At 37.0% G+C, this 72,089-nt stretch overlaps 2 protein-coding genes, 1 long non-coding RNA gene and 1 pseudogene across 3 annotated transcripts; 3 read left to right on the forward strand and 1 right to left on the reverse strand.

The window, feature by feature from the left end:
* The first annotated feature begins 28,810 nt into the window (after positions 1-28,810).
* On the forward strand, positions 28,811-33,462 carry LOC147518579 (uncharacterized). Its single transcript, XR_015214081.1, has 4 exons — positions 28,811-28,908; positions 29,408-29,466; positions 32,379-32,578; positions 33,209-33,462. It is a non-coding gene; the product is annotated as an uncharacterized LOC147518579 (long non-coding RNA).
* Positions 33,463-35,177: 1,715 nt separating this feature from the next.
* LOC147518580 (transcription factor bHLH92-like) lies at positions 35,178-36,414 on the forward strand. The gene is made up of 3 exons (XM_086590393.1): positions 35,178-35,595; positions 35,723-36,013; positions 36,169-36,414. Exons 1-3 carry the CDS (start codon positions 35,284-35,286, stop codon positions 36,259-36,261), a joined length of 696 nt encoding a protein of 231 aa, XP_086446519.1. The 5' UTR covers positions 35,178-35,283; the 3' UTR covers positions 36,262-36,414.
* Positions 36,415-39,098: 2,684 nt separating this feature from the next.
* LOC147518581 (uncharacterized) lies at positions 39,099-41,565 on the forward strand (annotated as a pseudogene).
* A 22,498-nt stretch (positions 41,566-64,063) lies between these two features.
* On the reverse strand, positions 64,064-65,462 carry LOC147518582 (uncharacterized). The gene is made up of 2 exons (XM_086594792.1): positions 64,964-65,462; positions 64,064-64,891 (listed from the first exon to the last, which is right to left on the reverse strand). Exons 1-2 carry the CDS (start codon positions 65,387-65,389, stop codon positions 64,328-64,330), a joined length of 990 nt encoding a protein of 329 aa, XP_086450918.1. The 5' UTR covers positions 65,390-65,462; the 3' UTR covers positions 64,064-64,327.
* Between the last annotated feature and the right edge of the window lie 6,627 nt (positions 65,463-72,089).

The following is a 72,089-nucleotide window of genomic DNA, read 5'->3' on the forward strand; positions in this document are numbered from 1 at the left end:
CTACTTAAGGTTGTTCCTATGTTTATGCTATTAATATCTTCTTTCCTTTTATGTAAGCTCGGGCAGCCATTCAATGTATTACCAAGAGCAACATCAAGGAGTACTTCCTAATAGTATGCCATTCAATGAATCACCACTTAAGGCAAACACAAAGAATACTTCCCCAAGCAGACCACTCCCCTGGGCTACCCTTCTAAGGCAACACAAAGAATACTTCCCTAACTAAAAAACTATACTACTAGAAGAAAAGTAAAGAACACTAGCATGATATTAATATTGCAAAACATAAACCCTATTCTATACTTCCATCCCCTGGTGTGGGCAATGGAACTAATAACTACAAACATAAAGAACTAACCTGATTGAAGAACACCATGAATCGGAAGAATCATTAAACCTTAAGCATCGGCTTCATCATCTTCTCCCTTGAAGGAGAAGATTAGCCTTCCATAAAGAAGGAAGAACACTTAAGAAGAGAGAAGAAGAAGAGTCGAAGAACATAAGACTAGAAAGACTAATTTATTAAGACTTAGCTAGTTAAAACCGGTCTTTTATTATTAATCTCTCTCTGCCTCAAGTTCTGGAGACAAGAATATAAGTGAATTGGCCCATTACATGAGGCACTTAGGTCCTCTATTTATAGGGGTTACAATGAGCTCTAGAAGCATTCCAACCCGTCATTTGTTTCCTAATACAAATAGACTTCTTCCAGAGTCCGACTTCGTCTTCAAAACTGAGAAGGAATTGGCTACAGTGTCGATTCATGCGTCTGGACACATTATTCATGCGTCCCAGACTTAATCAATGCATCTGGACGCTCAATCTATGCGTCCCAGATGCAATCAATGCGTCTGGAAGCTCGATACATGCGTCCCAGACGCATAAGCCGATTTTCTCTCTTCTGCTCTATCCTTCTATTCTCTTTTGCGGGCTTTGGTCCAAGCAACGAATCCTTTGGCCTTGGGCTTCCAAATAGACTTTAAAATAGGTCCAAGTCGCATCTTTAACAGCTCCAATTCCTTGGCCTTCTCCATGATTGTCCACGGGCCTCCCATGTGATCTTTAATGCTCCGAATTGCTTCGTTTTACCCCATTTCCTCTAATATTTTACAAAACTCTCTTTTTCACCTGTAGAATCTTAAAACACAACTTATAAACACTATTAGTCCACTAAGATGGCTAAACAAGAGGCATAATTGAGGGTTAAATAACATTTTTTGAGCACTTATCAATGCCGAATATCAAGAATTAGTTCAAGAAACAAATTTTTAGGTCTTTTTATGTCAGATCCCCAAGACGTAATGTGAGTCTTTTAAAGTCAGATTCTCAAGACTTTTGAGTCCTTTATAGTCAAATCTTCAACACTAGTATTCCTACCCACTAGGTTCCACTTTGTAGGAATTTTTCTGATCTCTCTCAGCATGTGATTGACAAAAGTATACCTTGTACCAACAATTTTCTCTTAATGGTTGTAACCCAGGACAAGTTTCAGAATGGCAATTCTTACAGCAACCTAGCTTACTTCCTGTAGACATTTTCGCTTGATCTACTAGAATTCCTTCCTTTGAAACTTGGTAACCCAACACTATCCCTTCCTTTACCATGAAGTGGCACTTTTCCCAGTTTAGAACTAAGTTGGTATCACAACAGTGTTTAAGGACTAAGGAGAGATGGTGCAGACAATCCTCAAAAGGACATGTGAATGTGGTCTTCTCTTGGTCCTCAGGGTGAATATGGATCTGAAAATATCCTGAGTAACCATCAAGAAAGCAGTTGTAAGCTTGTCCAGCTAATCTTTCTAACATCTGATCGATGAAAGGCAATGGAAAATGATCTTTCCTCGATGCGCTATTTAACTTCCTATAATTGATGCAAACTTTCCATCCAGTCTGAATCCTGGTTGGAATCAACTCATTGTTCTCGTTCTCGATTACTGTGGTTCTGGACTTCTTCGGCCCAATTTGAACTGGACTAACCCATTGACTATCAGAAATAGGGTAGATAATGTTGGCATCAAGGAGTTTGATGTCCTCCTCTTGAACTACTTCCTTCATCTTCGGATTAAGCTTCCTCTGTGGTTGCTTAGAAGTCTTGGAATCCTCTTCCAAATGAATCCTATGTTGAACTATCATAGGGCTGATCCTTTTGATATCATCAATTGTCCAACCTATAGCTTACTTGTGTTCCTTTAAAAGTGCTACTAACCTGGATTCCTGCTCCTCAGTCAAATCTGATGCAGTGACTACTGGGTAGGTTCCTAAATCTCCCAAGAAAACATACTTGAGTGCAGACGACAAAGGTTTCAATTTTAGCTTAGGCGGCTCCTTCTTAAGCTCTTTAGATGGTCCATCAAGCATAGGCGATTCAAACGTTTCTCTGAACTTACTGTCATCCATGACAGGTGATGAATCCAAAATTGCATTGATTATCTCGACACTAAGTTACTCATAGTCTGAGTCTGTCTGAGCTTTCAACAACTCATCAGCAGGATATGAATGAGTCAGATAATCATGTGCTAACGCTTCAATCATGCATACCTCATTCACATCACACACCTCCTGTGGTTGCTGTAACATGTAGAAAACATTGGTCTCGACTCTCATATTACCAAAGGATAACGTCATATTAGCATTTTGACAGTTGATGAGTGCATTTGCAGTGGCCAAGAATGGTCTACCTAGAATGATTGGTATCTGCCTACCAGATGTAGGTTCTGTGTCGAGTACTATGAAATCAACCGGATAATAGAAATCTTCGATCTTGACTATGACGTCTTCAATGATTCCTCTAGGTATCTTCACTGATCTATCTGCGAACTGTAAAGTAACATCAGTCGGTTTTAGATCCTTCAAGCCCAACTTCTCGTAGACGAAATATGGTAGAATATTCACACTGGCACCCAAATCTAATAAAGCTTGCTCCTCCAAAGAATCTCCAATTCTACATGTAACAGTTGGACTTCCAAGATCTTTTAGTTTCACAACCGCTAGATTCTGTAGGTATGATGAACATCTTTTAGCGATAAACGCTTCTTTCGAAATGTTGGTCTTCTTCTTCACTAGATCTTTCACAAATTTGGCATACGAGGGAACTTGCTTGATGGCGGTCAGAAATGGGATATTAATATGCAAATTCTGAAATACATCGCAAATCTCCTTGTACTAGTCATCCTTTCTGGTATTTACTAGTTTCAAAGGAAACGGTGCTGGCAGATTCTTCAATATCGATTCTCTTCTTTCGGCTTCGGTTGGCTTGGTAACAAATAGTGGAGTGAGAGGTGGAGTCACTCGTGATGGCTTCTTCTTACTTACTTCCATAGTAGTTCCTTCAACTTCTTTTGTAACAGTTTCTTTAGCAAGTGGCACAACACTAGATATATCTGGAATGTTAGAACTGGGTGGGATGGTGGGGACATAAGTTACCTTAGGCTCTGCAGAATCTTTTCCTGGTTCATAGACAATCTTGTTATCAACTTTCTTGCCTGATCTCAGAGTGGTGACAGAATTAACTTGGGCATTCGACTGAGTAATCTCCAGGTTATCTACCTGCAAGACACCTCTTCCTTTCAGATTTGGCTCCAGCTGGCTTGGTAATGCTCCTTTTGATCTCTCTGTCAAGGCGGCAGCGATTTGCCCTATATGGCCTTGAATGACACTAAAGTTACTCTCCAACTTCTGGGTTCTTTGATTTGTCTGTTTCAGCTCATTGACAATGGTGGTGATAGCTTCTTCCAGATGTGGGATAACTGCTTTGCTCGACTGAGGCGTAGGGGCAATATATCCACTCATAAGATCCGTACTAACTCTGCGTTTGTGTTGGCTTGGTATTCTTTGGTTACGGTATATTTGTTGATTTTTGTATGGTTGTTGGCAGTCTTGGAACTGATACTGGTTATTCTGGAACTGATTTGACTGATTTTGGAATCCTGGAGGAAAATTCCTCTGATTAGTATTTTGTGGCTTCCAATAATTTACCCCTTTTTTTCTAATATTCCACAAAACTCTCTCTTTCACCTATAGAATCATAAAACATAACTTACAAATATTATTAGTCCACTAAGATGACTAAACAATAGGCATAATCGAGGGTTAAATTGCACTTTTTGAGCACTTATCACCATGCCCTTAAACGCTTGTACGTATACTATTACATATTTGACCTGACCTACCATATCAACCCCTTCTATGTGAATATGTACAAAATCACGTGACAAAGATTTAGATGCCATGTTTGAAGGCAGTACATGTCAAACTAAGAGTATGCAATGTAAGGAAACCATGTTGTTATTGTCATTCCAATTTCATTCATCCATTAATTATATATATATATATATATATATATATATATATATATATATATATATATATATATATATATATATATATAAGAACACAACTAATCCTCTTACAATTATAAGAACAAAGAAAAGTCTTCTTTAAAACAGACAACTCGAGAACTAACCTTGTTTCAGAATGAGTTAGATCAAAGAACTTATGAATTTAAGGAAGCTCAAAATCTCCTCCAGGTTAAAGAGTCGAAACTAGTAGAGGCAAGGCTTCAAATCCAGCATTTGCATTCTGAGCTTGCATCCATTAAGCTTCTATTGGAAGAAAATGATTCCGATCTCTTTGATGCACAGAAAAAATTATCAAACTTAAGTGGCGAAACTGCGCAATTGGAGGAACAGTTAAGCAACAGAGAAGAGCAGCTTACTAAATCCTCTAAACTGCTACAGGAGAAAGACGAACATGTTCATAGGATACAACACGAGCTGGATGATACAAAGCAGAAGTTCTCTCGGAAGTGCTGAACGGTAGTGGAAAGGCTCACAAAGCTCACCGACCAGCTGGTTAATTCTCTGAAGGATGAAGAGGACAATGCCTTGAGTTTTTTGCGAGAAGAAATCCAATTGCCCAAGATAGAGCATGAGCTACTGCATCAAGAACACAAGAAGCCAACAGCTACGTTTGAGTTGTAGAAAAAACAGTTGGGAACAGAGCTACAGACAGCTTAAGACTAAAAGAGATGGAAGTTCTGGCAGCGCAGAGGGCCCTTACGGTAAGAGATGAGGAAATGAAAGTAGTTGTTAGTAAACTGGATGAAAAGGAGATGCAACTCGTGAAGATGAAGCAAGAGACACTAGACGACCCTAATGGTCTCAACAAAATATATGCACTTGCTCAGGAAAAGGTCAGAAGTAAGAGTGTAGGAGATTTAGCACTTGAGTCTGTGCAACTGGAAGCTGAAACTGCAACTAGTGCACTCCGTAGCATTGGCAACATGGTTGGGGAACTTTGGAAACAAGCCGGTTTAGGCACTGATTCCAAAGCTAAAAATATCATTTTCCAAAGCTGGTTTAGGGGAGATGAGTCTTTTGTGGAAGCTCAAAGAAAGTCGCCCAGCTCTCAGCTCTAACTGAGCAACCTTCGAAACCTGTCAATATGATCCCAGATTGACTAGAATAGTGTAAGTAGCTAATTCACAAACCCATTTTGAATGACATAGTGAGCAACAAACTAAATGTACTATGAATTCATACTACAATCAAGGACTACATACCCTGAAACTTCGACAAGAGTAAGTTTAATGCACGTTGGTGCTCATTGATTCTTGTTTGTTGGGCATTTCATCCTCTACCCTCATCAACATACAATCTGAAAACAAACCAAACAACACCATAGGGAGTTGTGATACACACCACGTAATAAAGGCATGCAATTAAGTAGAAAACCAAACTAAAAAATTCACACAAGATTTTGACTAATTAGAGAGAAATCTTCTACCTCAACTTACAAATTGAATGAAAAAATCAACTATGTCCCAATACTCCAAAGCCTAGCACGGAATTTATATTTCCAGAATCCAAGTTGTTCCAAACATCATGCACAAGGAAAAATTAAAAGGCGGAGTAGTAGGTAATTCACAAGCAAACAAACATATTGCCAAGTAGTATCTATATGTACTAGGACACCATTACTATGCTATTAAATTGCTAAGAATAAAACCACTGAATTCCTTTTAAAAAGCAATTATAACCCACACAAAATTAAGGCCTTTCTTCTACTTCAATCGCAACCCAGATTCAAATCATATCATACAATTATATTTTTGCCGCTGGGCAGTGAAGGAACTGGAATTGAACAAAAAAAATCACAACTTTCCAATCTGAACTATCTACAAACAAGTTTAATGATTGAGCTTACCAAGCTTTGGTTGAACGAATCACGAAGGGAGAACAAATCGAAAAAACCTCTTCTGCTCTCATTTTGTTCCAATCCTATTTAGAGGCGAGTGGATCTCTTGCAATTTGACAAAAAAAATTGAAGCAAACTACAAGGATAAATTAAACAGAATTGAAAAGGTTACCTTTGAGGTGGGAGAGAGGGGGTAAGAGATGGAGGGATATTCAAAGACTTTGAGGCAGACCACGTAGGGCTTCTTTTCTTTCTTTTTTTCTAATTTTTTATATTGTTTGAATTTTTATTTTTATTTTACGGAGTGTTGTTTTGAATATTTTACTTAAAAGTTAAAACAATAAGCAGGGAATACCGAAACCATTGGTGTTGGAAAATTGGGAATAATATTTTCGACGAAACAAGTGTCACTAAAGATACCCAATTAGCTACAATCCCTATGATCGTCGAAAATGCTATGACAAATACCGACGATTTTATCAACACTGAAGCTTACAAAGTATTTAACTACACTCTTATTGTCGTTGAAAAGTTAGCTGCAATTTTCATATGTCTCATGGTACTATTTACGACGATAAAATTGTGGCCAAAGTCATTAGTTCACCTTAAGACAGAAAATTATTACCGACGATAAAAAGTGTCGCTAATAGTAATTATTGCCTACGCTTTTCTATCGTCGCTAAAAGTTTCGTTGCTAAAAGTGTCATTTATTGTAGTGAATGTTTTCTCTCAGCAGATCGCTTCAATGTACAACACAATCTACTGAGAGTGGGCTGTGTAAGGGAGTAATATTCTCATTGAGGAATATTAAGCACGCATTGAGCATAAGCAGAGATCGTAACGAACTCATATCATTGACCTCCAAGATTGATTTGTAAGCAGCTCACTTCATGTAGGTGGTACACTTCAGCTCGCTCCGGAATACCTCCGGTCGAATAGACGACCTCAAGCAGAACGCTTCGAGTGATGACACCATCCCTTATCCAGATGTAATTATCACCAGGGCCATACCTGTACTACCAATCACCGTGATATATGAACTACTGCACCCACTCCCAATCATCACACAATTCCTACTAAAACCAACCTAACACTCATTCTCATTCTCCACCCTACATATGTACATGTCATTGCACGTGTCTCATGGATATACATCTCCCAATGTCTATAAATACCACCTACATGAACTACGTGAGATCTGATTCTTCTCTGCCCCCAGAATCAAGAGAAGATACGTAGGCAGTTCGCTCAACAATGAACTCGATCTCTCCCAAATCCGATCCCATTCTCCTTCTTCCCTTATATATAAAGGAAAACTAAAACACACATGTACATCAACAAAACAAACATCTATTAAAATGCTGCTAGGTCTATAGTGAAAAAATAAAAAATAAAATGTTGCTAGGAGCTCTATAGAGTTTTAGGATCAAAGCATCAAGCTCCCATATATGTTCTTACCAAGCCAAGTACCTTAAAGGCTTAAAGTCTAGTACTTAGAAAGAGGTGGTCATCACAATTTTAAGATCGAGACCGGCCTCCTGAGAGTTTGATGTTAATTATATCTTGTTCCTTTATTGTTTTTGTAGATAAATCAATGACGCACATAAAGTGATAAGGCCATAAGGGTCAAGTTGATTAATATCATCCTTACAAAAAAATGAGAAAAAATTCATTTCTAGGCGCTTAAGAGCAAAAAATCTCCTAAGCATACATTTACTACTTTTTATCTCACTACACCATTTTTGTCTATCAGGAACAGTGGCAAAACTGATCTAGAAACTAACTGTCATGTTCTTCTTTTTGGAATGACTACGAGGTGTTCCAGACTTACAAATTGTTCCAACTTCTCCCCACATAAGGGGTATTTGTGTCATTCAACCCAACTATATAAAATAGATCTAGAAAGAAGAGAGGAAGCCCCCATTTCTCATTTTAACTCAGTTTGTCATCTTCATCTCCACCATCTTCTCCGCCATTGAAGCTCAATGGCGATTCGTACAGATTGTTTTGGTATAAGAAACCTCTCTCCCTCTTTTTCTGCAATTTCTCACTCTTTTCTTCTTCTTTTTCTAACTCACTCTATTCTTATGCGTTTGCAGATAAGATAATTGTCATAACTCCAAAATCATCTTATTTTTATTCTTTTTCATGTAGTTAAAATTGTGAATTTGCATTGTTTTCTAGTGAAATTCCACATCTTTTTTGTTTAATTTTTGTTGTTAGTTGATTTAATGTTTTATAGATTTCAATTTTGTTAGCTTCATTTATTATTTGAAGTGTTTCGATGATCTTTGTATCATGAATCTGAACTATGGAATACGAAGTGGGTTTCAAAATTGATCCATAATGATGAGAATGGCGATTATCCGTATTTGCATTTGCTTTTTGCATATTTACCTATCTAAGTTTGTTATCTGTGAGTATTGTAGTTTTGTTATATGTTCTAACACTGTTTGGATCTTTTAGCGTTGTTTGAAATTCTTTTAGGGTTCTTTGAAATACAACGATGTTCACATTCATTTTGTTCCCATGTTCTAATTGAATTCAGCTTGTAAAAAGTGAATTCTTCAAACTTGGATTGTTTAGTCTCACCTCTCAATGGATTAAAATGGCTATTTGTCTTTCTCAAATGCAATGATCGGTGCATGCATTGCATTCTCGCGTCCTACTTCAGAGCTCCTAGAGTCCAAATGGTTGCTATTGGCAATCAACTTGGTAACTTGGTATGTCTAGATAGTAATGTTTCCATTTTTTGGGTGGATTTGATGCTCTGAGATTCATGTTAGTTAACTACATTATAACTGCTTGTGATTGTGTGTCTAGATATGGCTTTAGTCGTTAAGGTTGGAAGGTTTAGGATTGTTTAACATATAATTAGAATTATATTAGAATACTTCTAAGAATGATAAAATGACGTTCTCTGGGTACGTCTAAGAATGCATAAATGATCTTTCTATAGGGAACTAAAATGTCACTTATGATATTGGTTTTTCCCGTTAAGTTAAATATTCTTGTGATGCATCATAGGCAATAGATTAAGATTCATGATCGACTTTAACCTTTCACCAAAGTATACGGTTTGCTCACATGCAGAGTATACGGTTGAGCTATGATGCTTTTGCATTATCATTTTTTCTATATATGTTTTAGCTTGTATATTGAATATTCGAATTGTTTCTACAATATTTTTAAGTTTGTAACGAGTGTGTCATATATTCATGTGTTGAGTGTTAGGGTATTGGTGGATATATTGGGAGCTTAGATTTTCAATTGTCATAGAAGATGGAGTGATCTGGATCAAATGGAACTTGGAAGGCTGAAAAGTGGATCGCTCCCAATAGTGAACCATTTTGACTTTTGTATCATAACTTGTGTTATAAAAATAAGTCAGTGTGGTTGGGCTTTATGTGTTGATGTTTGGGTCTTGTAACTTTTTGTCCATTGTGGTCTCTGTCTTATTTGCTAATGGTACTTACAGATTTTGAAACATAGGTTTTCAAGCTTTAGGTGCAATTTGGTTCCTGTAATTGATTCCTGTAACACAAATTTTTTTTGGTTCCTGTAATTGATTTGGAACGGATATGGAGTGTTCCAAAATTTTCATTTGGAACGGATCTAAGGTGTTCCCTGGTTTTCATTTGGAAATGTTGGAAAGTGTCCCAGAACAACTTTGTAACGGAGTGCATCCGTTCCAAATTATAAAACAGGAACGCACCAAAAATGTTCCCTCAATTTTGGAACGCAGGTAACAAGAACCCTTATTGTCCATTCCAAATATCTTCAGGAATGGTTTTTGTCCGTTCCAAAACATAAAAAATGGTGTAGTGACTATTGATTAATTCTAGTTAATTAAAATCTAATTAAATATTTATTTATTCTCTCTCCAAATCATTCTATTTTTTATATAATAAATAATAATAATAATAATAAATCATATATAATAAATTGAAAGCTATACTAACATTTATGAAAAAAAAAAAAAAAAACTCTTAAATAAATTTTATCATAATTTTTAAAGAAACGTAAATGCAATTACATATTGCTACATTATTACAACCCAAAATTAAATATTGACAATAATTGCTAATACAAAATAAAATTAAGAAATTCGCAATGTAATTGAATGAAAAAGAACCCCTTGAAAAATCATCAACACAAAATTAAAATTTTATTTGCAATTTTTTTCATTTTAATTTTAGTTAATAATTTTCTCTGTATTTTATGGAAACACAAAAAAAATGAAAGATTTGTGGAAAAAATATATAGAATGATTTGGAAATAGAATCAAATGAATATTTGTTTAGATTTTAATCAAGTGAGCGATAGCGAACGTTTTTGAGTGAAAGGTAGGCAAAATGTTGTCCCCCCTCCAACCCAAAATTAAATATTGACAATAATAGGTAATACAAAATAAAATTAAGAAATTCGCAATGTAATTGAATGAAAAAGAACCCCTTGAAAAATCATCAACACAAAATTAAAATTTTATTTGCAAATTTTTTCATTTTAATTTTAGTTAATAATTTTCTCTGTATTTTATGGAAACACAAAAAAAAAATGAAAGATTTGTGGAAAAAATATATAGAATGATTTGGAAATAGAATCAAATGAATATTTGTTTAGATTTTAATCAAGTAAGCGGTAGCGAACGTTTTTGAGTGAAAGGTAGGCAAAATGTTGTGCCCCCCTTTCTTCTTCACAACTTCACTTTCTCTCTCCCCCAGCTCTCCTACACCCATAACCCTCCTCGACCAACCCAACTCTCTCTTTCTCTTTCTTCTCCACCCTCCGCTCCACAACTTTGCATTGCAGTTATTCTAGTTAAATACAGTTAATTATTAGTTAAAATAGTTAAAAGAAATGATGGATATGTGTCGTAGATGAGTACTTAGAAGACTTTTCGCTCGTCAGCGCCTAGAAGCGAATTTTTTCTACCAAAAAAACAATGTAGCTATTCTTTTCCTGATGATTACTAATTTTTTGATGTTGGTCAAACATCAAAAAAATTAACTTGCCTTTTGGAAGCTACCTTGTTGGCAAACTAATTAGTAATCATATGCATTCTTATGGAGGTAAAAAAATCAGATTTTAGGTTTAATCTCCCTGGTTCATACACATCCTGCATAAAAACCCCCTCACTAAGTACTAACCCATAAAAACCCCCTCTTTTTCTAAAACACCCGGACTGACTAAAATACCCCCACACATAAAAACCTAGATCTCAAATTTCTCTTCTCTCTTTCTTCTCGCTGCATCCTCTCTTCTTGCAAACCTGAAACTCAAATCTGAAACTCAAAATTAACAATCATTCCAACCATTCCAACCCAGGTTTTCAGATCTAAAACTCGAAATTAACAAAACCCCAAAAAAATGAAGAAAAAATCTAAAACTATTCTTCAAGCTTCGCTTGACAACGTTGATGAAATGGTTAAAGGAGAGAAACAAGCTAAAAGGAAGCAATGTTCGAATTCTAAGAAAGAAAGAAAGAAGAAGGTTGGTAGTGAGGCATCAGGAGTAAAGTCACTAGAAGTCACATATCTAGTAATAATTGTTATCCGCATATGTAAATTGGTGTTAACATAGCCTAGCAGATGTAACAAGTTAGAACAAGAATTCTATCAAACTTCATATTTGCATATGTATGCATTCATCAGTACTGTTTTGGTTTATATTTTCATATGTAAAAGTTTACTTGCATAGCTTTATTTGTTGTGTAAATTTGTATTTTCATATGTGAAAATAAATTTTGAAATGTTAGTTTAACAGATCGAGTTATTTATTACATTATTGCAACAGGAGGTAAAACCTACTAGCTCTACCAAGGTGTTTCGTTCTTCTGCTTTGCCTATGCTAGCACTTTTCCAAGAGTTCAAAGGAAGAATTAGAGATGTTCATATTGCCAAGATGAAAGAAACTCCTTTTGGCAACCTTTTTTTTATGGTTTTTGTTGAAGGAAAGGTGGATAAAAAAAAAGTTGGAAAATTGTTAGGTAGTTGGTGCAAGGAGAAGCATAAGTTCAAGATTGGAAATAAGTTGGTGCCCTTATCTCCATCTGACATAGCTGTAACATACCAAAGAAAGAAGATCATGAAATGATGTGTTGTGTTTTATTGATGGATCACTTTGGAATACTAATTTTGTTTGAATTATGGACGTAAATCTTTGATTTTTCATGTAATGTCAATTTGTCTTTGAATTCCGAATGAAACTTTTGGATACTATCTTTGAATTCTGGATGTAATGCAAGAAATGAGCCCGATTAGTTTGTCAGTTTGTCAAATTTTCATAGCTATGCCAGAAAACAGTTTATTAGAATTCATATTTGCATATGTAAATTTACATTTCATAGCCTGTGTCACTGACACTTTCTCCTTTTTGTGTGTGAGATGTGGTATATGGATGATGTAGATAGATGATGGTCGTTGAACAAAAAGAAGCGTATCAAAACCTAATTATCCCTCAATAAGTAAAGGATGAGTAGGGTATCGTTCCACTTTTAAGTGTATATTTATATGAAGGACAGGACTAGAAAGGGGGTTTGAGGGATTAAAAACTATAATTGTAGAGATTTTAGATTCTAATGCTAAACTAAACTAAACTAACTAAACTTATACTAAAGCTAAGGATTTGGAAATAGGGAGAGAATATGAGAGAGATAGATTCAAGAGATTCAAATCCACCAATGCTTTTGATTCAATGACTTTTTGCTTCATGTTGTTCTCCAAGTAGACTACAATCAATCGAAATGAAAGTGTCGATGCCTTTTTGGGTGAAACATCATTAAACAATTAACTCTACTTAAGGTTGTTCCTATGTTTATGTTACTAGTATCTTCTTTCCTTTTATGTGAGTTTTGGCAGCTATTCATTGAATCACCATCTAAGGCAAACACAAGGAATACTTCTCTTACTCTAAAACACTACACAATTAGAAGAAAAGTAGAGAATAATAGTATAATATTCAATTACAATAAATAAAACTCTATTCTAGCATTATATTCAGTTGCAATAAATAAAAGCATGTTACTAGTAAATATTCAATTGCAATAAATAAAACCCTAAACTAACATGATATTCAATTGTAATAAATAAAAACCTTAATCTATACTTCCATCCCCTGGTATGGGCAATGGAACTAATAACTAAAAACATAAAGAACTAACCTGATTGAAGAACATCATGAACCAGAAGAATCATTAAACCTTAAGCACTGGCTTCATCTCCTCCCTTGAAGGAGAATATTAGTCTTCCATATAGAAGGAAGAACACGAAGAACGAGAAGAAGAGAAGTCGAAGAACATAAGACTAGAAAGACTAATTTATTAAGACTCAGCTAGTTAAAACCGATCTTTTATTATTAATCTCTCTCTGCCTCAAGTTCTGGAGACAAGAATATAAGTGAATTGACAATTTACATGAGGCACTTAGGTCCTCTATTTATAGGGGTTACAATGAGCTCTAGAAGCATTCCAAACTGTCATTTGTTTCCTAATACAAATAGACTTCTTTTTCAGAGTCCAACCGTCTTCAAAACGAGAAGGAATTGGCTACGAGTGTCGATTCATGCATCCGGGCCTTTACTATTATGCGGCGTCCCGGACTTAATCAATGCGTCGGGCCTTTCGATCCATCGTCCCCAGACGCAGCGTAAGCCTATTTTGTCTCTTCTGCTCTATCCTTTTATCCTCTTTTGCGAGCTTTGGTCCAAGCAACGAATCCTTTGGCCTTGGGCTTCCAAATAGACTTTAAAATAGGTCCAAGTCGCATCTTTAATAGCTTCAATTCCTTGGCCTTCTCCATGATTGTCCACGGGCTTCCCATGTGATCCTTAATGCTCCGAATTGCTCCATTTTACCCCTTTTTCACCTGTAGATCTTAAAACATAACTTACAAACATTATTAGTCCACTAAGATGGCTAAACAAGAGGCATAATCAAGGGTTAAATTGCACTTTTTGAGCACTTATCACAACTCCCAACTAGCCTTTTGCTAGTCTCTTAGCAAATAAGATAAAAATAGATAAGTGATCAAAATCACATCCTAATAACAAAAATAAAATTCTAACTCACTTTTCAAGAGGGCATCGCGATTGCATTTTACATATATGCAACAAGGCTTTAAACCTTTAAGTTCCTAAAAAAGGACGAGTTATAGTCTCGTGAAGGTTTTCAGGTGATATACCCACAAAATCAATCAATAGCATGTTCAAGAATGATAGTATTTTTCAGAGAGAGAAATTCCTTACCCACTTAGTGCTTACTCCAACAGACGGTATCCATTGCGAACTACATTGCTGCAAAGACTCATAGATTATGATGGGAGATAGTAAAAATTGACAAAATTCTCAATCAAGGCTTATGTGTGTACTTAGTCAATCTCCTATACTCTCCTATCCAAGAAACGGATTCCCTAGATTACCATAGGTAGATAATCTCGACTTTCAATCCTCACCGGTCATACTCTCAGAAAAGAATCTCTCAGAAGATGGTCTACTATTTTACCTCATGTATGTGGGGAAAAGAATAATGCATACGAACATCCCACATACTACCTTGAAAAATAGACTTCTGAATAAAAGTAGTCTCATGGAAAGAATGTCAATCACATATGAAGTGTCGGGTCCTTCACTTTTGCATCCTCTCACCTATTCTAGATTTAGGCAATTACCATCTTGTAGTAATAAGTCATGGGTTGTAACTTGGCTTGGGTATTGGTTTTATGAAGGAAAGGTAAAAAGGATTCTAAGGTTGTTTCTGAAAAACACTAAGGGTTTTGCTTCTTTTCTTTGGAAGATTTCTTCAAATTCGTATTATTGAGAGAAAATTCTTCCTTTGTCTTAGCTTTTCCATCCATTACATTTTTTTTTTTTTTTAGTTAAAGCTCAGTGGTATATCCTTGATTAATACTGGATATACTTATTTTCCACTAGCTTCTTTCACTTAGAACAGAATGATGGTCTTTATTGTATCTCTCTGGTATTTCCTTGTAATCTTCCTTTTGTGCTCTTTCTTCTTCTTTGTGTCCCTCGTATTCTCAGAAACATATGGGTATGGATGATAAAGGTTTTTGGCTATACTCCTTGTCTGGAGTTGGGTAAAGGGTAAAGGATTTTATGAAAGAAAATGGCTTATTGTAAGGCTCAAAAGGGTTTAACATGATGGTCCTACTAGGTGGGATAAAGGCTGAATGGGTTCACTACTTGACTTATCAGTATGATACTCTGTTTCGAATAGAGTACAAGACCTAATGGCTATCTCCCCAGTTGATGTCACTTCGTGATTAACTAAATCAACAAATAATGAGACTATATTACAAGGACATAAAGAACTGGAAGATGTTGAGTCACTAAGACTCGGATTTTTCGTAAGAACTCTCTAAAGAATGGTTATAAAGCTCAAGTCTCACCGACTAAGTCTAAAAATTCTACTTCCAGTTTACTAGGGGTTTAAATCTCTCTTCTAACAAAAGTACACAAAACTGACCAAGTATTATGGTGGTGGTGCCTTGATAAAGAATTTTATCAACAAGAACTATGTCCGAGCATAATAAATAGTCTAAGTGGTAATGAAATCAATAATATCAACTATCTATCAAACTCAACACTAAGCAGTATAGAATCTATATCCCAGACTCATCATTAAAATTTATTTTTCTCATGCTACTGATATAGAAACAAAAATATTTTTGTTTTTGAAAACTAATTTTCGAAATTCATTTCTCAAGTACTTCTCAAGTACACCCTCCCCCAACTTAACATATGCATTGTCCTCAATGTATAGAAATTAAGTAAATGAAATGAATGAGAAAAAGGGAAGATGTTACCATTGATGCCGAATATCAAAATTAATCTAAAAAATAAGAACATTTCCTTTTACCAATTTTTGTATTTATTTATTATTATTATTATTTTTTAGTTAGGTCTTTTTAAGTCAGATCCCTAAGACTATATATCATGCATTATCAATTTGGAGTGAGGAGATCAGATTTTCTTACCCAAATCGAATTTAATGTTTGGAGGGACGAGGAGGTCTCACCTTGTGGGTTGTCAAAAATACTCCTTGATATGCCTGAAAAGATTGATTCTTTGGTGAAGTTGCTTCTCTACCTTGAACTATTTCAGGTCTGATGATTGTGTGATAGGCCTTGTGGTTCCTCTGTGTAGAAGATTGACGAAAATCTTTCTTTCTAACAGGACAATAATATCTGATGTGCCCTTTACCACCACAATAATGATAATGGATGTCTTGGCGACCGGCCAAGGTGGATGTAGACCGGTTCACATACTTCTCTCTTTCAGACAATGATGGTGTAGAAGAGACTTCAATAGTGCAATGCTTCTTATCAATATGGTCCACTTTCTGCTTCAGAAGACTCATTTCAGTTTCTAGATTCTATTGTTTTTCCAAAACTTCTTTAAGCTGATTCTCTAGTAATTGATTTTTCTGGGCAAAAGTCTGTTGTTCATTCTGAAATGTAGAGTTCATTTTCTCAAGGTATGATACTCTCTCTGCCAATTTTCCATTCTGCTCACTTAAATCCTGAATTTTCTGTAGAGATTCCAAGAACATGGCTAGCAACGCCTCTGTGGTGGGGTTCTCAGGTTCATCACAGTTTTCTATAGATTGAGCACTCTCAATTGTATCTTCGAATGGGAAGGATTCTTGTATCATGCTATCAAGGAAGTACACCTCTCCACCTTCGGTGTCATCACAATCCTTATGCGATAGGTGAAAGATATTTATGTCCATGGACATCTTAAAGTTGATCTTCATTTCACCGTTGTGACAATTTATCAAAGCTTTTGCGGTAGCGAGGAAAGGTCGGCCTAGAATACATAGAATTTTATCAAAGGCCTCCTGGGTGTCTATCACAATGAAATCCACTGGATAGTAGAAATCGGCTACTTGAACAAGAACATCCTCAACTATGCCTCTGGGAATCTTGGTAGAACGGTCAGCTAACTTCAATTTGACTTTTGTAGGCTTTAGGTTCTCCAGGCCCAACGCTTGGTACATATGATATGACAAGAGATTAACACTAGCACCAAGGTCTAAGAGAGCATTACCCGTGAATTTTTCTCCTATCTTGCATGATATTGTAGGACTTCCTGGATCTTTGAGCTTGACTAGAGCTTGCTAGTGGATAATAGATGTTGTTTGTCCAGCTAGAAACGCTCGCTTTGGAACATGAGTACTTCTCTTTATGTTGCATGCATCCTTCAAGAATTTGGCATATGATGGCAACTGCTTGATCGCTTTGAGAAAGGGGATATTGATGTTATCTTTCTCAAATGCCTTCTTCATCTCTAAAAATTGCTTGTCCTTTTTGCTTTAAGCAAAAAACATAGGAAAATGTGTCTTTGGTACAAACGCATCAGCATGTGTCTGCTCTTCTTTCTCTTCGGCATTCTTGCATATCTTGTCTTGTTCATCTTGACAATTAGGAGTGGAAAGGATTTCCCCCACTTCCTTTCGAACTTTATTTGAAATCTTGGTGATTGCTCAGTAGCAATGTCATCATGAGAAGGTAAGTCAACCTTGTTGTCTATCTTCAATCGATCCGAGAGTAGTAATGGCGAGTTGACATGATCATGGAGTTGATCAATTACTAGAAGTTGTCCTAATGTGGCATACATCTTCACTCTTCAATATTGGTTCCAATAAGCTAGGTTGAGTGGCTTGTGTCTTTACAGACAAAGCAGTTGTGAGTTGGTCGACCTTAGCCTCTAGAGACTCCATTCTAGAACATTGACTTGCTTGAGATTGCTGGAGATTGAGCTGAGACTGTGCAAGAAGCTCTAGAACACTTTCAAACTTCTGATTTTTCTGTGATAGCAAAGTAATTGCATTCTCCAGGTTGGCAGGTACGGCATAATTTCTCCTAGGATCAAGCACTAACTCTCCACTTGTATTGGAATTTTGTTGAGAGTATAACTGTTGTTGAGGGACCAACTGTGAAACTTGACTTGTCTATGGAATATAACTTTGATCTTGAGAACAGGGGGGTCCAAAGATTCGTCTCCAATAATTACCTTGAAAGTTATTACCACCTTGGTTGGGCCTCTGAAATGAGTTTATATTGTACTCTCCAACTGATGCATGTTGATAGTAACCAGGACATTCTAGAGTTGCATGAGAAGTGTCCGAACAGACTTCGCAGTATTGGCTAGCTTGCATGACTGTGAGAGATTTAGCTTGAGACTTGTTGAACTTGGAGGGATTCATAGAGAACTGATTAAATTTCTTACTCAGAGTTTCAATGTTGGTTGCCAGGTTGGCCAATGTAGACTTCAGTTCTTGATCTGATTGTTCATGTGCTTGGTAACCAAATTGATTTGGCTCCCCCTCCATGCTAGCGACATCCTCGTTGCTAGTAGTCCATTGTTGTGTTTCTTCAGCTAAATTCTCGAGAAAGTTGTAAGCTTCCTCTCCATCCATTGATGTAAATTTGCCTTTGTGCATTGACTGTATCATCTGCTTGTTCATCATCGAGAGTCCTCGATAGAAAAAATGAGCCAGTGTGCTCTTGTCATATCCATGATGTGGACATGAGTCTAGCAGATTATTGAATTTCTCCCAGCTTTGATGATATTCTTCAGTCACTTTTCCTTTGAAATTGCTAATGGCTTGCTACATGGCATCTGTCTTCTGGGGTGGGTAGAACTTGTTCATAAACTTTGTTCTCAACTCTCCCAATTATCTATTGAATTGATCGGCTGTGCAGTTAACCATTCAGAGGCTTTACCTTCGAGTAAGAGCGGAAAAAGAATCAACTTGATACTCTCATCTTTGATATTCTGGTTCTTGAAAGTTCTGAGGACTGATAGAAATTTGTTCATGTGAACATATGGCTGAACATTGTCTGAACCATTAAACTTTGGAAGCATAGAGATTACTGATGCTTTAAGTTCAAACTGGTTAGATTCTGTCTCTTGAAAAACAATACTGCTTGGTGGGTCTCCAATGATTGGTAAATAGAAATCACGAGCCTTCTTCCCTTCATTGCTTGCATGGGTGGGATAGCTTCAAGATTATTGGTGTCCACAACACCTCCATCATTGCGTGCGGCCATTGTATCAACCCTGTCTAGTATTCTTGCTATGCGAAGATGATGAAAACTATCATACTATGCTTGAATGCAATTAAACTAATATGCAACTATTCTAAATTATACTAATATGCAAAACTACTTTCCTTCAACTAGGTTGGCCTTTGCAGCTAGTATCTCGCCCGTTGTCTAAAGTTGTCTCTTCTAGGGTTATGGTGAATCACTTGGATTGCTTAAGTACCACGTCCCACAGACGATAGTCCGTTTGTCAAGATTCAAACAAGAAACACTAGAGTTTGATATTTTGCTGTGTTGGCTTACAACTTCAATTGTTGAAAAGATCCTAAACGCAATTATACTAAAAAGCAATAAAACTAAACTAAGAATGAAATAAAAAGAATGAAGATTCGACTAACCTGGATGATAGATCTTGTATTCGAGATGTCCTTCAAGCTTCTCTCTTTCTCAAAAGGATGGATGATGCGGCTAAAATTACCTTAAGATCCAAACTTCTAATCTTGAAAGAAAATGTTAAACATAAACAACTTAAAACGGTAGCGGCACCATTTGACACTCGCTCCTAGGGCTACAATTAATTATATCCCCGGCAGCAGCGCCATTTGACACTCTCTCCTTTTTGTGTGTGAGATGTGGTATATGGATGATGTAGATAGATGATGGTCGTTGAACAAAAAGAAGCGTATCAAAACCTAATTATCCCTCAATAAGTAAAGGATGAGTAGGGTATCGTTCCACTTTTAAGTGTATATTTATATGAAGGATTAAAAACTATAATTGTAGAGATTTTAGATTCTAATGCTAAACTAAACTAAACTAAACTAACTAAACTTATACTAAAGCTAAGAATTGGAAATAGGGAGAGAATATGAGAGAGATAGATTCAAGATATTCAAATCCACCAATGCTTTTGATTCAATGACTTTTTGCTTCATGTTGTTCTCCAAGTAGACTACAATCGGGCAATCGAGTGAGTGTCGATGCCTTTTTGGGTGAAACATCGTTAAACAATTAACTCTACTTAAGATTGTTCCTATGTTCATGTTACTAGTATCTTCTTTCCTTTTATGTGAGCTTGGGCAGCTATTCATTGAATCACCATCTAAGGCAAACACAAGGAATGCTTCCCTTACTCTAAAACACTACACAATTAGAAGAAAAGTAGAGAATAATAGTATAATATTCAATTACAATAAATAAAACTCTATTCTAGCATTATATTCAATTGCAATAAATAAAAGCATGTTACTAGTAAATATTCAATTGCAATAAATAAAACCCTAAACTAGCATGATATTCAATTGTAATAAATAAAAACCTTAATTTATACTTCCATCCTGATAACCGTAAAAACAGTAAAATCCTAAATATTAATGCTACAAGAACACTAATACGTAATCCTACCGTTCTTACGTTTAAATCAATTCTTCTTACTCTCAAAACAAAATAATGCAATACAACGAGTAAGGATTCGTTCCACTCTTAAACCTCAAGACTTAAACAATTTCAACTAATCAAACCCAAAAGGGACAATGGTGAGAGTAATGATTTGATGTGAGATTTCTATTCTACCATTCCCAACAATTGAATTTAAACAAGACATAATATAAAGATTTGAACTTTATTTGTTTAAACTCAATTTGAAACTACTCATGCAATAATTGAATTAAACTAATAATGACAAATAAGTAAATCTAAGAATTTAAGCTAATAAATAAATGAAAATGAAACTAGATTATGGAGAACTAATTAACTTTATTTATCTAATAGGACAATAAGAACAAGATATGATTGAATGAATAACAACTATTTTATTTTTCTAATGAATGATATTCAATGATTTAAATAACTAATCTAAAACAAAGAATGAAACTAATTAATGGAATGAAAACTTCAAGAATTAACTAATCTAGATCTAACTTTTTCTAACCCTAAACTCCATTAACATTAGCTTCCTAACCTAACTGCCATTAACAAAGAGTCAAGCTTTTGTTTTATACTTCCAGATCCAAAAATCGTGCATGGGCTTGGAGCCATGTTTTGGGCGGAAAATCGGCCCAAAACCCAATTTCTTTAGTCCAAAATGGGCTCTTCACTGCAGTTGGCTTCGACAGATGTTTCGTCCACTTCTGCTCCTTTGATTGGGCCAAGGCTTGGACCATTGGAAAGCTCTTTTGAGCCGGTCGTTTTGACATAAGCTACTCCCAATTCGAGATCCGAGTCCAAAGATACGGCCCGGAAGTTCTGGCGACTTGTAATTATTTTTTACGCCGTGTTGACTTTTCAGCTTTTGACCGGCTTTACAAAGGCTTTGTCTCCTTGAATCTTGGCCTTTATTCACAGAACTCCTTAGCAACCGACCTTTGCTCCTTTATCTCGCTAAAGTGGCACATTTCTACACATAATAGACTTTGAAGCCCGAAATGCATAAAACACGAATCGAGATTAACTCTTAATTATTACTCACATAATTGGTCTAAAAGTATGATTGTTAAGGGGTTAAAACTACAGTTTTGGGCTCTTATCACATCCCCTGGTGTGGGCAATGGAACTAATAACTAAAAACATAAAGAACTAACCTGATTGAAGAACATCATGAACCAGAAGAATCATTAAACCTTAAGCACTGGCTTCATCTCCTCCCTTGAAGGAGAAGATTAGCCTTCCATATAGAAGGAAGAAGACGAAGAACAAGAAGAAGAAGAGTCGAAGAACATAAGACTAGAAAGACTAATTTATTAAGACTCAGCTAGTTAAAACCGATCTTTTATTATTAATCTCTCTCTGCCTCAAGTTCTGGAAACAAGAATATAAGTGAATTGGGAATTTACATAAGGCACTTAGGTCCTCTATTTATAGGGGTTACAATGAGCTTTAGAAGCATTCCAAACCGTCATTTGTTTCCTAATACAAATAGACTTCTTTCAGAGTCCAACTTCCTCTTCAAAACTGAGAAGGAATTGGCTACAGTGTTGATTCATGCGTCTGGATGCACTATTTATGCGTCCCAGACTTAATCAATGTGTCTGGACACTCGATCCATGCGTCCCAGATGCGTAAGCCTATTTGTCTCTTCTGCTCTATCCTTTTATCCTCTTTTGTGGGCTTTGGTCCAAGCAACGAATCATTTGGCCTTGGGCTTCCAAATAGACTTTAAAATAGGTCCAAGTCGTATCTTTAATAGCTTCAATTCCTGGGCCTTCTCCATGATTGTCCACGGGCTTCCCATGTGATCCTTAATGCTCCAAATTGCTCCATTTTACCCCTTTTTCTCTAATATTCTACAAAACTCTCTTTTTCACCTGTATATCTTAAAACATAACTTACAAACATTATTAGTCCACTAAGATGGCTAAACAAGTGGCATAATCGAGGGTTAAATTGCACTTTTTGAGCACTTATCAGTCACCAGTCAGATGACAGGAAAAAAACGTATGTGAAAATCAATGTGTACATGTAAATTCATATTTACATATGAAAATGAATGTTTACATATAAAAATTCATATTTACATAACCTGTGTCACCTGTCAGATGTCAGAAAAAACGTCTATGAAATTTCATATTTGCATATGTAAATTTGTATTCACATATGTAACTTCATATTTGCATATGCCAATTCATATTTTCATATGTAAATTCCTATTTCCATAACCCGCGTCACCTGGTTAGAACTCAAATGTCAAAAAAACGTCTATAAAAATTCAGTGACTGTAAATATAGTTTTACAAAATGTGTCTATATAACATCAAAATGTAAAATCCAAACAAGAAAAAAAATGAAAGTTCATCGACATCCAACATAAGAAGAAAAAAGAAAAAAGAAAAATATTCAATAACTTGAATCGTTGAATCAATAAATCAGTGCAGAGCATGTCGTAGGAATGGAGCCAACTCTTGGATTGTGGTGGTCATAGCAAAGACGCTTGTTCTTCTTCCTACCTCTTGCAGCATCCGTAGTGTGCTTCCGTTTCTTGTCTGGTCACACACTAGCATATTTTATATATTCAGTTCCACAAGTATTAGTATATTGACACTCAAAGTTTACAACAATTTAGAAGTTATAACATAGGAATTATGGATATTTCAACAAACTAGCTAGTAAAACTCTTCATTTTCTCTGTATAGCGATTTACAGCCAGTATCAACATAATGTATACCTTATGAATTTGGCATTGTGAATTTGTGACACATCAATCATCATTGAAAACAAAATATTACAGAGATATTACTCAACTAAACATTACAATTTAGTTTGTTTCTTACTTAAGAACATGTCAAAACTCAACCATCAATGACAAATAGGGCACTGTACTAGCCCATTTTCGTTCCACTGAGCACATTGTTCCTTCTTATCCACGATCAACACCTTACAACTTCATCCACATTCCAAACATGGAACAAACCTAGATCCTCCACAGCCTTCACAGACACCACTCCCAAGTTCCCTACTCCTGCCAACCGCGTTGAGTAGTTTATTGAGTCTACCCAATTCATTCAGCTCAATCGCCTCATCCACACCTCCTATGTACCTCCCTTTAATGAACAGCTTAGGGACACTTACCCTTTCACCCAACATCTCCCTCAACTCATTCAAGAACTGACCATGCAGTTGAAATTTGAATGATGGGGGAGAGAGAAAGAGAGAAAGAGAAGGAGGAAGGAAAGTGTTAACACTAATTGAGAAGGCAACAAATTCAATACCACCAGAAGTTGACCCACGTTTTTTAAAAGCAATCAAATATGTGGTTTGTTATTCTCATGACTCAAAAACTCAATTCGCTTTTGATTCGTTAATGCAACAAATGGACAGGACCATCGAAAAATTTAAGGTTGAAATCGGTGTGTTCTTCGCCATTGTTGCCGGTAAAAAATATTGAGAACAAACCCAAAAACAAACGAGTGGTCTGGCTGAAAAGAAAAAGGGTAAAAAAGAAAATAAATTTTGTTTCGAAATAAAAAATAGACCGAGATTCATTAGTTTCACAAAAACAGGGAGTTTATTTAATGAGGGGGTTAAAAATAGGGGGGTTAAGTGGGCTGGGCTGCCATGAGGGAGGTTCTATTTTGCACCGCAAGCAATATGATTGGTTCCTAAAAAATTGAATGGAATAATAATTAGTAATACCTCCCCAGATTTGTTTAAATCTCCTTCATTTTTTTTCGTATTACTCTGACCTCCTCAAATTTTATATTTGGGGGCGTCTCCAACTTAAACTTAAAATGGAAATCGAATGTAACCCAAAAAAAAACCCACGAGTAAAAAGAAAAAAAAAACCCCCCACGAGTAAGAAAAGTTTATATAAAATTAGTTTTGTGTAAATAAATCGGTGCATGGGACAAAGCGTTTGAATCATAATTTCCAATGAAGTAGAACATCCTTATCTTAATCAAGTAGGGTGTCGTGAAGGCTTGAACTTTCTCCTGAAGTTCTATATTGGTTTTTGTTTATGGTATGTTAATGAAGTTCACCCACTCTGTATTTTGTACTTTGTCCAAACTTTGAAGGTGATTACGCGCTCTGCTGATTGTTTATGTTTATCTCAATATTGTTGTTTTTTGTACATGTTGTTTGACCGACTGTGTGGCTGTTTAGAATCTTGAGGGTGATATACTTTTTAATGACTACTATGTGCTTTGATCTTTGCAGCATTCATGAGAGGTTCTGGGATGCAGTAGCCGTTCTCTAACAAGGTTTTCGCCCCTGCCTCGGTTCATGCCCTATAAGGTCGTTCAAGAAGAGAGATCCAAAAAGATTGTATTTGATCCTCTTACTTCCTCTGCGTTTATGCCTATTTCAACTGTAGATGCTTTCGACACCAACCACAAAACATTTACTGGCTTAGTTCAGGTTTGTTAGAACCTTTTTTCGAATTTGTGACTTTTTCCTTTTTCTTCTTTTTCGTGTGCACCTTATATAAGCTTTTCATTTCCAGCAGAAAAACTTTATCGATAGACAAGGAGGCACTCATTATACAATGATAGCGTACCCGGTTCAAGATGTATGTGAACAATCCTTTCTTCAAGACCCATATTGCAACAAGCAGACACAACTTTACTCCTATGAAGCAACAAGCACTTGGAGGAACTCCAGTTACAACTCATGTTCCTTATATACTAAATTCTGGGCCCATGGCCGCGGTTGTCGATCAGAGATAAAAGGACCAATCCAGACTTGCAGAGTTGTATTTTTCTTTTAAATGGTAAATTGAAACAGGGATGTCTTCTGTAGAAATGTTTCCAAGCCCACAGGAGCATCTCCTCAGTTGATCATTTTTTACGCGGGTTCAGTGAATGTCTTTGACAATGTCTCCCCGAGAAGGTATCACACTAGCTTATAACATATGTTACTCTTTATATTGATTAAATGCGGGTATTTTATTTTGATATTCTGATGATGTTTTTTGTTTTTCTTCTATGGTCGGTGAAATCCGTGCTCGGGCTATAATGTACATGGTGGGAATGGGTGCGCAATGAACCCTAACCTGACAGATCAAAGAACTCAAGTGCAGGCTTCTGTTGCCAGACCAATTGGAGGTGATGGCTGCTAACAAACCTCTTCTCTTTCACCACCACTAAATCTCATCCTCCAATCATGGCGACCCAAATGAGCAAAAAAAAGAAAGGTATATTCCCTCTCTTCCCATTCTCTTACTATATCTAATATTATTTTTTATTATTTTTTCTAATGTGTTTATTTTGGGTTAACAATTTGTGGCTGACGGAGTATAATTATCATAAGAAATATATTCTGACCGGTTCACCTGATCCTATTTTCCATGTTTGTTTCGGTGGGATGATTTTCTCTTACTTGGTTGCTCTTCCTGAAGAACGTCGTCATCTTGCTCATGCCCAAGAACATGCTGCTCATTAATTGTCAGGTATGTCATATCATCATTTTAATTTTAATTAGATTCATTGATTTGCTTTAATTATTAGTCTGGTAATTATATTAATTGAATTGATTTGTTAATATAAATTGGGCATTTTGGGTATTGTTGTTTGTTAGTTGAATGTGGTTAGTTTTTGGATCTGAATATAGAGGAAGTATGTTGAATAATGAATATAAAATGAGTATTTTAAAGAGGGGTTTAGTGGACGTAGTCGTCAAGAGAGTTTTGATACAATGCTTGATTATTCGTTCTTTAACATGTTAAAGAACACGCCGCTCATTAATAAGGTAGTGTTAAATTAGATTGATTGAGTTGACTGCGTTTTTATGTCCAATCTTAATGCATATGGGATATGTAGTTATTTTTGGAATGTTGGTTTACTATGAGCATTTTTATTTGATTGGGAAAAGTTATATTTCATTCCCTAATTCCTTTTTACAATCACACAGAATCACCACATTGTTAGCATGATGCTAACAGTTACGCTCCATATAACCCGACAAACGAAAAATGCAAAGATTTCAAGACTCTATTATCCCAATTCACAATAAAATTTTGAAATCTCAACTCCCTAAAGTGAGCATTGCTCCTCGACCAATTATACAAAGTCTCTTTAACTTCAATTAAGATCTTTCACAATTCTTTCTCCTTGCTTTTAAAATTTTCCGATTTTGCTTTAACTAAAGAACCCACACTATTGCGTTTGGAAGATACTCGACAATCCACTTTTCTTTTGGTGTAAGAAACTCTATGAGTTTATAATGCTATTGCTGAATTTGGATTGTTTTGGATTTGAAGGTAGATAAAGTAGAATGATTGAAATGGGGTAGTTAAAGAGCGGTTTAGTTAGTGTAAGTGTAAGTATTTATCAATTATATAAAAGCGATAAAACTGAAATCATCATCTGTGCCACCCGTACCCAAAAGTTCGCGGTAAATTAAATCAAAATAAAATTCTCATTTTTTCCCGATATTTATATTTTGCTTATTAGGTTATTTGGTTTGTTAAAGGTGAGAAGGGGAGGAGGATTAGGGAACTGGCATCTATCGTTCAAAAAAGATTCAAGTTTCCTAAAAACAGTGTTGAGCTTTATGCTGAGAAGGTTAACAATAAGGGTCTTTGCGCTTGCTCAAGCTGAGTCTCTTCGAAATGAGCTTCTCGGTGGCCTCGCTGTTTGCAAGTATAATCTCATTTCGTTCATTAGAAATTAATATTGATTTTATGTCTATGATTTGAGTAGTATCTTGATTAGGTCATTATTACAGCGTCTTGGTTATGCCTTTCAAAAACTCAATGGAATAAGTATCAGTGGAAGCACCACCAAGTACCAAAAAATTTACAACTTCTACTGAAAATTTGTTGTTTAATTTTGCATGGTCTGCCTTTTCGATATTATTTTGTTGATCGTGTTTTTCATTGCGTTTATTTTTATTTTCTTGCTTATTCAATATTTTGTATTGGTTTTTTTTTTTTTTTTTTTGAGTAATGAAACAATTTCAGTTAACTTGACACAATCCTTATCAAAGATATTAACATTAAGATCGTTGAATATTTATTTTTGGTATAATATATTTTACAAACTTATGTTTTTCAGAACTTTTGATATAATATGATTTATTGTGGTACAATACGAGTAGAATTTCCACAATTTTTGTAGACTTAAATATAGGGGTCTCTATTATACTAAACTTTACAGGGTTTAGTTATTATCTCTATGATATCTTTTCAATTCCCTGAATATTTCTCTGAAAAAAGTTTATGTAATCTAGGAATCTGTTGCGTAACAAAAAGTAGTACTCTAGCACACGATTGCTAAGAAAAAATAATTGCATTATTTTACTAGCACAACTAGCGTGGTAAATAATGTTTGTAATCTATGTTTACGGTAATGCAATTAGAGGGAAACAAATAGTTTGGGATTTTTGAGCAAGTAAGCTCAATAACTTTTGAACTTCTTTCAATGGAAGATGTAGTTTTTTTAGACAAAATGTGACAAAAACAAAATCATTTTGTGGTATGTTGATCTTAATCACTGCATTGTTCTTATAATCGGCCATTTAAACTGTAATGGAATCAACAGCTTTTGAATGCATAGCCTTTTACAATTTTTGCTCTTATATGGACCGAGCTCATACCAACTCAAATGTTGTAGTACTTTTAACACACTACAGCTAAGATGTTTATATTTTCCAATATTTATGTATCTTTAAGTTCCTTTTGATCAAAGGAAGTTCAGTGCTTCGAGAAATTAATTCTTAGACTCAAACAATGAATCCAACACACTCCATCGCTCTTTATTATCTGTAATTTAAGCAACAACCATGCTTGCATTCAAGTACATATTCTTTTAATTGTTTCTATATATATTCTTTGTTTATTAATGTATTTTTCCGATATAAAGTCAATAGTACGAATTGGTGTTTGGATGAGAGGTATCGGTTGGTTGGTATGACAATTTTAAACCATGGTATAATTCAGTACGTCCACACACAGACTCACAACTTATTGAGCCAGAATGAATCTTTTGTAGCATATGTGATTGTGTGGTTTCTACTATTTCTTACCAAGTAGCAACAGTTTGATATAGCTATTGGGCTTGAAAACCTGTTTTTAAAGATCTTTTTGTGTGTGATTTTGTTGTGGTGTTTCTACATTGTTAAACAAGGCATTTAGAGTGCTTTGAGATAGAAAGACTTTTATCTACTATTAACCAGATCGACCACATACTACGCCTCTCTCAAAGCTCATAACACTGATATGTAAGTTACACTATCTTTCTTTCTTCCATATATCTATTCTTTGTATAAGGAAATTTGATTTATATATAGTTAGGATGTTTTCGATACATTCCAGGTTCTTGGTCACAAAATAACCTATACAAAGGATCAAGTTATATAATTTAAATCTATGTTGATATATGTACTTTAATTTGTTCTCAACTTCCACTTCCTTTCACTTCTCTGGTAATTATATAAAAATATCAGCCATGCATGTCTTTCAAATGTAAACTACAGATACGGAAAAAAAAAGTTGGGACTAGAGAGATGCTAATCTCTGGATAAAGACTTCTAATTAGGTGATTGTGGGTTCGAGTCTTACCGGGGTTTTGTTCGTAATGCCCATTTTCATGGGGTTTTATTCGTCACATAGATTCTCAAGTTTGTGTCTCTCTATGTACATCTCTCTTTCTAATTTTTGTGTCTTCTATCATAGTATATTTTGGTGCTTTCTAATCTTTGTTTTCGTTTGATTATTTAGATTCCGTGCTTCAAGTGAAAGCGAACATCCAAAGAAAAAGATGTTTGCCTTCTTCTAAGGTAGACCTGTTTGGGTATAATATAAGTTCATTATTTTTGTTCTTTGCATATTTGTTCAGTATTGATTTTCATGTTTGACTTTTAGGCTGTTGGTTCATTGATTCAGCTTTATGAGCATAAATAAAAAATGTACATGAGTCATGAAATAGCAATGCCTAGAGTGTTTCAATCTTTCAAGGTCTTCCACAATGTGATAAGTATGCCAATAAAATCCCAAGATGGCCACTATAGTTTAAAGTTCGCAAGTAATTTTATTTATCAATTTGATGGCGAGTATATCCTTTAATGAAAACTTATCGTGAACTGTAGATTGGATTATTTATTGTATTAATACGGATTTAGTGAATGTTATTTGAAAACTTGAAATCATATTAAAAAAAAATCTTTATATGACCGTAAATTGATCCTGTAAAATCCTTTTTTTTTTTTTGGGATAATCAAGACTATATGATGGTTTTATGCAATCCATTTAGGTTACTCAGTATCGACATTGCTCTTATTTTATTGTTCTTTGAAATGTATTGTTTTCTCATTGATTTGCTTGAACCTCCTTTTGTGCTTCTTGCCCATGATTTTTGTTTTTCTTTTTGACTGGGTTGGGCTAATCAACCAAACATCATAGCCAACAAATAGAGCACTTCCCCTAATAGGTGTATTACCAAATAGTTTATCAAACATGGGTTGTCGAGAACATTATTATGATGTAGCTGTTAGAGGTGTAGGAGAACTAGATATGGAGAAGTTGTTTTTGAAAACATTAAAGTAGCTTAAATGGCTATTGGAATGAGAAACCCACGGACTATCTTCACAACAGTCTCAGACAAACGTGGAAGCTTAGGCCTGAAGATCATTAGAGTTTAATAAAGTTAGATAGTCACAAACAGATAAATTGACGTGGCAAAGTCTGATTTTATTATAGTTCAAACGATAAACGTAGCTAAATTGTAGTTTAGATGCATATATATTTTTTTGTAACTTAACAATCTAAGACTATTAATTGCATCGTTTGAAACCCTAAGTTGATATGGCATTACTACTGACTAAATACCGAGTTATAGTTACTTTCTAGGTCTGCCAGGTTTATTTGTTCAATTAAGATGTCTTTCAACATGATATTCTCAGGCATGCATATATGATTGTTGTCAATGTACTAACACGTGTTGTTCTTTTTTCTAGATGTCTTTCAGGTTTTATATACATTGTATATTTTCTCTCTCGCTGGTATTATGGTCTCTGTTGGCTTACAAATAATGATCATGACTTATTCAATTTGACTCCAATGCCAGTAGTAAACTATTAGATGTGATGGTCAGTCATATGGACCATAACATGATAGCAGTACCATTAGACTTATTTTACGCATATATGTGGTTAGTGTGTTCATTTGTTTTCTTCCTCTAATGCATGACCAAGATAATGACAATATTGATATCATTTACTGGAATTTTTAAGTTGTCTCATAAAACTTATAATATGCATTGTATTGAAATGTACACCTTTCGTAAATGATGGAATTCTTGACCCAACATTCTTCTTCATGATTCTGGAATAATCTCCAAACACCAGAGGATTGAGAGCCCTGTAATCAACTTATATAATATGATTTCAAAGATATAAATTGATTGTTGTTTCAGTTTTCTATACGTAATATATTCATTTTATACATACAAGCTTATGCTTTCGGCATCTATTGTAGTGAACAATCACATGACATGTAGAAATAAAGATTCTTATGTTTGAATGTTGGCCTGATATATATGTATATACCTAAGATGGCTAGATGTGCTTATATTATTCTTACCAACTAGTATAGAAATCCGTAGCTCTTTGGGTTGCTTCCATATCTGCATTTGAGTTTGTCATAGGTGTACACCAGAAAGCATACACACTCAAGCCTATCAAACCTTTCTATTTTGCCTGCATCACGACTCGCATTAGCAATTGATATATGATCACAATATTAAAATTCCGTGTTTGATTAAGAGCCATATAAGTAGGAGGTAAGTTGGTTTATTCATAATTTCAACAAACCCTATGCATCTTAACCACCCCTTCCATTACAATTTACATTTATCAATTGTTTGCCTAAGATTTTATATATAAGCAATGACAAAACAACTTACTTGGTACTTCTCCCAGTGCATGAAAACAATAGATGCATGTGCTAGTAAGACATGGTGCATTGCTATGTATAGTTCAACAGATGAGTTTCCTGCTGTGCAGTTGAAGAAACCTCCTGGATGTGATGAACATCGCCATGGAGTTGTTTGTCCACTATCGTAGGATCCAAGGCACATTATATTTGCACTGTTGCTTCATTTTATTGTTGATGGGAAATTCGAACAATGTCTTTTCGTTTGAGGATATGTCATGTCTTTGTTCTTATGATTATTTTCTTGAATATGTAATTGGAATTTCTCTATTGTTGCTCAAGAAGCTAGATAGTGTAGTTATGGTTGTGTGCTTCTGAGTTATCAAATTTTTTCTAGCTCCGCAGAACATTGTTTCTGATTACAATTGTCGAGTTGTTTGGATAATCTGTCTTGAAGGTATTTGTGATTTAATTTAATTTTTTAGTCTTTTGCAATTTGTTTAGTTTTGATTTCTCTTTTGTGTTAATGTGAAAATAAATGCCTATATAATTTGTTTTATAATATGTTGCCTTTTGCATTTTGTTTTTGATTTCATCCAAAATTTGTTTATTTTATTTTATTTTGGCCCATTCCTTTAAATGAGCTCGGTCAATTGGTGATAATTTGGGTACACAAACAAATTTGAATGTTTATATTTTTCCTAATATGAATTTTACCATGCCAAAAAAACAATGAAGGGCCTATCTTATTAGTCTCTATTTAGGTTTTGTTTGTGTTTGTTTGTGAATGTTTTTTTTTGGTGTCTTGATTGTGGTGCAGAGATGATTGGGTTCAAGAAAGGGGAGCAAGGGATTCTTGGAGTTGAATATGGGATGGGGATAATGCATGATTGAACTATTGACGGTAGATGGGCTTTACTAGAACGATATGACATAACCAAGTGGAATAGGGGATTGTCTGATATTGCTTTCAGACTTGAGGAGGCACTTGATCAACACTCAATTTGGTTAGAGATAGAGGTGTCTTAAATTCCCGCATCCAACACTTGCTCCTAATGTGTGAAAGCTTGCTCATAGTTGTAAAAGATGATATAGCACTATTCTTTTATTAGTATGTCAATCTGAAAACATTTATAAGATTCTTTATTAATTCTCAAAAAAGATGATACCATGCTGCTATTGAGAATGATAAGGAGCCTCTGTTTGATGCACATAATTTTGTTGTCATTGAACATTTAAGTTATTCACGTGTATTCTCTTCAATAGTGTTTTGAGATATTAAAAATAGCACAAATCTGAATAGTCAAGATATTCATATTATTAACTTGAGAAAAAAATTCTCAAATATTAATTTGATTGAGAAACTTGATTAGTTGAGGTCTCTCTTCAATTTTTCCTAACTTGGTGTGTACTAGGTTGATTGTTAAAAAAAAAATGCTCCCCACAGACAATCCTTTGGTAAGAAGTAGCACATAAGATTTTTTTTAGCCAACATTTTCTTACTTAGATTACTAATACATTGCACTTATTATTGGATTTCTTTGACTTCTTATCGTAATATTGTATATTGTTGAGTTATTATTAGATCGCTCTACTTTTATTTATTATTGTTAATTTTTTTTTCCTGATAGGTTGATTTGTTGCTTTTAGGTATCATAAAGCGAGGAGTGTGGGACGGCGCTAGGCATATTGCTCACCTTAAGTTGTTGCGAAGTTGTGTACGAGCTTAGGGTCATCTTGGTTTACTTCATTGGGAATGCTCATTTCCTTAATAACATCACGACAGAAAAACATCTTCTGTTGTATCATTTCAAAAACTATTGAAAAACTAGGTGGGTATGTAAAAAATATTCTTTGTTTTCCATCACTTCGACATATATCAAAAAAAATATTGTGACATTTCATTTTGCTGCTTAGTCTCAATTTTTTACAATACAAGTAAAGTGTGGTATACCACTGTAGACATCAAGTATGGATCAAACGCTCACTGGGAATGTTCATGTATGTCCCTAATAGTCGTCTAATTGTCTGAATTCTTTGTTGATTATATTTTTGATAATATGTTGTATACGTACTAATTTAAAGGAATATATATGTTTGAAGTTTCTTGCTGAATGACAATTAATCAGTCCATAAAATTGTAAAACTGAACTTCCATTCCTTTTTTGTAATAAATTTCTTTCAATTGAAAAAGAAATTTAACTAAAACATGTGACCAAGATAAGACGTGAGCTAAAAATAAAATATCAAGTAAAAAATATCAAGGACAATTCGTGCCAAAAAAAATCTAAATGAACTTGAAGCGAGTTATCTATTGTTGTATTGATTTTCATTGATTCAAAATTGCTCGATTGCAGACCTAATGAAATGACAAGTCTTTACTGAGAAAACTCTTAGATTTCATTTGGCTTTGTCTTATGTAGTTAAACCTTTATATTGACAATACATTAAATCGTTATACCTTGGCATAACGTTATGCAGTCCTTGCACAGTTTTCTCTTTAAAGAATCGCTCGCAGTTTTCTTTTTAGAGAATCACTCAGATTCTAAGAGCAAACCAAACAAGGATTGAAGAAAGAAGCACAAATTCAAGTCTCCCCATCGCAATAGGATGAATCTTGGAGAGAGTTTGACTAAGCGTCAACTAATGTAATGGATTCTCAGTATATTTGTGCTGAGCTTTGTATTTCTAACTAATGGAACAAATTGAGCACTATATGTTTTTCAGAGTTAACTAACCTTATAGAAATAATTAACGAGAATCGGGAACTGGATACAATTGCGTTGAACTATCTAATTAATATGAATTCAGAAAATAGATGCAAATGCATTAAACTCAATGAATTAATGGAAAATCGGAAACTGGATGCAAATGCATCGAATTAACCTCAATCAATAATTAACGAAAAATCGGAAGCTGGATTCAAATGCATCGAACTAACCTAAAAAAATAATCAATGAGAAATCAAAAACTGGATTCAAATGCTAAGAACTAATTTTAAGGGATAATTAACAATTAATCGGAAACTGGATTCAAATGCATCGAACTAACCTCAAAGAATAATTAACGGAAAATCAGAAACTGGATACAAATACATCGAACTAACCTCATAGAATAAAATTAAAAAAAAAATAAAAAACTAAATGCAAATGCATTGAAACTAACATCAAAGAATACACGCTATGTTTAATTACAAATTATTGCAAATTTTATTACAACAAAAAATCATTTTATTTAAGGGCATTTGTTCAGTGAACGGGTATGAAATCTAAAGGCCCGTTGATACAAAAAAAATAGCCTTTTAGTCTAAGAAATTATTGGCGCTAAGAACTTTGATCAATTAATTTATTGTCTGAGTTTCAATATAGTTTGGAAGTAAAATTTTTTATACATAATAATAAAGTGAAAAAAATATATATATAAAAACGGTCCCCGTTCGTTGAACGGGTCCAAAAATCTAGTGACAATTGAAAAGAGAAAGAAATTGGCTGGAAAAGAGAGCGTGCACAATTTGACCACGTTTTAATGGTGGGCTTTTGACTCCACCCTAACGAACGCCTTAGTCCATTTCCACACACCTTATACTCGGACAGTATAAATACTGCTCTCCTTTACCAAAAATAAAAATAAATACTGCTCTCCAACGACAGTTGAAGCAACTGAAATTCAAAATTCCCGGGAAAAAATCTAGGGAGAAATATTAAGAAGAACCAGAACAGGAACTAATGGATTCTTTCTTACTAGAAGAGTTAGAGAATGAGATTTTCTGGCCAGAGCCCATACCAGTTGTTCAAAGCTCCTTTGTTCCATATGCAAAACCCATTGGAGGATTTCATTCAAAGAGTTCAGTAAAGGGTAAGAGCATAAGCAAGAGAATGATTGAGTTCTTGAGAGCACATCCAACCAAAAGAACTGAAGAACGACAAGAAGATGACAATGATCGTAGTTATCGACACATGATTAATGAACGGTTAAGGCGTGAGAAGCAGAAACAGACCTATGATTCTCTGCATTCACTCTTGCCCCGTGGAACCAAGGTCTTTAACCTAGAACTTTATACCTTCTTTTTTACTTGGCAGATTTTTCAAGGAGAATTTGTAAACTTATGGAGTTTTATCTTCAAGTGGCACTAATTCTATGTACCTTTGGGCTAACTCTTTCCAGATTGACAAGAACTCCGTTCTTCAAACGGCGGCATTGCAATTGCAAGAGCTGAAGGGCTTAAAGGAAGAGTTGCAAGCACGAAACCGCGAACTTGAGAAGAAATTGTTGGCGAATGAAGGGGCGAGAGCAGAGACGGCTGTAATTAGATTAAAAAGGCAAATTTCATCTTCTGGTATTGATTCAATCCTGGGAGTTCTTAGATGTTTGAATAATATGGGACTGAAAGTAAGAACAATTCGATCAGAGTTCTCTGTTTCAGAGTTTTTAGCAGCTCTAAAAATTGAACCAAAGGTTAGTATCCATTGCTATACTTAAATATATTGACATTACTGCTTACTATTGATTCGGGTAAATGTATATATGTACTATCTATCTATTGTGCTTATATTGTTTTTCTAGCTAATTGGATATGATAATATTTCATATTTGCCATGTTTTATTGACAGATTGAAGCACTAGTGGTAGAGAAGGCCGTACAAGGTGCTCTTGAAGAAGTTGAAAGGAATTGTGTACTTGATTTTCCTACAAGAGGGTGGTAGTCCTAGTCTTTGAGAAAGACTGAAAACTTTGATTGAGAAAGCTTGACGTTTCCTCAATAGTTGTAGTCCTCAACCATATTGTAAAACGACATAGAGGAGTTCCATATAGCACGTGAGAGTAATCTAATCTATCTTATAATCTGTTCATACAAATTGACCTATGTCTTGTGTTGTTCAAGTCTTCTTCCAATTGTCTTCTAATATTAATTATTCTTATTCATGCCACACCATACATGTGCTTAAAGACTTTATTAACAGCATGCCTGGAGTCTATATATGATTGCCTATCTTTTTTTTTCGAAAAACAAAACCGAGTAAAAATTATGGGTCCAACTAGGGGTGGGAATTTGGCCCTAACGACCCTAACCCGGCCCTGACCGACCCGACCCTAAGCCCTATAAAGCCCTCACAACTAAAGCCCTCACAGAGTTTTAGGGCCGCCGCCCTAATGCCTTCCTAGAGGCGGGGCTAAAGGCTAAGATTCTAAAACATAGGCCGACCCTAATTCAACCCTCATTAGCCTAACCCGGCCCTAACCAAGCCCTAACCAAGCCCTAGCAGGCCCTGTTTCACACTTTCACTATAAATACACATACCATAATTGTCCAACTCTTTGTTAAATATTTTCAATTAAAAATAACATTGTCTTCTGTAATTTATCACTTACACCCAAGCGAGAATCTTCCAATAACTTGTCTTATATATAACAAAACTTCATTAACTTTGTGAAGAACAATAAAGACTAAATTTAATAAAAATAAGACTTTATTCCTTTGATCATCAAGTCAAAGTCCATAACTTATTATTCCAATTTCTTTTCCACTTATTTCTTATAAATTATATTTTTATTCACATCCAAGTCAAGTCTAAAACTAAAAGTTTCCTTTCACACCATTAAAGAAAAATACGGAGGACATTTGTAACATAGAAACCAAAAACAACCTTTGTCGAGGAAAAATGACATTTGTAATCTCAAACCTTTCTCCATCACTGTTCAAAAGCCAATATTTTCATTTCCATATACAAAGCTTGAATCACTTTTAAATTAGAAGAAAGGTAATATTATATTTGTTTGAATCTATTATAGAAATAATTTATGATATTACAAATAGTTTAACAACTTCCATTTGACCTTTAACCAAAACTATTATGTTTCTTCGTTATATCTATTACTTCTTCCTTTAAAATGATAATATAATTATTTGTCATGTATTTCAATGTTAAATGTAATTTTAGTGAGGTTTGAGTCTGAGGAAGAACAAATTTTGAACTCTCGATGTCTTGATTCATTAGATTGTGGATGTGCATTTTAAATTTTGGACTTATACTGGGATTATTCTTAGATTGGTTTGGACTTTGAGTTTGTAGATTATTATGACATTTTTGTAATATAAATGAGTTTTAAAAACCGATGTAAAAAAAAAAAAAAATATATATAGGCTACCTCTAAAGCCTAAAAGCTAAAGCCCGACCAAAAGCCCTTAAAAAGAGGGGTCGTGGTCGGTCGAGAAGCTTGAGATTTAGACTTGTGACCTACCCGACCCCTATATCGATTTTAGGGCCGGGCCGACCCGACCCTAATATTTGAAGGGCTTTAAATGTTTAGGGCCGGGCTAGCCCGACCCGGCCCATTGCCCACCCCTAGGTCCAACTCAATTAGGGGTTTTTATATATTCGAATCCACTGGCTCAGGCTCAATTTCCTATAGTTCATCTCAGAGAGAAATTCTCGTGATGTGCTCCAAGACTTAAAGTTTCGGGATTTGAAAATATTTCGGACTCTATCAAAATCGATACATATCAAAAAAACTGAAAAATCGGATCGATATCTCATTTTTGCCCATTTTAATAATAATATTCAAAAAAATCAACAAATCAAAATATATCAGAAATATTGCTGATATATAACGATATATATCAGGATATATCAGTCAACAGTCAACAAAATCAGTCAAAAGTCAAACTATCCAACTAAGTCAAATGATATATATCAAATATATCGGAATATATCACTGATATATATCTTTATATCGGTTTAAAATTAATTTAATTTTCAAAGCCGATATTTCAAATGTTTCAAAAATAGTAGGCTGAAAAACGATAAATATCAGTGAAAAATCGAATTTTCGACCGATATTTTCGGCCTTGATGTGCTCAAGTGTTTCGGCTGGGCCGATGTGCTATTACAAATTCTTACTCCCACTTAAATACTTAGCTCTAAACCTTAAATTCACCAAGGGCTTTAGAGTTACAACCTGGCAACATGGCTAAGGTCCAACAGCAGTTAGGGCCCAGTGGTGGCTAAGGTCGACATCTCTGGACGCCGTATAAGGGCCCAAAATTTGAATGGTGCCAATCGAATTTGCTTTGAAGTGCAAAACTGCTACCTGAGCGCGACATATATATCCTGCAAGGCATAGACCAAAATCCACGCGCTCCGCAATTTTGGGAAAATAACAGTAGCCATGATCACGTAAATAGTCTCATGCACATGGGTTAGACAGTATCAATGTGTATGATCGATCTCAATGGTTCTAAACATCTAATAATTCTATTTAGTTCATTATTCATTCATCTTATAATTCTAGCAGGCAGGCATGTCAGATCAATATATATGACAATACCCATTGCTAGAATGCTAGTGTTAAAAAAACTGCTACTGAAGCAATATCAACCCAAGCTAAAATGTTATGTGACATCAAATTCCAATAGCTTTCATGTACATATTACAAATATACTGGGCAGGCCAAGTTGTACCAAACTACCAACCACTAAAACCAACTGTTAGTTGTTTACCTTCTCAAAAATTAGCTATATGTTGAGGCATTTCAAGCCACCATGTACATTAAATTTCCCAATCCAAACCATGTACAGCATATCTCTTATGAAGATCAGAAGATGTGCACAAAACTGAAATTCTTCAGTGAAAATTCACTAGTGCTATTAGGTACGACTCTTTATTTCAGAACCATGTAGGTTCACATTCATCTAAAAGATCATAACCTAGTTTCCTTTCAAAAACTCCAAAACCCTCTTACTAAGTTGTATAGATTGGGGAAGTCTGGCTAGCTTTGCCTAGATCCTCAAAGCTGGCTTATATATATATATATATTGTAGTAGCCATATTCAGGGATGTATCACATAAGTACTGGGCCAAGAGATAAGGCCCAGACCGTAGTGTGTATTGGGCCCAGAAAATGGGCCCAGGACCAAACTATGCCCTATGAGTAACCCTAAAAGAGGGATATAAAAAGGAAGAGGGAGGAAGGAAAAGAGGAAGGAGAGAGAGGTGAACTACGGCGGCTTGATCCCGAAATGGGTACGTAGGCAACCAAATTGGTGCAGCCGATCAAAGATAGAGCTTGAGTACTAGTAAAGTGAAAAGTCGCGGTATTAGGGTGCGACAAATGGCGCCGTCTGTGGGGAGCGAAGATGACTTCTTCTGCGTTCTCTACCGCATCAAAGAGGAGGAAGCTCTCTGCATCACCTGTCTTCCACCTCAAAACTCTACTTCCTTCTCATCCAACTTTCCTCACTCTCTCCCCACTGTCCGATCAGATCCCTTCTTCTCCTCCCTCCATTCATCTTTTTTCTCTCTGTAAATCGCAGAGTACACATGTTGTCTTGCTATGGATGGTGTTAAGCTACTTGCTTCTGGTTTCAATAAACAAGAAAAGGTTAAGATTGAAAGTTAGTGAATGCAATGGGAGGAATTGTTCAAACTCAGGCGTCCATGGATGTTAGCTTTGTTATTGCCAAAAACGTTATGGCAGCAAAATACAAGTGGGCTTTGACAGTTCTCAAGAAACCAATTGTCACCATTAACTGGCTAAATCAGTGCTGGAATGAGCATCGTGTCCTGCCTCAGGAGTCGTACAAGGTTCTTCCTTTTTCTAGGTTGACAATTTGTATTACCAGAGCTAAAGCAGATACGCGGAAGGAAATGGTGAATCTTGTTCTACAGAATGGAGGGAATTACTCTGCGGATCTGACCAAGTTTTGTACACATTTGATATCTGACGCTCCTGAAGGTGACAAATATAAAGTGGCAAGGAAATGGGGTGGCATTCATATTGTTACTCCAAAATGGCTCGAGCAGTCAATTGCTAGAAGAGCCTGTCTAGAAGAGGAATCCTACTCTGTTCGGATCTCCTGTACTTCTTCAGCTAGTATTATGACGGGTGGTTCATAGGGAGGTCTAATGGCGCAGCATAGACAGGATCAAGCCAACACAGATTCACAGTTTGTTCCATCCTCAGTGAAAGCAGATTTAGAAACAATGTTCTCCCATAATATGTCGTCTACATATTCTGATTCCACTATCTTCATTAACGATGAGGACAGTGAAGTACCCGACTTGCAGTTGGGAGATGAAACAAACTTCAATGATTTTGTCGCGCTGATAACTCTCAGGAAGATAATGATTTGTACTTATCTGATTGCAGAATCTTTTGTTGGTTTCCAGGCTTCTGAAATGCGTAAACTAGTCAATTTGGTGCGGAAAGGTGGGGGTTCTCGCTACATGTAATATTTGATGTACTTCTTCCAAAAGAAGTAACCGGAATTTCTACTATAAATCAAGGAAAGACTTCCACGGGTGCTTCTATCCTTCCGACTTGTCAGGTGAAGACCAGTGTGACGTTTGAGAAGGGCTTGTGATTCGAAAATGTCACAAAAAGGAATTTGACAGTAAACCTGGAAGGAAGTCATGTTTTACAAGAATCTGTGAAATCTAGGCGGCAAGACCAGTTTTGCTTACTAAATGATGACCGTACGGACCAAAAGGAATTAAGTTCCCGACCCAAGCACTATCGATGGTCAAGAAAGAAGATTATCAGATATATTCAAGGGACTACAGTTCCACTTTTTGAGTTCTTTTCCTGAAGATTGTAGAGCTGAAATTGTGGAATGGGTTAACCAAGGGGGAGGTTTGATAGTGGATAATCACATCAAGCGGAATGCACAGTTCACTATTGGGACTCACGGTTTAGTGCATAGACCTTCTGATGTTTCGGATACTACTATTGTCTCTAGTCACTGGATCAAGTCTTGTTTAGAGGACGGATGCATGCATGATGTTCAAAGTCACATTATCTACTCGCCACTTCGCTGTCGAGTTCCTTTTCCTGGGTTCGAATGTTTTCGGTTTTGTGTCTCCCAATATGGAGAGAAGGATAGGAAATTATTGAGAAACCTGTGCTATGTTCTAGATAAACCCAGTTCTACCTATTTCAACTTCATCACAGCTCCAACTCGATCCCAGGTCTCTCTGGTGAAAGCTAAGTCCCTTATCCAACTAGACTAGCTGAATACCTTGGACCTGAGTTGGAGAAAAGTAATGATTATATGGAAACAGATGAGGAGGGCAGTGATGATAATGTAAATAATCACAAGTCAGGTGCAGATTCAGGGGACGACAAAGATATTCAAGGACCCCGAGAGCAGATGGTCCCTCCAGGAGAAGTATAAACATGCTTCACGGGTGTAGAAGTGTTGATGAATTTTGGCGACTTAACAAGAGTGATGAAGGAACATATGGTGTTGTATATGAGGGCTAAAGACAAGGAGGAGGGGGAAATTGTAGCTAAAAAAAGAAGGTGAAGATGGAGAAAGAAAAGAAGTTTTCCACGTGACTTCTTTGAGGGAAATAAACATTCTGTTGTCATTTCATCACCCGTCAATAGCGGATGTCAAAGAAGTTGTAGTGGGGAGCAGCCTGGATAGTATTTTTATGGTTATGGAGTACATGGAACACGATCTTAAAGCGTCAATGGAAACCATGAAGCAGCCCTATAGTCAGAGTGAAGTCAAGTGTCTTATGGTACAGCTGTTAGAGGGCGTCAAATATCTTCATGATAATTGGGTACTACATAGGGATTTAAAAACATCAAATCTTCTTTTGAATAATAAGGGGCACCTGAGCTTCTATTAGGGGCAAAATGGGCTTATTGGGATGTTTTGGGCCTATTAGTTATCCGGTGAAGCTGTGAAGTAGGAGTCCGTTGAATGCATTTTCTCATATCTGGAAAAATGGGGTGCTAAACCTCTGTCAAAGTGCGGTGCTAACATCCACGTGCAATTCTTTGGTCTTCTTGTTCTTGTTGGTTTGACAAGCTACAGCTGATTGTTCATCAGGAAGAAGTATGGCTCTTGCGGTGCCTAAGTGAATTACTAGCTACCGTGATATTGATGAAAGTTTATAATAGTCCAATTGTTTACTTGTGTTGAGGAATTTTAATAACAAATAATAGTAGGCTCGGAGGGTGGCCGGGAAGACAGAGTGGGGCTAAGGAATGGAGAATAACAAGATCAGAATGGGGTTTTGATGAGGATGATTCCTACAAGTGTTCTTCATGCCCAGTCCGTGGATGTGTGGACGAGCATGTTAGTTGCATTTACAGGTCATTTTATCCTTTGTTTTCGCAGTTCATTGACAAAGGCCTTGCCAACTCTGACATTAGTACAATCCTCGGTGGGGTAAAAAGGTGTTGCTGTTGCAACTCGATTGTGACGATGGTGACAATGGTGAGTGGTGACGATGGGTAAATAATGAAATGATGGTGTTGTTTTGGTGGTACTGATCGGTGGTTCTGGTTTGAGAAAGTGGTGACAGTTGTGCTGATTGATGGAAGGTGCTAGCGGTGATTAGAGATGGGTGCCTAGAACTAGTGGCTGTTGGTTTTAATTGTTGGTCTTGGTAGTGTTGGTTTGATGGATGCCTGGGCGTGTTAACTAGTCTGTGTTGTTGGTTGTGATATCTGTGCTGTGGGTTGTGATTTCGGTGATGTTGGTTTTGTTTGTTGTCACTGTAGTGGTGGGTGTTGGTATTAGCACTAAGTTATCTAGGTGTCCGCGGACCCGGATGGGTAACATGGCCAACCATTGTGTCTATATTCTCGTAACTGCTCTCGATCAACTGTAGGACGCCGGTGTAGTTATTTGTATGTATTGGAGATTGAACCTTGGCTTCCACATAAAGTTTGGAGAAATCATAGTTGTGTTTCACAGCCAAAGTAAGTGCATGAGGAATGTTTGGCGAAATGCGCGTAAAGATGTTTGTTCTGTGTACATGTGAAAAAGGGAATCCTTCATGAATGTTGCATAGTGATATGAAGGCGAGTTGCATGCAACGAATAACTCGGAAATCCAGAGGAACAAAGAGATCTATAGTATGGGACTGAGATCAATAGATTGGAGCGTCCGAATACAAATGGTAAGACGGTTACAGAAGAGATGCAGAGACATCCGGTGGCCGCGAGTTCGAGAGAAAGAGAAAGATTTTGCGATGCGGGAAGAGTGGAGATGGAGCTGATATTTACTAGATGATGTTTGGTCTATTCTTATGTGGGAAGAGATAGAGATGAGCTGCCTTTAAGCTAGAGAGCGGGGGGGATGAGCCCTCCGCGGACCCTCGTGTCCGAATCAAACATGGGGGAGGCTGAGCTGTTCCCGGATGTGCATTCCGAAGGAGAGCGGAGGGGTTCGAGAAGACCCTTCGTGGATATGTCGTGGGACTATCCGAAGGAGTGCGGGGGTGGAGGAGCCCTCTGCGGACCCTTGTGTCCAAACAGCGTGTGTGGGGCAATGAGAGAGCCCCAACCGGCGGCAACCCGGTCGAGCCTGCGGAGTGGGATGAGCCCTCCGCGGATCAGAGATGCTAGAGATATATGGGGCAATGAGAGAGCCCCGATCGGCGGCAACCCGGTCGAGCCCGCGGAGTGGGATGAGCCCTCCGCGGATCAGAGATGCTGGAGATACAAGGGGCAATGAGAGAGCCCCAACCGGCGACAACCCGGTCGAGCCTGCGGAGTGGGATGAGCCCTCCGCGGATCAGAGATGCTAGAGATATATGGGGCAATGAGAGAGCCCCAACCGGTGGCAACCCGGTCGAGCCCGTGAGAGTGGGATGAGCCCTCCGCGGATCGAGATGCTAGAGATATATGGGGGCGAGAGAGTCCCCGATCGGCAAAGAACCGGTCGAGCCAGCGGAGTGGGATGAGCCCTCCCGCGGATCGAGATGATCTTTGGAGATACAAGGGCAATGAGAGAGCCCCAACCGGCGATAACCCGGGTCGAGCTGCTGGAGTGGGATGAGCCCTCCGCGGATCAGAGATGCTAGAGATATATGGGGCAATGAGAGAGCCCCAACCGGCGGCAACCCGGTCGAGCCCGCGGAGTGGGATGAGCCCTCCGCGGATCAGAGATGCTAGAGATATATGGGGCAATGAGAGAGCCCCAATCGGCGGCAACCCGGTCGAGCCTGCCGAGTGGGATGAGCCCTCCGCAGATCAGAGATGCTAGAGATATATGGGGCAATGAGAGAGCCCCAACCGGCGGCAACCCGGTCGAGCCCGCGGAGTGGGATGAGCCCTCCGCGGATCAGAGATGCTAGAGATATATGGGGCAATGAGAGAGCCCCGATCGGCGGCAACCCGGTCGAGCCTGCCGAGTGGGATGAGCCCTCCGCAGATCAGAGATGCTAGGGATACATGGGGCAATGAGAGAGCCCTAACCGGCGGCAACCCGGTCGAGCCTGCGGAGTGGGATGAGCCCTCCGCGGATCAGAGATGCTAGAGATACATGGGGCAATGAGAGAGCCCCTATAGGCGAGAGCCCGAGCGAGCCCGCGGAGTGGGATGAGCCCTTCACGAACGAGAAAGGCAAGAGAGAAAGGCAGGTCAAAGAGAGTAGCCCCGAGCCCGGTTGAGGCAAGTCGGAGATACAAGAGATATGCGGACATGAGATCCGAATCAAACATGGGGCAAGCTGAGTTGCCCCTCATCAGACTCCACTCCTTAGCAGAGACAGCGGGGGTGATGAGCCCTCTGCGAACATGAGATCCGAATCAAACGTGGGGGCAAAAGCCGAAGTTGCCCCTCATCGATTCATTCAAGAGAGAGACGGTAAGGGTGATGAGCCTTCCATGAGCCGGAGTTCCAAACTCAGAGTGGAAGGGATGAGGTCTTTTTGCGGACGTGATATTGAGGTCCATGAGTAAGGGCAAAAAGGGATGAGCCTTTGGCGGATACAATGTTGAGTTCTGCGAAAAGAGTGAGACACTCCGCGCACATAGTAGTAAGTTATGTGGAGGAGGAGAGCTTATGGACAAGACAAAGACACTCTTGTATGCGGTATTGAATTTTGTAGATGAGAGTGGATAGCTGGGTGGAGACACTTCGCTGGCATGAGAATTGAGTTTGAAGAGTGAGAGCGAAGGGGATGAGACCCTTCGTGAATACGCTAATAAGTTATATGAATGAGAACCGATAAAGTGAGACACTTCACAGACATACGGTCTAGTAGCTGAGTACGTGGATATGAGATGTCCTGAGGAGAAAAAGGCTACGTACAGTCACAGGACAATGTGGATATCTAGAGTTCAGAGAAAGAGACAAGGAAGTTTGAGGACTTCTCGGGTCCGCCGTCGTCAACGCTGCCGAACCCGAGAAGGGGGCAATTGTAGTAGCCATATTCAGGGATGTATCACATAAGTACTGGGCCAAGAGATAAGGCCCAGACCGTAGTGTGTATTGGGCCCAGAAAATGGGCCCAGGACCAAACTATGCCCTATGAGTAACCCTAAAAGAGGGATATAAAAAGGAAGAGGGAGGAAGGAAAAGAGGAAGAGAGAGGTGAACTACGGCGGCTTGATCCCGAAATGGGTACGTAGGCAACCAAATTGGTGCAGCCGATCAAAGATAGAGCTTGAGTACTAGTAAAGTGAAAAGTCGCGGTATTAGGGTGCGACATATATATATATCATAAAATTTATTGATACTTGGTTATAGAATTGTAGAATTTGAGGTGTTTTTTCTTAATATATATATATATATATATATTAAGAAAAAACACCTCAAATTCTACAATTCTATAACCAAGTATCAATAAATTTTATGATTCTATCTACCCTGCATTGTTTACTGCAAGATGATAAAGAAGTTGCACTAGTTTTTGGAACAACATTGTAGAAGTTCATTTTCTGAAAAAAAGATTATGAAGTACTTGTATACTACTAAAAGATGCTATGTCCAAGCAATAATAAATTTATCCACCACAGAGGCACAGACTAGATACATCAAAACTGCTTGATAGTTATACAAGAATTCAAGCAGATTGAACTTCAACATACATATTAAGAGCTGTTAAATGAAAATTCTAGCAATGTACCTTCAACAAAGTAACAAAACTTCGACATAGAATCAAAACGGTTTCCTTTCTCCAGTAATTAGTTACTAGAGCAAGAATGTGCTCATACTAATAATACTAATCTTAAAAACATAATCTAAATTTCTAGCTATCTGCAAAACAAGCACAAAGCAAAGCAATGTAATATATTGTAATCAAACAATGAATGCAGGAATCAAGATTGTATACAGTGAAAATGTAGCTTCTACATTATCATCAATTCAATGTTTTACAACTGAACACAGCAACACTCCAATACAAGTTGCATTACGGTTTCTCTTCCTATTACTGAGTGACAACAGTACAATCTTCAAAAAACCAAATTACAATGAAGTTAATCAATCCATCTCAGTAAAAAAAACTTAAAAACAAACACCCCAACAACAATTTTCTTGTTTCTTTCTATACCGTTTGACATAAAAGAAAGGAAATGAAGGTTACCCAGTTGATAAAATCCTTCAAAGCTTCAAACTTTAATTCCCAAAAATCTCTTCAACATCAAAAAAATGAATCCAATCAAAACGCATTACCAGCAAACTGATCACTCATCAGACAACGCATTGATTCTGCTTGATTTTGGTTTTCTCCGATTAGTCCTTCTCTTCCATGACTGAAGAACAGAATCATTGTACTTTGAAGGCAATCCCTTTACTCTTTTTCTCTTCATTGGTGACAAAATCAGTTTCATTTCACCTCCTTCCTTCTTCTTCTTCATCTTCTTTCCTTCTTCTTCAACATTCTTGCTTGTTTCATTTCTTGAAAAGTTATCAAACCTTAAAGCTCTCTTTCTTCTTCTTATAACTCTTCTTTGAACAAAAGGTATACACAAGAAAAACTCTCCTGTAACATGAATAGCAGCTTTCACTAAAAGATCAAGACCTTCACAACGTTTCTTTCTGTCCATTAAAGATGAAGAATTTTCTTCATGTGAGGGAGTTGAAAACGATGAATGAGAAGAAAATGAAGAAATGAGATTTCTCATTGGAATTACAATGGAAATGAAAGATATAAATTTGGGCTTGTCTGAAAACTTGATTCTTGAAATGGGTTGTGAAGGTTGTGAGAAATGAGGAAATGGAGAATCGAAGAAGAGATGAAGAGACAGAGGAAGGAAGGTTGTGTAGTGAGTGTGAAAATGGAGAGAAGCTCGTGTTTTATTTCACGGGATGTTGTTCTGTGTGACTAAGCTGGTTGAGGATTTATACAGCCGAAGTACCACGTGGAGACACGTTGATTAAAAATATATTGGCGGAGGTTTAGTGGGACCATTTTACAGGTGGCGCAAGATTAATGCTGAAGCTGGAAGGGTAAATTATATATACGCGCATAACACAGTCCCCTAGTACAAAAATGTAATCAAAAATCTAATTACCGGTAATAACTTTTGGTTAGGCAAATTAAGTAGTTCTATTCATTCTCTTTAATATAAAACAACATTTTGGAGTGTGTGTGGACGTTTAAATGATAAAAATTAAAAATAAAATGTGAGAATAATGCCATTTGAAGAAATTTACGTTGTGTTGTTTGTTTTTTTGTTAGTTTTCATGATTTGTTGATGCTTAATATAAGTGATTCAACATTTAATCTTAAAGTTTTTGTTCGTTATTTCTTTTCATTTTAGCATGAAGCGCCTTTTTTAGTCATGACAAGCATTCAGCACCAATTATGCAGCTGAATGCTGAGAATCAGCTACTTAATATTCAGGCGTTCAGCATTTGTTTCTGGTGAAGGGCATTCGGCATTGAGCAAATGAGCAGTGCTGAAAAACGAGTAATATCTTACTAAGAAGAGCTTTCACCTTCTGAATGCTCAATGGAAGTTCCTAAGATAACCAATTCTCGCAATGTCAAGGGCCGTGAGTTGGATACACCTGATCATGTGGAGTGAACAAAGATCGATGAATGATTCATCTGTGTAGTTAACATTTTCTAGGTTTATTCCCATATACAATGTTCACATATATGATGAGGCGCGTGGACACGAAAAATATTTAATTGACAAGAATATATAGAAATCGTAGATGAAAAGAAAAGGAAGATAATAATAAGAACTGGTTGACAAAATCCAAGTCCTCATATATATATATATATATATAGTCTTTCTCTAAAAAATAGCTACTTAAGTTAACTTAAAATAAATACGTAAGTAAAACATTACCTATAAAATTAATTCAATTATCTTTTTTTTTTCTTTTTTTTTGTAGTTATGAAGCACTTACTATAAAGATCATCTCCACAAAATTTCAGTTTATTTGGAAACCTCTAACATAGATAAAAATTGTTGTCATCTTTAAAAATAAATCTAACGGTCTAAAAATGCCGAGTTTTTGCAATAATGTTTTGCCAATGTTCGAGGTTTCCAAATTAGTTGAAATTTTATGGAGATGATCTTTATAGTAAGTATATCATATCCACAAAACATTAAGGTTGAATTCATTTTCTAGGTGAAGTTTTACCTACGAACTTATTTGAAGTTAACTTAAGTAGCTACTTTTTAGATAATAACTGTATATACTAGCTTTTGAACCCGTTCTACAAACGGGTATCGTTATATTAAATTATTGTAAAAAATATTAGCAACTATGCATAGCTATGAGATATGAAAATTATATTAATCAGTCATTCAAATTTCTTGCACCACTCTCTATAAAAATGAAGCATCAAACCTTGATAAAACTCATCGATTTCTTTTTATTGTTAGGTTTAATAATAGAAGTTTGATTGAAATTTTGTGAGAATGTCTAATGTGACGAAGATAATATTGAAGCTACTTGAATAGCATAACATTCTTAATCATAATAAAAAAATTATGATAAACACTACTTAAAATGAAAAATTATATTTGTCAAGACATTTATTCCCTCTACTTATAATACAAACATGTTTTAGGGTTATTAGTTCAATGCATTTGCATTAAGTTTATGATTTTCTATTAATTATTCTTCGAAGTTAGTTCAATGTAGTACATTGCATTAAGTTTTTAATTTTTCATTAACTATTCTTTGAGGTTAGTTCAATGCAGTTGTATCAAGTTTTCGATTTCCTGTTAATTATTATTTGAGGTTAGTTCAGTGCAACTGCATCCACTTTATAATTTCCCGTTAGTTATTCATTAAGGTTAATTTAGTACAGTTGCATCCAATTTTTTATGTTTAATTAATTAGTCTTTGAGATTAGTTCAATGCATTTGCATCAAGGTTCCAATCTCCCGTTAATTACTCTTTGAGATTAGTTCAATACATCTGCATCTAGTTTCTGATTTTCCGTTATTTATATTTTGAGATTAGTTGAATGCAGTTGCATCCAATTTTCGATTCCCGTTATTTATTTTTTGATGTTAGTTCAATGCAGTTGCATCCAGTTTCCGATTTCTCATTAATTATTATTTGTGGTTAGTTCAATATATCTGCATCCAATTTTCAATTTCATATTAATTGTTCTTTGAGGTCAGTTCAATGCATTTGCATCAAGTTTCTGATTTCCGGTTAATTATTCTGTGAGATTAGTTTAATATATTTGCATCCAGTCTTCGATTTCTCGTTTATTATTTGATAAGATTACATTTGCATCTAGTTTCCGATTTTTGGTTAATTATTGTTTGAGGTTAGTTCAATGAATTTGCATCCAATTTCCAATTTTTCGTTAATTATTTCTTGAGGTTAGTTCAATGCATTTGCATCCAATTTATTATTTATGCTTTAAGGTTAGTTCGATGTAATTACATCCGATTTTTTATTTCTCGTTAACTATTCTTTGAGGTTATTTCAGTGCATATTTGCATTTTGTTTCTGATTTCCTACAAATTATTCTATGAGGTTAGTTCAATGCAGTTGTATTTGGTTTTTGATTTTATGTTAATTATTTTTCAAGAATTTGCATCCATTTTCTAATTTTTCGTTAGTTGTTCTCTGGCGTTAGTTTAATGCAATTACATCCAGTTTTCGATTTCTAGTTAATTACTTTTTTAGTTTAGTTTATTGCATTTGCATAAAGTTTTCGATTTCCCGTTAATTACTCTTTGAACTTAGTTATGTATTTGAATCCAGTTTTCAATTTTCTTTTAATTATCCAATGTGGTGTGTAATACCAACTTGTACTGATCTATCTATAGTGTCCTTCCAAACATGACATAAAAAATAAATTATGTTTGATTTACTATGTTGGATCATCAAAGACTATGTAGTTCCCAATTTTCCGTTAATTATTCTTTAAATTATGCATTACTCACTATGTGGAATCTGCAAAGATTATCTACGAACGGGTGTTGTTATATTAATTATTCTAAAAAATATTTACAAATATGCAGAACTATTATATATTAATATTATATTTGTCACTCATCCAAATTTCTTTTAACGTAAAAACCTCACTCTCCATTAAAAAAAACTCACATTTGATAAAATCCTTCAATTTTATTAAGTTGTTTAATAATAGAAGTTTAATTGAAATTTTGTGAGATTGCCTAATAAGGCGAAATTCATATATATTGAAGCTACTTGAATAGGAAGAAGTTACCAATCATACGGAAAGAGATAAGATTAACACAATTTTAAATGCAAAACTATACTTATCGAGACATTCTCACAACATATAATCCAACTATGTTTTGAGGTTAGTTCAATGCAGTTGAATATAATTTTTGATTCCCATTTTTTTTTTTTTTTAGGATAGTTCAATGCGGTTGCATCTAGTTTTCGATTTCTCATTAATTATTCTTTACAGTTAGTTCAATACATTTGCATCTAATTTCCAATTCCCTGTTAATTGTTATTTGAGGTCAGCTCAATGTATTTGTATCCAGTTTTTTATTTCCAGTTAATTATTCTGTGAGATTAGTTTAATGCATTTGCATACAGTTTTTTATTTCTCATTTATTATTTGATAAAGTTGCATTTGCATCTAGTTTCCGATTTCCAATTAATTATTGTTTGATACTAATTTAATTAATTTGCATCCAGTTTCCAATTTTCTGTTAATTATTTTTTGAGGTTAGTTCAATGCATTTGTATCCAGTTTATTTTTTAAGATTAGCTCAGTGCAGTTGCAGCCGGTTTCCGATTTCCTGTTAATTATTCTTTAATATTAGTTTCACGCATTTGCATCATGTTTCCAATTTATAATTAATTTTTCTTTGAGGTTAGTTCAATGTAGTTGCATCCAGTTTTTGATTTCTCATTAATTTAATCTTTGAGAGTTAATTCAATGCATTTGCATCCAGATCCGATTTCCCGACAATTATATTTTTATATTAGTTTGATGTATTTGCATCCAAGTTTTAATTTCTCATTAATTATTCTTTGAGGTTAGTTTAATGCAGTTGTATCCATATTCCGATTTTCTAGTAATTAATTTTTAAGATTAGTTTAATGCTTGTATTTGCATCCAGTTTTCGATTTCCCGTTAATTATTTTTTGAGGTTAGTTCAATGCAGTTACATCAAATTTATATATATCTATATATATATATATGAAAATTTATAAATTTATAAATTTAATTGGAATATGTCATAATTATTGTGACTAGAATTGTGATTTTTGGAATCCTTAACTATGAATAATTGTTTAAATCCCATTGTGGATGGCGCATCAAATCGAAAGGATTTTAGGAAAATCGTTTTCGGTGGAAACTATTGTTTTTAGCAATTTAGTTTTTTGTCTCATATATATATATATATATTTTATTTTTATTTTTATTTTTATTTTTTTGTAATTAGCTATATTGTTTAGAAAAAGTTGGAAACTGTGTGACACTCTAGATGGGATTATTTTTTCATAATTAGTTATAGTGTTTAGGAAAAGTTAGAGACTCTCTAAAATTTTATATGGGATTATTTTCTTATTTATATCCTACTTTTTTATAAATAGTAATAGAGTTTAGAAAAAATTGGAGTTCCTGTGAATGTTCCAAAAAAATAGATTGGTGAGGATATAACTATAATATATATCTAAGGAATTGGAATATGTCGTAATTATTGTGGTCGTAATGGTGATTTTTTGAATTTTTAACTGAATAAATGTCTAAATCACATAGTGGATGGCACATCAAATCGAAAGGGTTTTAGAAAAATCGTTTTCGGTGGAAATTATTGTTTTTAGCAATTTAGTTTTTGTCTCCTATTTTTTTTTTCGTAATTAGCTATATTATTTAGGAAAAGTTAGAGATTCTGTGAAACTCTAGATGAGATTGTTTTTTTCGTAATTACAATAGTGTTTAGGAAAAGTTAGAGAGTCTGTGAAACTCTAGATGGGATTGTTTCATTATTTATATCTTACTTTTTTATATTTAGTAATAGGGTTTAGGAAAAACTGGAGTCTCTATGAGGGTATAGCTATAATATATATTTAAGGATAAAGATAAATATTTGTTTCCTATTTTATCTCATACTTTTTCTTAATTAGCCATGACACGTGGACACTCTAGAAACGCTTCCTCAATTGAAGATGGTAGAGCTCTAATATATATATAAATCCTATTTTATCTCCTACCTTTTCTTAATTAGACATGACACGTGACACTCTAGAAACGCTTCCTCAATTGAAGAGGGTAGAGCTATAATATATATACTAGCTTTCGAACCCGTCCTACGAACGAATGTCGTTATATTAAATTATTTAAAAAAATATTAGCCACTATACAGAGCTATGAAATAGGGAAATTATATTAATCACTCATTCAAGTTTCTTGTGCTACTCTCTATAAAAAAAAAACACCAAACCTTGATAAAACTCATCAACTTATTTTTGTTGTTAGGTTTAATAATATAAGTTTGATTGAAATTTTGTGCGAATGCCCAATGTGGCGAAGATGATATTGAAGCTACTTGAATAGCAAGACATTCCCAATTATAATAAAAGAATTATAATAAACACTACTTAAAATGCAAAACTATACTTGTCGAGACATTATATTCTCCCTATATATAATATAACTATGTTTCAGGGTTAGTTCAATGCATTTGCATCAAGTTTCCAATTTTACGTTAATTATTATTTGAGGTTAGTTAAATATAGTTGCATCTAGTTTCCGATTTCCCATTAATTATTCTTTGAGGTTAATTCAATGTAGTTGTATCAAGTTTCTGATTTCCCTTTAATTATTCATTAAGGTTAATTCAATGCAGTTGCATATAGTTTTCAATGTTTCGTTAATTACTCTTTGAGATTAGCTCATTGCATTTGCATCCAGGTTCCAATTTCCCGTTAATTACTCTTTGACATTAGTTCAATACATCTGCATCCAGTTTCTAATTTCCCGTTAATTATTTTTCAAGGTTAGTTCGCATCTAGCTTCCAATTTCCGATTATTTATGCTTTAATGGTAGTTCGATGCAGTTACATCTGGTTTTCGATTTCTAGTTAACTATTCTTTGAGGTTATTTCAATGCATTTAAATCCAGTTTTCGATTTTCTGTTAAATATTCATCAAGGATATTGCATCAAATTTTTTATTTCAATGCAGTTGCATCCAGTTTCTGATTTTCCGTTAATTATTGTTTGAGGTTAGTTCAATGTAGTTGCATCTAATTTCTGACTTTCCATTAATTGTTCTTTAAAGTTAGTTCAATGCATTTGCAGCAAGTTTTTTATTTCCTGTTAATTATTTTTTAAGAGTTGTTCAATGCAGTTGTATCAAATTTATGATTTCCCGTTAATTATTCATTGAGGTTAGTTCAGTGCGGTTGTATCCATTTTTCGATGTTTTGTTAATTAATCTTTAGATTAGTTTATTGCATTTGCATCCAGTTTCCGATTTCTCATTAATAACTCTTTAAGGTTAGTTCAATACATTTGCATCTAGTTTATGATTTCTGATTATTTATGCTTTGAGGTTAGTTCAATGCAATTTCATCCGGTTTCTGATATCTTGTTAACTATTCTTTGAGGTTATTTCAATACATTTGCATCTAGTTTCTGATTTCCCGCTAATTATTTTATGAGGTTAGTTCAATAAAGTTGTATTCGGTTTTTGATTTCCTGTTAATTATTTTTTGAGGTTAGTTCAATACATTTGCATCCAATTTCCGATTCTCCGTTAATTATTATTTGAGGTTTGTTTGATGCATTTTTGCATACTGTTTCCGATTTCCCATTAAATATTTTTCAAGGATTTGCATCCAATTTCAAATTTCCCGTTAGTTATTCTCTAACGTTATTTTAATGCAGTTGCAGCAGTTTCCAATTTCTAGTTAATTACTTTTTGAGTTTCGTTTATCGTATATGCATAAAGTTTCTGATTTCCTATTAATTACTCTTTGAGCTCAGTTAAATGTATTTGAATCAAGTTTTCGATTTCCTTTTAATTATCCAATGTGGTTTGTAATACCAACTTTCTACTAATCCATATGTAGTGTCCTTAGTTGCAAACATGACATCAAAATAAATTATGCATGATTTACTATATGGGGTCATCAAAGATTATCCAGTTCCTGATTTTCTGTTAATTATTCTTTAAATTATACCTGACTTACTATGTGGGATCTTCAAAGATTATCTATGAACGGGTTCTATCATATTAATTATTCTGAAAAATATATGCAACTATATATGCAAAACAATTATATACAAATATTGTATTGATCACTCATCAAAATTTCTTATAACATGAAAACCCCACGTACTCTCTATTAAAAAAATATAACTCGCCATTGATAAAACCCTTCAACTTCATTTTGTTATTTAATAATAGAAGTTTGATTGAAGTTATGTGAGATTGTCTAATAAGAAAAAGTTCATATTGAAGCTACTTAAATAGCAAGGTGTTCCCAATCATAAGAAAAACACCGTTTTCAATACAAAACTATACTTATCGAGACATTCATACAACATATAACACAACTATATTTTGAGATTAGTTCAATGCATTTGCATCAAGTTTCTGATTTTCTGTTATTTATTTTTTGAGGTTACTTCAATGCAGTTGCATTCAGTTTCCGATTTCTTGTTTATTATTCTTTGCAGTTAGTTCAATGCATTTGCATCCAATTTCTAATTTCCTGTTAATTGTTCTTCGAGATCAGTTCAATGCATTTGCATCCATTTTTCGATTTCCCGTTAATCATTTTTTAAGATTAGTTTAATACATTTGCATCCAGTTTCCGATTTCTCATTTATTATTCGATGAGGTTGTATTTGCATCTAGTTTTCGATTTCCCATTAATTATTGTTTGAGGTTAGTCCAATGAATTTCATCCAGTTTCCGATTTTCCGTTAATTATTTCTTGAGGTTAGTTAAATGTTTTGCATCCAATTTATTTTTTGATATTAGTTTAGTATAGTTGCATCTAGTTTCCGATTTTCTGTTAATTATTTTTTAAGATTAGTTTCACGCATTTGCATCCTATTTCCAATTTATAGTTAATTTTTTTAGGTTAGTTCAATACAGTTGCATCCAATTTCTGATTTTATTCTAATTTAATCTCTGAGGGTTAATTTAATACATTTGTATCCAGTTTCTGATTTCCCGACAATTATTTTTTTATGTTAGTTTGATGTATTTGCATCCAAATTTTGATTTTTCGTTAATTATTCTTTGAGGTTAGTTTAATACAGTTGTATCCATATTCCGATGGTTCATTAATTACTTTTTAAGATTAGTTTAATGTTTGCATGTCCATCCAATTTTCGATTTGTCGTTAAATATTATTTGAGATTAGTTCGATGCATTTGCATCTAGTTTTTTGTTTCCCGTTAATTGTTCTTTGACGTTAGTTTCATGCAGTATTATATATATTTTATAATATTTGTCATTATTGGTTTGCCATTATTATTATTTTTCATTTTCTATTATATATTTTGTGATGTTATTTTTTGTATAATTTAATTTTCCACATGTAATTTGTTTTGGTTTGGTATAGAATTTATTTATGCCCAACGTCCACTTTAACTAAATAAATAGTTATATAATTTATTTAAGTCAATGTCCGTTTTAATTGAATCTCGTTATTCCGCTAAAATTTGAAATTATAAAATTCAGAAATTTAATTGGAATATGTCGTAATTATTGTGGTCGGAATTGTAGTTTTTGAAATCCTTAACTATGACTAAATCTCTAAATCCCACAGTGGATGGCAAATAAAATTGATCCAACTTTATTTGTTAGGCCCATATATATAGTGCATACAATACAATTTTATTTATTTTGGGTGTACACCCGTACTGTTACTTATTTTATGATTAGTTTATTTTTTTTTTCTCCAATCACATGTGTGGTTAACAAATGCATAAAATAAATGTTCAAGCAACTCAATTTATTTTTTTCTTTGTTTTTTTATAGTTTCATTGTCATTTTCTAGAAAGAAACTTTGTTATGTTGAACTTCACCTGAGATTAGTGTAGAAACTATTCTTTGTCACGTAAGGGTTTTAGGAAAATTATTTTTGGTTTAAACTATTGTTTTTAGCAATTTAATTTTTTGTATATTTTTTTTCCCGTAATTAGCTATATTGTTTAGGAAAAGTTTGAGACTTTGTGAAACTCTAGATGGGATTGGTTTTTTATTTATATCCTACTTTTTCGTAATTAGTAAATCGTAATAGAGTTTGGAAAAAACTGGAGTCTTCGAACCCGTCCTACGAACGGGTGCCATTATATTAAATTATTGTAAAAAATATTAGCAACTATGCATAGCTATGAGATATGAAAATTATATTAATCAGTCATTCAAATTTCTTGCACCGCTCTCTATAAAAAGGAAGCATCAAACCTTGATAAAACTCATCGACTTCTTTTTGTTGTTAGATTTAATAATAGAAGTTTGATTGAAGTTTTGTGAGAATTATCAATGTGACAAAGATAATATTGAAGGTATTTGAATAGCATGACATTCTTAATCATAATAACAAAATTATGATAAACACTACTTAAAATGCAAAACTATATTTATCGAGACAATTATTTTTCCTACATATAATACAAACATGTTTTAGGGTTATTAGTTCAATGCATTTGGATCAAGTTTATGATTTTCCATTAATTATTCTTTGAGGTTAATTTAATGTAGTACATTGCATTCAGTTTCCAATTTATCATTAATTATTCTTTGAGGTTAGTTTAATGCAGTTGCATCAAGTTTCCGATTTCCTGTTAATTATTATTTGAGGTTAGTTCTGTGCAATTGCATCCACTTTATAATTTTCGGTTAGTTATTCATTAAGGTTAATTCAGTACAGTTGTATCCAATTTTTGATGTTTCGTTAATTAGCCTTTGAGATTAGTTCAATGCATTTGCATCTAGGTTCCAATCTCCCGTTAATTACTCTTTGAGATTAGTTCAATACATCTGCATCCAGTTTCTGATTTTCCGTTATTTATATTTTGAGGTTAGTTGAATGCAGTTGTATCCAATTTCTAATTCCCGTTATTTAATTTTTGAGGTTAGTTCAATGCAATTGCATCCAGCTTCCGATTTCTCATTAATTATTATTTGTGGTTAGTTCAATACATTGTTCTTTGAGATAAGTTCAATGCATTTGCATCCAGTTTCTGATTTCCGATTAATTATTATGTGAGATTAGTATAATGCATTTGCATCCAGTTTCCGATTTCTCGTTTATTATTTGATAAGATTGCATTTGTAGTGGCATGATACCGTCTGGAAATAGCATTGGGATTTGGGCCGGACTTAACATAACCGGGGGCGCTACCGCACCAGCATTGGGATGGTAAAGACGTGGTGTGAGACGGAAACCCTACACATGGAGGGGAGGGGACCGCGAGATAGGAGACAGGTGGAGGGCTGAGATGAAAGGAGAGTGGATATAAAAGAGGAGAGAAGAGAAGAAAGGAGGAAGGAGGAAAGGAAAAGAAAAGAGGGAGGCGGCCAAGAGTGAAAAGGAGAGAGGTCTTGAAAGGAAGAGGGAGGATAGCAGTTTGTAAAGGGTAGTCTAAAGAAAGGGTTTGCCCTCACTATTTTGTGCTGTAACATTTGGCGCCGTCTGTGGGGACGACAAGATAGAAATGGCACCAAAGAAGGCGGTGGGTAGGCCCCGAAAGAAGAGAGGCACGGAGCAAAACGGAGGTGGGTGGAAGAAGAAGGAGGGAGGGAGGAGGGAAGAGCGGAGGAGGAAGCGGCTGATGAGAGAAGAAATGGGAGGTGAGAGAGGAAAATGAGGAGCCGAGGAGAGAGAAAAGAGAGAAGGGAGGAAGAATCTGGGGGTGAGACAGAAGAGGAAACGGAGGGAGAAAAGGCGGAGGGTGAGGAGCAAGGACCGGCCTTGGTGGACAATCCGGTGACCGGATTAATGATGGGAGCAGTCCAACACATGATTAACAAATGCGGCAGAGGCTTAATCTTCACCGCAGACAAAGGGCCCAAACGGGCGGCGCCACGTCCAGTGGTGGCGGTTGAATCGGCTTTGGCGGACGCGATATGGACGTCCGAGGTACCAAAACGCTTCAACCAGCCGAGGTTCGAGAGGTATGACGGCACGGGGGACCCGGCAGATCACATCCATCACTTCAGACAGCAGATGCCTCTCTGGCAAGAGGCGAGGTAACGCATGGTTCATGGGTGCATGATGTTCCCGGCCAGCCTTAAGGGTGGGGCCTCCGACTGGTACTATCGATTACCCTCAAAGAGCATAACGAATTTCCAAGAGCTAGAACAGGCATTTGTGGACCATTTTATACATCAGAAGAGGAGGGTGGTAGACATCGCGGCCCTATTCAATGTTAGACAAAGATCCACGGAGTCGGTCAGAGAGTATTTGTGTCGCTTCAAGGCCGAGACCTTGAAGGTGGAAAATCTGGACGAGAGAACGGCGGTAATAGCATTCGAAAGGGGGCTGCGACCCGGAACAGCGGTCCATCAATCTGTGGCTAAGAACGAGATTGCGACCTTGCATGAATTGTACCCGCGGGTAGAAAAATACATCAGGTACGAAGATACCATGCAGAAGGAATCGAAGAAGGGAGGCAAGACAAGATCGTAGATGGAGAAAGGGGGGAGCGGTAAGATCGGGGAAAAAGACCGGGCAAAAGAGATATCATGGACAATCGTCGAGGCCGGAAAGAGGGAGGGAAGTAGTTCGAAGAGAACAGAGAGAGAGGAAGCCATACCGCGAATTGGAGACCGTCCCGCTGGTGAGACCGTTGAGTGAGATATTGCCGTTGATAAAAAATGTGCAAGGATATGAAGGGCCGCGAACCACTCCGGCTGAAATGCCTAACAAGCCCTACTGCGACTATCACCAGGTGCACAATCACGAGACCAACGACTGTTATGCCTTAAAATGGTTAGTCCAGAGATTGGTGGAGAAAGGGATGCTGAGGGAATTTGTGGGTGAACCTCAAAATAGGGAGCAGGGTGCAGCGGCCGGGCGAATACTGGGAACTATAAATGTTATTTTCAGCGGGGAAGCACTGAGCCATAATGCCCACCGAGACAAGGTCAGAAGGACCGCGAGTATCCAGCAGGTCAATGAGTCACATCGAGGACAGAGATACAGAGAGGAGACAATGGAAGAGACAATTACGTTCTCCAAGGCAGACCTCCGAGCCGTGGACACACCGCATGAGGATGCGTTGGTTATTACAGTAGCGATGGGTAATTATGTGGTCAAAAGGGTTCTGGTAGACTGCGGCAGCGCCGTGGATTTGCTGTTCAGGGGGGCCTTAGAGGAGATGAGAATCGACCCGGGGCAACTGAGACCTCCGCGGACAAGCTTGTACGGATTCAATGGGAGCATCACTGAACCTATGGGGGAACTCTTGCTGCCAGTAACCGCGGGGCCAGTGACAGTGTTCTCAAGGTTTATGGTGGTCGATTCCAGCTCCCAGTACAACGCAATCCTGGGAAGGAGATGGATACATGAGATGAGGGCAGTGCCGTCGACGTACTATCAAGTTATTCGATTCCCTACCCCAGCGGGCACCTATGAGGTCCGCGGAGATCAGGTGGCATCCAAAAATAGTCACCAGAATACAATCAAAAGGATGTCCCGCAGACCAGAGGATGAACCGGCGAGCTCCAGGAAGAGGGCCGCGTAGCAATTACAGTGTGGGGCCGTGGAAGAGGCGGAGCAAGCCGCGGTGCCCCCAAAAACTTTGGATGAGATAGAGACGGTAAACCTGGGGCAGGGGGAGGAAGAGAAGTTCACGTCGATAGGGTCGAGTTTAGCAGAGGAATGGAGGGAGAAACTGATACAATGTTTGGTGAGAAACAAAGACGTCTTTGCGTGGGGGATAGAGGATATCACTGGTTTAGATCCAGAATTCGCTTGTCATCGCCTGCACATGAGGGAGGACGCGAAGCCAGTGAGACAGAAGATGAGGAGTGTGAGACCCAAATACGCGGAAGGAATCCGAGAAGAAGTTGTCAGATTGAAGAATGCGGGTATTATAAGGGACGTGGCATTCACGGACTGGTTGTCCAACATAGTCGCGGTCCCAAAGAAGAATGGCAAGGTCAGGATGTGTGTGGACTTCACAGATGTGAATTTGGAGTGCCCAAAGGACAGTTATCCGATGCCGCGAGTTGACGAGCTGGTAGACAGGACGGCGGGGTTCAGCGTGTTCTCATTTATGGACGCATCGATGGGGTACAACCAGGTGGCGATGTATGGTCCGGACCAGGAGAAGACCTCCTTCGTAGTGGAAGGAGGCACCTACTGCTACACGAGAATGCCGTTTGGGTTGAAAAATGCAGGGGCCACGTTCCAGCGCCTGGCGGAGAAGATGTTCGAGGGCAAAATTCGCAAAGGCATTGAGGTATACATCGATGATATGGTGGAAAAAAGCATGACAGAGGAGGAACATTCGGAGGGGTTGGAGGAGACGTTCCGAATATTACGGACCCACAATTTGAAGCTCAACCCCGGGAAGTGTACATTTGGAGTGACCACAGGAAAGTTTCTAGGGTACATTGTGACGCGGCGAGGGATAGAGGCGAACCCATAGCAGATTAGGTCCTTGGTAGAGATGCCCTCGCCGCAGACAGTAAAGGAGGTGCAGCGGTTGGCTGGAAGAGTCGCAGCTCTCAATAGATTCATATCGAAGTCGCCGACAAATGCGCAGCCTGCATCGACCGGTTGAGGAACTCCGCGGATTTCTCATGGACAGCAGAGTGTGAGCAAGCATTCCAGGGGCTCAAAAGGTATTTGGGGGAGATCCCATTGTTGTCGCGACCGGAAGAGGGAGAGAAATTGTATCCAGATCTCTGGTCACGATTACATTTCGATCCTTGTTCGAAAGTAGTGGATAAGATAGAAAGACCGGTATACTTTCGTGAGCAAGACGATGTTGGATGCGGAAACCCGGTATAGTCGGCGTGGAGAAAAATACGCCCGCCTTTGATATTTTCGGCCCCGAAACTAAAGCCCTACTTGGCTAACACTCGGTGATCGTGGTCACTTAACTTGCCCCTTAAGCAGCTCGAGGGTAGAGAAATCGGGGAGAATGTTGAAACGGGCCGCGTGATGCCGAAAGTGCATATGAGATCCAAAGATCAAGTGAGGACTGCAGAGAAAGCTCAGGCCCTGGCCGAGTTCTTGGCGGAGTTCCCCGCAGAGGACCCTACTTGGGGGGAGGAGATGGTGTTGGAAAATGAGGGAGAAAAGGAGCCGGATAGCGCGGACCCATGGGACGAGGGTAACGGTTGGAGAGTGTTTGCCGACGGGTCAGCCACGGATGCAGGCAGTGGAATAGGAGTAGTATTGGTTACACCAGACAATAACAGGCTAGAGCTGACGATGAGATTGGGGTTCGCGGCATCCAATAACGAGGCAGAATATGAGGCGGTAATCGCGGGCATGGGAATGGCAGAGGACTTGGGGGTGAAGGAACTCACTGTGTACTCCGATTCCAATTTGGTGGTGTGTCAGGCGAATGGTGGATTCGCGGCACGGTGTCCCAGGATGGCGAGATACTTGGAGGTCCTACGGGGTCGGGCGTCGAAGTTCTCGGCGGTCCGGTTTGTACATTTGAACCGTGGAGAACCGCCATTACCGATGCCCGGCATATGTGGCCGCAGCCATGCCGGGATCGGAAGGAAGGACTATAGAGGTGAGAAGACTGGACAGACCGAGCACAGAGGAACCAGTGGAGGTCATGAACACCGCGGAAAGCGACGAGGGGTGGATGTTGCCCATCAAGCAGTTTTTGACAGGAAGGGAGAATGTTGATCCTGTGGAGAGAAGGTTGGTGGAAACGCGGCTTCGGAGATACACCTTAGTGGGGGGAGAGTTATATCGGAGGAATTTCAAGGGACCTTTGTTGAAATGTTTGGGGCCGGGACTGGCTCGGGAGGTGCTCAGTGAGTTACACGAAGGGGATTGCGGGAGCCACTCGAAAGAAGCGGGGACAAGATAACCGCTTTGTCGACGTTAGGGGTTACTTCGGCCTCACTCACATGAAGAGAGACGCGGTGGAATTCTCCAAAAAATGCGAGAAGTGTCAGAGATTTTCTCAGTTGATATGGGCCCCAGCAGAGCCGCTGCACAGTGTGTCTAGCCCATGGCCATTCGCGATGTGGGCCCTCGACATAGTGGGACCGCTGCCCATGGCCCGCGGCAAGAGGAGGTTCTTATTGGTCGCGACTGATTACTTTACAAAGTGGATTGAAGCCACAGCGCTGCAGCAAGTGAAGGAGGTGCATGTGATCAAATTCTTGTGGGAAAACATCATTTGCCGTTTTGGGTTGCCCTATGTGATAATCGCGGATAATGGAACCCAGTTCACTGGCTCAAAGGTTAGGGGTTTCCTGCAAATGTATCACATCAAACAGGGATTCTCAGCCCCATATAACCCCGAAGGAAATGGGCAGGCGGAGTCCTCTAACAAAACCATACTCAACAATCTCAAGAGGAAATTGGAGGGCAAGAAAGGAACCTGGGCCGACGAACTAAGTCGAGTACTTTGGGCCTATCGGACAACCCCGCGAACGTCCACTGATGAGACCCCTTTCGCATTGGCATATGGAGTAGAGGCCGTGATACCAACCGAGATGGTGGCGGCGACCACTAGGACCGCAGCTGTGGAAGATAAGTCAAATTGGGGCATTTTGGCTAGAGACCTGAACTTGGCGGAGGAAAGGAGAGAGACGCGCCAGCGCCGATTGAGAGGAATATCACCCGCCGCAGAGGCAAAGACGGTAAAAAGCTGAGAGTGAGGAGATTCGCGGTGGGAGACAAGGTGCTTCGGAGAGTGACTCCCAAAGACCAAAAAGCTAGTGAGGGAAGTTGGGCCCGGCTTGGGAGGGCCCTACGTGGTGGTCGGGATAGGGGAACCGCACCTACAAAGGTTACAAACTTTGGAGGGAACAAATGTGGATAAGCCGTGGAATGTAAGGTTGTTGAAAATCTTTCATGAGTAAATGTAATGAGAGACTGAAAAACCGCATGAGCTATTTGTACATATATAAAACCGTAGCACTTTTGAGGTGAACTATTATTGTTTGAGTTTTGAGTTTTCATTACCCTCGTGAGTGAAGGGAAGGGGGATGAGCCCCCAGGATCGAGAGGTCCAAACCTTAGAGGGGCAAAAAGGAGTTGCCACCCTAAGGTAAAGTCTCGGGGGTCGGGGAGACGAGTCACCGCCGATCCCCGGAAGATGGGGCAGCGGAAGCAAAGAGGCTTCCGCATGCCGCGGCAGAGTGCCTGCCAGAGGTGGAGAGAGCAGCGGAGCTCCAATCAGGACGTGGGGCAGGCAAGTCAAACATCCCCAACTGACGGGGAGGGATGCGCTAACGGAGGCCAGTTTTTACTAGGACAAATACACACACAAAGAAAAAAAGAAAAATGCAAGGAGCAGAAACAATTAGATAAAAAGGAGCAAAACACAATATGTGCATCCCAACTGGTGGGAGGGAAAGTACAGTAACCAGTAGCGGAAAGAGTATGACAACACATAGCATTAAAAGACGCCTAGCCAGGGCACAAACAGGCTATATTCAAGGCACAGTACTTTCCAGAATCACCGAATCGGCGGCTTCTTCTATGATTAGATCCGCTGCCACGTCTATAGCCTCGGCTACCCGTTCAGCGGCGTCCATCCCTTCAGAAGCCGAGTCCTGCACTGGCACAACGACCTCAGATAGCGGAGCAGTGGTGGGAGCTTCCGGAAGAAGGCGGCCTTCCTTGGTGAGACGGTCAATCTCCTCCCTGACCTTCTTGGCCACCCTCTTCTCGGCCTGGGCCCGGTAGATATCCCGGAGCTCGTCCATGTCGGCCTCATGCTGCGCATGGAGTGCTGCCAGAGCTTCTTGGTGCTTCTGAGAAAGGGAGTCCAGAGCAGCAGCGTGCTTCTCTTGAAGGGACTCGCGCTGGAGGGCGGCCGCGTTCATGTACGCCAAGTGGGCGGCCTCTGCGGTCCTCAGCTCGTCTTGGGCCCGGAGCTTGTCCAGGTCCGCGGCCGAGTTCTTCTCTGCTAGGTCGGCCACCTCCTTATCAAGTTCATCGATCCGCGCCCTGGCACCAAACAGGCCGCGGATCATGAAGGATATATCCAGACTCATCTGAAGAAGGGAACAAAAGTCAGAACACTCAAAGAGAGAGAAGAAAGAGATCAAATGCAAAGAAAGTAGTACCTTCTCCCAACCGGTGTAGAAGGAAGTCCGGTGGGACTCAAAGGAGCCACCTTCGGCGTATGCCATATCTGCGGGGAGGTGAGACCCGTAGAACAGGGAAGAAGCCACGGCAGGGTTCTTCAAAGCAGAATCCTTGACCGTCAAGGTGCGGTTCCGGAGCTTGAAGGAAGGGCAAAATGGAGGAATGGGCTCGTCGGCCTCCTTGTCGGTGCGGGATGCCACCTCCTTCCCGGGACGCTGTTCCACTTGAGAAGGCGCGGTAGGTGGGATCGCGGCCTTAGATGGAGGGCCTTCTCCAGGGTCGGAGGGCCGTGGCCGTTTTGAGGCTGGGGGAGGAGATGGAGGAACAATGGTGGATTGGGGGGCAGCGGCTACAACGTCCTCATCCGAGTCGCTATCAAAGAGTTTGCGTTTGTTAGCGCCCATGCTGGAAGGGGGAGAAGAGGTGGAAGAGGAATGAGACGGGGAGTATTGGTCTTCCCAAGTCTTCAGGGAACGATACGGAGTGGGGGCTGCGGAGCGATGAGCGGTATGGCGAAAGCGTGGGGGTTTGCGGTGAAGAAGAAGGGCGGCGCGGCGTTTTCTTTGGGGAGAAGTGACACGGGGCTTTCTTTCTTTAGGGGAGGGGCGAAAAAAAGGGGCTTATATTTTCCGATGGTTGCCAACTCTGGATCAGATAGTAGGGGAGTAGCGGTGGCTGGGTCAATCGAGTATCACAGACTGAGCCGCGCCCAAATCACGGATCTTCTGGAATGTCGAGGAAAAGATGTTGTCGTAGGGTCGCGATATCGAGTCGGGCCGCCAGCCTGAAAAAGACAAAACAACAAGTTGGATTATAGCCGAAAGACATATTTCAATAGGGATAGATAAAGAGCGGGACTCACCACTGGGGAGGAAAGCCAGATGACGGAGGTTCAACTCAGGTGGAAGGTCCGCGGAGAGGAATTTTCCGGATATATAGAGAGGGTAATGGTGCCACAATTTGTCGGAGGAAGTGATGCGGAGGATAAAGTGCTGTTTTTTAGGGCGGAGGCAGAATGAGTGATAGCCCACACTGACTTCTTTTGTACTCTTCTTGAGGTAGAAGTGGGCGGCCATGTCGCGAACCGTTATCCGAGGTACTTCCGAGCGGTTGTAGTGGTTCGCGGCATACATGACCCTCCAGAAGTTGCCAATACCTTGGCATGGGGGGATGTTAAAATGATTGCACACCTCGACATCAAGACGGGTGAGAGGCAATCGGAAGGTCGCGACAATCTGGCCCACCGCGGGCCAATGACACCCCCGGCTTGTGGGGACCAAATGTGGGTAATAAGTTAAATCGCACGCGTGCTCTAGGATGACGCGGCTGGTATCCCGTGAGGCCGCTTTTAACAGCCTCTCAAGGTTAGGTCTACGACTACGGTGGTGGTGGCGGGCGGAAGGGTAAAGGCTTGCCCGGAGGTAGAGGGGCCTCGGTCCGGGTCGGGGGCAAAGGCCGCTGCGGCAAAAAGAGGAGGAGGAGGTGGAGGATCTAGAGACAGACATCGAGGACAGGGCGGAAGACACACAGTCACAACAAGGCAAAAAGGGAAATGAAGATGAACAGTTTCAAACACAAAGAGGAAATGCGCACTATAACAATTAAAGGAAGCCAGAGAAAGAAGGAGACCAACCTGAGGAAAAGATAGAGCAACCGGAGCAAGAAGGTCAGCCACAGGATTTGAAGAGAACAACCGAGCGAGCGACCGGAGCTAGGAAGACAGAAGAAAGGTGAAAGAAGAGGGGAAGAGGAACTGGAAGACGAAAGAAGGGCTAAGTGAGAGAGAGAAGAGAAATCGAGCGGGCTTTTTATAAGAGGGGGAGGGCAAAAGGGTAATTGCAGGGGTGCTGAAATCGAGGGGACACCAAAAGGAACCAGCCAGTGAAAGACACGTGGAGGCACACGAAACGAAGAGGCAGAAGGTGAAACCGCATGAACACTCATGAATCCAGCTGTGATGGGAAGAGGGAAGACCACGGTCGGCAGGTGGAAGGTAGCAAGCTCTCGACTCCCCGATCGAGATATCATCGCGGACTCGAGAGGGGGCATCTGTAGTGGCATGATACCGTCTGGAAATAGCATTGGGATTTGGGCCGGACTTAACATAACCCACAGGGCCGCGCTGCACCAGATTGGAATGGCAGCACGTGGTCGCGGTACGGAAACCCTACACATGGAGGGGAGGGGACCGCGAGATAGGAGACAGGTGGAGGGCTGAGATGAAAGGAGAGTGGATATAAAAGAGGAGAGAAGAGAAGAAAGGAGGAAGGAGGAAGGAGGAAAGGAAAAGAAAAGAGGGAGGCGGCCAAGAGTGAAAAGGAGAGAGGTCTTGAAAGGAAGAGGGAGGATAGCAGTTTGTAAAGGGTAGTCTAAAGAAAGGGTTTGCCCTCACTATTTTGTGCTGTAACAGCATTTGTATCTAGTTCCCAATTTCCAATTAATTATTGTTTAAGGCTAGTTCAATGCATTTGCATCCAATTTATTATTTATGCTTTGAGGTTAGTTCGATGCAATTACATCCAATTTCTGATTTCTCGTTAACTATTCTTTGAGGTTATTTCAATGCATATTTGCATTTAGTTTCTGATTTCCCACCAATTATTCTATGAGGTTAGTTCAATTCAGTTACATTCGGTTTTTGATTTTCTGTTAATTATTTTTTGAGTTTAATTCAATGCATTTGCATCCAGTTTTTGGCTTCCCATTAATTATTATTTGAGGTTTGTTTAATATATTTGCATACCGTTTAAGATTTCCCATTAAATATTTTTCAAGGATTTGCATCCAATTTCTAATTTTCCGTTAGTTATTCTTTGACGTTAGTTTAATGCAATTGCATCCAATTTTCGATTTCTAGTTAATTACTTTTTTAGTTTAGTTTATTGCATTTGCATAAAATTTTCGATTCTCAGTTAATTACTCTTTTAGCTTAGTTATGTATTTGAATCTAGTTTTTAAGTTCCTTTTAATTATCCAATGTGGTGTGTAATACAAACTTCTATTGATCCATCTGTAGTGTCCTTGCAAACATGACATAAAAAATAAATTATATTTGATTTACTATATTGGATCATCAAAGATTATCCAGTTCCCGATTTCTCGTTAATTATTCTTTAAATTATGCATGACTTACTATGTGAAATCTGCAAAGATTATCTACAAATGGGTGTTGTTATATTAATTATTCTAAAAAATTTTGCAAATATGTAGAACTATTATATATTAATTAATATTATATTGATCACTCATCCAAATTTCTTATAATGTGAAAACCTCACTCTCTATTAAAGAAAAACTCACATTTGATAAAACCCTTCAACTTCATTTGGTTGTTTAATAATAAAAGTTTGATTGAAGTTTTGTGAGATTGACTAATAAGACGAAGTTCATATATATTGAAGCTACTTGAATAGCAAGGACTTACCAATCATACAGAAAGAGATAAGATAAACACAATTTTAAATGCAAAACACAACATATAATCCAACTATGTTTTAAGGTTAGTTCAATGCATTTGCATCCAGTTTCTAATTTTATGTTATTTATATTTTGAGGTTAGTTCAATACAGTTGAATCCAATTTCCGATTCCCGTTATTTTTTTTTAGGTTAGTACGTTCAATGCGGTTGCATCTAGTTTCCGATTTCTCGTTAATTATTATTTGTGGTTAGTTCAATACATTTGCATCCAATTTTCAATTTTAAGTTAATTGTTCTTTGAGATAAGTTCCATGCATTTGCATCCAGTTTCTGATTTTCGATTAATTATTCTGTGAGATTAGTTTAATGCATTTGCATACAGTTTCCGATTTCTCGTTTATTATTTGATAAGGTTGCATTTGCATCTAGTTTCTGATTTCATGTTAATTATTGTTTGAGGTTAATTCAATGAATTTGCATACAGTTTCCAATTTCTCGTTAAGTATTTCTTGAGGTTAGTTCAATACATTTGCATCCAGTTTATTTTTTAAGATTAGTTCAGTGCAATTGTATCCGATTTCTGATTTCCCGTTAATTATTCTTTAAGGTTAGTTCCACACATTTGTATCATGTTTCCAATTTATAATTAATTTTTCTTTGAGGTTAGTTCAATACATTTGCATCCAGTTTCTGATTTCCCGACAATTATTTTTTGATATTAGTTTGATGTATTTGCTTCCAAGTTTTGATTTCCCGTTAATTATTCTTTGAGGTTAGTTTAATGCAGTTGTATCCATATTCCGATTTTCTATTAATTATTTTTTAAGATTAGTTTAATGATTGCATTTACATCCAGTTTTCGATTTCTCATTAAATATTATCTAAGGTTTGTTCGATGCATTTGCATCCATTTTTCGGTTCTCCATTAATTGTTCTTTGACGTTAGTTTCATTCAGTATTATATATGTTTTAAAATATTTGTCATTATTGCTTTGCCGTTATTTTTTTTTTCATTTTCTATTATATATTTTGTGATATTATTTTTTGTATAATTTAATTTTTCACATGTAATTTGTTTTGGTTTCATATACAATTTATTTAAACCCAACGTTCACTTTAACTGAATCTCGTTATTCCGCCGAATTATCTTCCCAAATGAACTGAAATTTTGGGAAGATAATTATTATAGTGAGTGCTTCATAACCACAAAAAATTAGGTTTGAATTTATTTTGTAGGTGAAGTTTTACGTCCGTACTTATTTTAAGTTAACTTAAGTAGTTACTTTTTAGAGAATTACTATATATATATATATATATATATATATATATATATATATATATATATATATATAGTGTTGAAAATTTAAAAATTTAATTGGAATATGTCATAATTATTGTGATTTTTGGAATCTTTAACTATGAATAAATGTTTAAATCTCATTGTGGATGGCGCATCAAATCGAAAAGGTTTTAGAAAAATCGTTTTCGGTGGAAACTATTGTTTTTAGCAATTTAGTTTTTTGTCTCATATTTTTTTTCGTAATTAGCTATATTGTTTAGGAAAAGTTGGAGACTTTGTGAAACTCTAGATGAGATTATTTTTTGGTAATTAGTTATAGTATTTAAAAAAAGTTAGAGACTCTCTGAAACTTTAGATGGAATTGTTTTCTTATTTATATCCTACTTTTTTACAAGTAGTAATAGAATTTAGAAAAAACTTGAGTCCCTGCGAGTTTTCCAAAAAATAGATTGGTGAGGGTATAACTATAATATATATCTAAGGAATTGGAATATGTTGTAATTATTGTGGTTGTAATTGTGATTTTTTGAATCCTTAACTGAATAAATGTCTAAATCACACAGTGGATGACACATCAAATTGAAAGGGTTTTAGAAAAATCGTTTTCTGTAGAAATTATTGTTTTTAGCAATTTACTTTTTTGTCTCCTATTTTTATTTTATTTTCGTAATTAGCTATATTATTTAGGAAAAGTTGGAGATTCTGTGAAACTCTAGATGAGATTGTTTCCTTATTTATATCATACTTTTTTATATTTAGTAGTAGAGTTTAGGAAAAACTGGAGTCTCTATGAGGGTATAACTATAGTATATATCTAAGGATAAAGATAAATATTTGTTTCCTATTTTATCTCCTACTTTTTCTTAATTAGCCATGACACGTGGACATTCTAGAAACGCTTCCTCAATTGAAGAGGGTAGAGCTATAATATATACTAGATTTTGGACCCAGGCATACGCCCGGGATATATTAAATATTTTGTGTGCTGAAAAGGTTTTTACAAAATATTTTACACAAATTTTCGAATCAAAATATATTTTTATTGAAAAGAAACCGAAAGAAGTTAATGAGCAGCGATTATGGTGCATAAATACTTGAAAATTAAGGGATCAAATTGATATAGCCTCTTCAGTTTGTGGTTTATAATATTAATCCATAATTTTTAAATATAATTATATTAAACTCGATCTAGCTTGTATAATAGTTTTCTTAGATTTATGGTGATTTAGCGGCAAATTTTCGAATTAGAATATATTTTTATTGAAAATAAACCGAAATACATTAATGAGCAGCGATAACGAAATTTTCAAATAGAATTATCTTAAACTCGATATTGTATAATAGTTTTATTAGATTTATGGTGATTTAGCGGCAAATTTTTAAATTACAATATATTTTTATTAAAAATAAACCGTAATACGTTAATGAGCAGTGATTATAGTGCATAAGTATTTGGAAACTAAGGGATCAAATTGAGATAGCATCTTCACTTTGTGGTTTAGGATATTAATTTGTAATTTTTAAATGAAATTATCTTAAACTCGATCTAGCTTGTATAATAGTTTTATTAGATTTATGGTGATTTAGCAGTAAATCATCACAGCTCAGCTTACGTACTAATGTGTACAAATCACTAAAATAGATTGATTGTTTCTATATCCTCAAAAAATACACTACTCCCACTTGAAAAGATTTGTCACATGAACGTGTCTTACGAACGGGTGTCGTTATATTAAATTATTCTAAAAAATATTAGCAACTATACATAGCTATGAGATATGAAAATTATATTAATTACTCATTTAAATTTCTTGCACCACTATGCATAGCTCTATAAAAAGGAAGCATCAAACCTTTATAAAACTCATCGACTTCTTTTTATTGTTAGGTTTAACAATAGAAGTTTGATTGAAGTTTTGTGAGAATGCCTAATAATGGTTAAGATAATATTGAAGTTACTTGAATAGCAAGACATTCCCAATCACAATAAAAGAATTATGATAAACACTACTTAAAATGTAAAACTATATTTGTCGAGATATTTATTCCTCCTACATATAATACAGATATGTTTTAGGGTTATTAGTTCAATGCATTTGCATCAAGTTTCTGATTTTCCATTAATTATTCTTTGAGGTTAGTTTAATGTAGTACGTTGCATCTAGTTTCCAAATTCTCATTAATTATTCTTTGAGGTTAGTTCAATGCAGTTGCATCAAGTTTCCGATTTCCCGTTAATTATTATTTGAGGTTAGTTCAGTGCAATTTCATCCAGTTTATGATTTCCCGTTAGTTATTCATTAAGGTTAATTTAGTACAGTTGTATCCAGTTTTCGATGTTTCGTTAATTAGTATTTGAGATTAGTTCATTGCATTTGCATCCAGG

This window comes from Coptis chinensis, chromosome 2 (genome assembly GCF_015680905.1).
Source record: "Coptis chinensis isolate HL-2020 chromosome 2, ASM1568090v1, whole genome shotgun sequence".
Lineage (NCBI taxonomy): Eukaryota > Viridiplantae > Streptophyta > Magnoliopsida > Ranunculales > Ranunculaceae > Coptis > Coptis chinensis.

Excerpts from the sequence above, each read along its gene's own strand:
- LOC147518580 (XM_086590393.1), top strand. The coding sequence starts at position 35,284 with ATGGATTCTTTCTTACTAGAAGAGTTAGAGAATGAGATTTTCTGGCCA. Across the intron at positions 35,596-35,722 it reads TCTTGCCCCGTGGAACCAAG|ATTGACAAGAACTCCGTTCT; the intron begins GTCTTTAACCTA and ends AACTCTTTCCAG. Across the intron at positions 36,014-36,168 it reads CTCTAAAAATTGAACCAAAG|ATTGAAGCACTAGTGGTAGA; the intron begins GTTAGTATCCAT and ends TTTTATTGACAG.
- LOC147518582 (XM_086594792.1), bottom strand. The coding sequence starts at position 65,389 with ATGGGCGCTAACAAACGCAAACTCTTTGATAGCGACTCGGATGAGGAC. Across the intron at positions 64,892-64,963 it reads TCTACACCGGTTGGGAGAAG|ATGAGTCTGGATATATCCTT; the intron begins GTACTACTTTCT and ends TCCCTTCTTCAG.